Below are 72,089 nucleotides of genomic sequence, written 5' to 3' on the forward strand. Positions count from 1 at the left end.
GGAGCATTCCAAGAATTAAGGGCACAACAGAAAAGGTATTTGGGGGATGTTCCTGTCAGCCAGGGGGGAACAGACCAATCAATGCTATTTATTTTGGGGAGACCTGGCTTCTCTCAGCTCGTCCAGGAGAAATTGCAGAGCAGTGCTGGGGTGTTCTCAGCTCAGAGGGGATGGGGATGCTCAGAGTATCCTTCCTCCAGCAAGTGGCTTCAACTTGAGGCTGGAACCCTCCCAAGCAGGGGGGTTCTGCCCAGGCTCCTCTCTCCAGCCACAACCACGAGCTAAGAGCCCAGCTCAGCCTCTGTCTGCAGCCCCAAACCAGGAGCACAGCAAAGGATACCCATCCAGAGCAGCATCAACAGCCACTGAACCTCTTCAACCAGAAGAACCCTGCCTGGCTCTCCTGAGAGGCCAAGAAAAGCCTCTCGGCTTCTGCTTTCTGTCAACAGGGGCCAAGAACATTTCAGAAGTTGATTAGGAGGAAAGATCCAATTATTCCTAAAAGATGAACTTGTGTTCACATGACACTCAACGGGCATAATTGTCTGGTTACAAAAATCCTTCCTCTGGCAAGACAAGGAATGGAATTCCCGGACAACAAGGAGTAGCTAAACTGCAACTTCATAGGCTGCACACCAGGGCCTAGGATGTCCTTATCCCCGTTATTCAGTTGGAATATCTTCTTCACAAGGAGTTTTTCGGGAAAACAGAATTCTGTTAAAGAGGACAACTAGTTGTTATTATTGTTATTATTATGATCAGATTTCCCACCTCCAAAGATCCCCAGCTGCCTTTCAAACGTTAGGTCCATTGCTGTAATCAACACCCTCTTGTCCCCAAGGCACTTTTCAAGAAAAGTGGGTGGTTACCAAACCTCTGAGGAAAAAGGTCATTTAGGAGCCAGGAAGAGAAGACCAAAATTGCCCTTGAACAAATGACATCTGCAGCAGCAGCCTTGCTGGTTTTTCCTAGCACAAGCAAATGCTGGAGCTGAAGCAACACAAAAGAATTACACAGTAAATCCAGACAAGAGATACAGAGCTCTGGAGAAGCTCAAAACTTTCGAAAGTAGCTGGTCCTGCATGCTCCATAAAACACCAGATGAACTTGCCTCTTACATAAAGCATTACTGGAGACAGAAACCAAAGAGGTGTAAAAGAGGTGGGTGTATAAAAGTTCACAAACAGTGCTGGAAAAAAGTATTTCCAAAGGGTCACCAAAATACACTATTATTCATGAGCCTGTGGGTGGAGTCCAAAAGCAGGGGGAAAAAAAAAAAAATCTACTCAGTAGGGCCATAAATATGAAACCAGTTTGAAAAAATGACCACACAAAAAAAAGCACAAAGATGACCTTTTAGCAACTGACATTTGTTGCCTGTAGCTTTTTATTAGTTACACTAAGTGAAATAAAAGCCAGACAAGTCGACTGTAACTCTATTATCTCCTGCTACACCAGGGTGAAAAGTAGTAACACTGCACTTTTTTCAAACCACCTGCTGGCATCTCTTTTGCCCAGTGTATAACACTATCACTCAATAAACCTCTGGAAAGCAGCCACTGAAACAGAGCTTGTCACGGGGAACCTCCCTGACCTGCAGCCACTCTTTGCTAAATGAAGTGGCCGTGACAATGACATGGGGAAAAAAAAGTATTTTCAACTTGAGGATCGGATTTCCAGAAAGAAAACTTTTAAGTTGGCTCAAAAAGTCACACTGGAGAAGTATTTAACAGCCTTGCCTTCACCAGCTGCTGAGTTTGGTCGGACGGGAACTTTGGCTTTCCCTGCAGCATCTGCTCGTGAGCTGCTCCCATCAGCCACAGCTTCTCCTTTTGCTGCTGCATTTGCAGGGAAGGAAGAGAAAATAAGGGGCTGGAGGGGGAAGTTTAACCTATGAAAGGGGACCAACAATTTCAATGGATAGCATGGAAATAAGCCTGGTATCACCTCACTGTAATTGCTTGAAGAGTTGCAAGACTGAAATAAACTTACCAGTGACCTTCTGTGACTGCATTTTGAAGATGCTGCTTCCCTCCTCTGGGGATCCACACTTTTCCTTCTCTTCCACAATTGTTATGTCCAAGCCAGAAAACCATTTAAATCTCAAAACAAAAAAAACCCCACACCAACAAAAAGTTAAACACAAAGAGATTCTAGAACATATAAAGCAAAAAAATAAAATCTAGATGCTCTATTTCAGCTACCTTTGATGTTTTCTGCTTTTACTCTGCCAGAGCAGACTGAATCAGATGGATGAGGTGCCAGCTCATCCCCCAAAGGGTGGCCTATGACTTCCACCTGGAGGTTAAATTCACCCTCTCCAGCACTTCCCCTTTTAATTGGTCATTCCACACCCAACTCATTCCAACTTCATTTGTTCAGGTGGGCTGAGGAGACAGAAGAACGAGAGAGCAAGGCAGAGTTCTCTGTTACAGGAGGCTGGGAGCCTTCTGACGATCAGCTCTTTAGAACAGGCTGTATTTATGCAACTCCAGCCGCTGTTCACCGTTAAAATTTGCAGGGAATCAGTTAAAATGTCAGTTCAGTGGCCAGGATGTGCTTTGGTAGGAGGGCTTAATTCACTACACATAATGCATGCTTGTCAGAAACCAGGCCTGTTTCAAAAGCACTTTGCACATGGATAGCAAAGTCTGAGTGCATCCACTGCCAGCCTCTGCCCATCCTTAGGGAAGGCAGGATTCAGATCTGCAAAGAAAGTTTGTACAGTGCTTCCACAGAAAAGAACTTGAAGGAGTCCTAATCCACCAGTCTGCTGCTAAAAAATTTCTTTTCAGGTTTTTAAGTTGTTTCTTGTCCCCTCGAATCAACAGGAGTGGACAAAATGCCCTTTTCCTGTGGGGTGAGATCCCAGCTACACAAAGCAATGCCACCAACTCGTGCAAGGGGGTGTGAAGTTGGGAAAGAATTTGAATTATCTGGAGAAATAAACAGATATTGACCTTGCAATTTAATCTTTTAGTCCTCCAACCTTTAGGGAGGTGAGAACACAGCTCTGCTGAACCCCTCTGTGAATACTCCTACATTAAAGATGTCACTTTTAAGCAATATCTTTTGCCTTGAGTACCTACAAACACCTCACCACCGGCATCCACCTCCTGGTTTTGTTTTGCCATTCTCCCATTCCTACAGAAGCTTTTTTGAACACTCTTTCCTTATCTATCCCAAACCTTATCTTTCCCCTTCCTTATCTTCAGTGTTTAGATAGAAACTGAACCCTAATATTAGAATTCCCAACTCAAAAATATCAGTGGGTCAGTACCAATCTCATTAAGAATTTTATGCCACTCTTGGATCTATGGGTATAAGTTTTTTTACCCTGAACTCATTAATGAATGGTTCACATAAATATCAAAGTTGTGATGAATTATTCTGAGAAATAAGTAAGTAAATAAATAAATATTTTAAAAACCCAACCCCAACCCCTACCCTTTTCCAAGCTATTATTATTCTGTTTCTCACCAGCAATTAAATTTTTAGTTGAGCTTTTAGAATACAATTTTGGGCAGCAAGTGCTCCTCCATACCAAATTCACTTGCCATTAAAGAATCTGTGATTGTCCTCGTTTTCTGTCTCCAGAGTCAGCTGCACCAAAAAATGATCTCTGATTATTTGCTCAGACACTCAACATCAACACTCTGGGCCAGGTTTCTTGATGTGTAATAAATGCCTCTCTCTGGCTGCAGGGTCTCTAAATTGGCAGACTGCATTTTAATGGAAGCAAATTATAAATAACTTGCAATATAGCACTAATCATTTTTACACTGCAATCAAGTATTTCATGTCATTTTCCCTAATTATTCCCCCCAAATCAATTCCATGTTTATGTGTGTATATATATACATCCACACGCAATTAAACTGGATTTTTTGAGAAATACTTCAGAAACTGACCCAAGCTAGGCAATTTTAGACACTGTTGGTCAATGTTTACTTTACAGGCTGCCTTTATTGTGAAGCACATCATGATCCAATTAAAACTCTAATTAGGGCCTGCCATTACTAAATCTAAGCTGAAAGACCATTTTCTAGACTTTCCATTGACAGGATAAGTTAATCCATTATCATAAAACTGAACAAATTTGGACTTTTTTAAAGAATCACATCAGGAATTGAGAAGAAATAAGCCCATTTTTAAAATTCAGCACTGCCAAGAGAGTCCCATGACAATATTTACCATAAGCTTCCCTCAGGTTGTACAAACACCAATGGAATGTGAGCACACAGATGCGGAGAGAAAACGCCCATGGGACTGACTGAGCTCCAGAGATGTACAAATTTCGGATGCTTCACTGAACTGAAGACAATTTATGAATCCCTGCAGACTCAATCTTATCCATTTTTTTTATTTTTGTCGGTCATGGAAGCTCAAAATTATTCATATAAAACAATGAGAGGGGTAACCAGCACTAGCTATGCTGCAAGATTGTCTCCAACCAGAAGTTCCTCATCTAGACAACCTAAATGCCCCAAAACCTCCTCATTTCCAAAGGTCCTGGCCTTTTGCAAATGAATCTTTAAGCAGTTACTGAATACTCTGCTCTGCTAATCAAACATCACAGTTAATTAATACAAGGCTGGTGTTCAAAGACAAATGCATAAAGAATCTTTGTATATGGACCTGCAAACACAATTCCCTCCATTTCCTCATGGCCAAGGATGGTCACACACAGGTTCCAGAGTTATGGCTTCACTGCTCACAGAAGCTTCAAAATGCAAAACTGAGAAAGCACACACTATAAACCTCGGTGGCTACTTGCAGTATTCACAGTGCTTTGAGGAAGGAATTCTCAAAGGGGTTTAAGGGAGTTAAAATCCTATTTCTTTTAAAAATTCATTCAGTTCACTTTGTAGGTTCTGAGAACAGAAAGGGACTGGGGTTTCTTCCGTCACTTATTTCCGTGCTTTTCAAAACTCAGGATGTGCAGACCTTGTCCTGCTCTAATTTAACCTGTACAAATTTATGTTTGCTGCTAAAGCCTGGGAATTAACGCTGCTCCAACACAATGTTTCATTAGAATTAATACAGAAAATGTGACTCACATGTACAAAGGATAATCACTTCCTCTATTAAAGCCAGCCCTGAGCATTGTTCCTGGCCAGAAGGCAAAAGGACAACAGTTGCACAACCAGCATTAAATTCCAGGGCACGCGATGATGGCTTTGTGTTAAATCAAGACACACAGAGATTTTAAAAATATTTTTATTATTGTAATGAGATTGCAATATTATCTAAATAAACTTTTCAATCACTATTACACTCTTGTTTTCCTCATCAAGGTTCCAGTTGGGAATGCTGCAAAGTATTCTGCAACCTGCACACTTAAAAGTTTATAGAAACATTCAGTATTAAAAGGCCTTTGCAATATGTTTGGTTTTTTTAAAAACATCAGAGTTATAAATCCAAGCGTATAGTGAAGTAGATTTATTTCAGAGACCCACTGACACAAAACTTCATGACTGGTCAAAGAACAAGATTGGTGTGCCCACAATAAGTCCATGGGAGCCTTGTCCACAAGTGCTGCTACAAAAGCAAGAGTAGGGATTGAGGAGAGTTGTAGTAGTCAGTGTGAGCCAGAATTCAGGCCACTGCTAATGACAGTTAATTTTGATTAATTCTCTTGCTCACTTAATACTTAAGGCAAATTTCCTTGTATACTCATCTTCCCAAGCTAAAGCAACTTCATAAGCACAGTTCACAATACACTGAACAAAAGGTATTTGATGGTTATTTATGTAAGATGTGGCAAGAACAAATACAATACACTGCAGTTATAACTCTTCTTTTTCTGTTTAGAATGATGGAACTCCCTTTCTCAGTTTGTATACAAAAAGATTTGGAAAGTCTACCCTTTCCAACTTTATCAGAAATGCTACTTCAGATTTGAACCAAAAGTTTTCTGGAGCTGGTGATGTCCCAAAGCTGATGGGAGTTCTCAATGCATACCCACAAATCTTTGAACAAAAGCAGAATCCAATGCACTGTTACTGTAAGTAGACAAGACACAAATTACATTCAAATTAGAGACATTGTACAGGATTCTTTTCTATACAACAAACTCAACTTCAGTAGCTCCAACAAGCTGAGAAAAAGAATTAAGGTTTGTAGCCTAAATGCCACAGTCTTCGGTTTGCAAGGGCAATGTACCACCAGCACCCCCTCCTCAGCTCTAACATTTCTCATCAGGAATACATAGAAAAGACACATCTGACATTAGAAACAACAATGCAAACAAGTCCTTAAATACTGAAATACTGGCACAAAAATGAGAAAAGAGGGTTTTGGTGGCATCCTTGTGTACGTGTACCATAAGATATGTTAGCAGGAGATGTATCTCATGAAAAAGCCGTTGTTTTGGCTTTGCAAAATGCTTTTTTCATCTATTTTTTCATCTACACTGAATAACAAATCAGTGACTAGGGACAGCACTGGCAGTGTCCTGGCCCTGCTGCAGGAGCCCACCTTTCTGCTCTGGAGGTACAACCATCCCCTATCCTTTGACAGGCAAAATTTAGTCCCTAGGGTGTGCAAGGAGCGCACATTCCAAAATAAAATGGAATATAACAATCCCTTAACTGAAAAAAGTGACATTCCATGGATTTCTGGAATGTTAGGAGAGCAACATTTGTAAGAGAACCTGTCCAAGATTCCATCGCAGTCAGGTATGGAAATGACAATACAGTGAACTGATTTCAATTAACAGTCATTTTAAACAAGAAATTGGACTGAAAAACCATGATGTTCCAGGAAAGAACTGTGTGCTTTGAGATCTCTATTTATTTTTAAATACATTTCTATTTTTATAGTACAGACTCAATTATTTATACATATAAATACAACAGTATTGAAGTTCCATTAAGATTTGATTTTTAGAAGTAAATGGACCAGACTTTTACACAGGTATGGAAGCCTTTCAGCACGTTTTTAAATTTGATTTCTGCTACAGTTGAAAAAGTAGAAATATTATTGTATCAGTTTATCATAAGCTTCTTTCCCCTCCTATGAAAGTGAAGACAAATTTAACAAAAAGCAACACCACAGTTCTTAATCCTGACTTCGAACACATTTAACAGCATTTGCTCAAATCACACAGATCAGCTATTACAGTGATTCAAGAGAAGAATGTATTTTCACCCAGTGGAATCCCAGTTTGACAGACAACCTCATAAACATGGAATTCTCACTCCTGTGTCACCTCCTCCTTCGGCTGTTTGAGTTCAGTCAGAAGCTCCTTCCCAGTTTCTCCTGCTTTTGAGGCAAAGAGAACAGCTCCCTCCTTGAAGCCCAGGAGCTTCAAGCTTCTGGCATAATCTGCATACACAGCATGGATCAATTTATGTAAATGAAGCATTAAGGAAAACACAAATTAATAGCAAAATGGAAAAAACCTCAGAATCCTGACCATTGCAACCAATTGTGCAAATCCATTCTTTTTCAGCACAAATAAGAAGAAAAAAGTTGCTTTAAATGCTACTTTTGAATGCATATTAGTATTTGTAAAGCAACATGCAGAGTGCTATAAACTAAACCTGATACACTGCAGATATGCTTAAGTAGCTATCATCATACAATGGCATAACTTGCAACAGAAATTTTAATATCACAAAGATTGTTTTGTTAATTAGACCTGGAGTTACCTACATGACTTCTTAGTGGCTTTTTTTACATACAAGTTGACATCAGTGATGACTCCGTAAATCGGGTATTTTTTACATATGCATGATTATTTATTACTTATAATACAAAAGTTTGTGCAACTGCTCAGCTTTCCAGAACACCAGATCAGATGTGAAGATTTTGGTGAGCAAGAGGATTTCAGAAAAAGGATATTTGTATCATCATTAACTTCAAATGCCCCGTACTTCAGACAAGCTTCTACAAATAAAGCTGCTCTATCAAAGTACCTCATACTGTTAAATGGGAAAAAAAAAAAAAAGAAAAGAGACTCATTTGTTAGGATACAAACCAGAAACATATTCCAGGATATCATGCCAGCACTTGCACAGAGGCTTTCTAAAACATTTTACATCTCCTTTCTTGCACTCAAGAACTGACACTTGCTATAAATTTTTTTTGAAAGATCAGGGCTCAAGTTACTCAGAAAAAGTCATAGATACTATAAATCATTACTGCTTGGTCCATGGGTGCTGGCAATCTTTTAGAGCCTGCAGTAAAGTGAAACACCAGTTGCAGCCAACAGGTTCAAATTAATTAAAGAAGAACATGCTAAAATAGAAACAGATGTCAGAAACAATTTTGGCCCAGAGCAAACACAGACTGTGCTGTTTCACCTTTACCTGTGCAACATCTCTGCAACTTTGGTGAAGCAGCCAAGAGACAAGAGGACAAGAATGGCCTTGGATTTCTGGTTGACCTGCGGGGAGCAGAGGTGATCGACCCAACGCCGGAGCACATCCGCGCACTCCTCCGAGCTCAGACGGACCTGCAGGAGACAGCAGAGCCTGGGGTGAGTTACCAGCTCCACATACAGACAGCATTCTGCTTCTGCTTCATTCTCCTCAGGGCAACACTCTGGACAGAAGCAATTGCATCAGAAACCATCAGTTTTTAATAAAAAGTGCACATATTCCTTAACACGACAAAGGAAAATCAGAAATATCTGGGTATAACGATACTCCACTCAGGGCACTCCATTTTTAAATGGGATTAACATTACTTTTACCCCAAGTTGTTCTAAAGTTTTTTTAAATCAAAAAGTTAGAAATCTTCATCCTTTACTGAAGACTTCAGGACCAAACATCTTTATTTTTCTTAAAAGCAGGATTCACTCATTTAGAAAATCTAAGTACAACTTTTTCCAGGCTTTCTTCAGGCAACATAAGAGAAATTTTACTCAAGAGATGCTGAAAAATCCTTATTGACTCCTGCCCATTTATAATGTAGAGGATTAATGCTGTGTCTGGGTAGTTTTGCTGTAATTATATCTGCATACCAAAACAGAAGGTGATGCAAATTTACGTGGGTGGTGCTAATTTTGAAATCAGCTCACACACTACATAGAGCTCAGCACGAAGTCATTGCCCAGTTACTTATCCCCATCCAAGAGTGGATTTTTGTAGTTTATTACCAACTTGGTACTGCTACAGCTATTTGGACCTTCCTAAACCACTGCTTAAAAAGTAGGAAATTGAGTATTCCAAGCCATTTTGGGCCCCAGTCCTGCCATGTGGACAACAAGGACAGACCTATGTGGTCAGAAGGCTGAAGAACCTGTCAGTGCTGATTGAATGGACTGGCTTCTTGTAGCTAAATGGTATTTCCAATTGATGTTTCAGTTATTTAGGGAACTTCAGCACCCTCCTCAGCCTTCCTAAGCACAGATGCTAAGCAGGTGGTGGGTGTTACCAGCCTGGGAAGTGAGGAACTGCACACCTTGGCCAGCCACGCTGCACGGTTCCACTCGCCGTAGGTCTGCAGGTAGCGACAGGCGTCTGCAGCCTTGTCAATCAGACACAGCAGCTGCACCCCCTCTGGAACAGAAAAATGCACTCCACTCAGGAAGTTCAGGGAAAAAAAGAGTTGTTATCTAAGTGTGGAAAAGGATCTCCATATCCTCAGCATATGAAGATGTTGAGACTGGGTGCCACTTATTGGAGCTTCATCCCAGGCTACAGAAGCCACACAAAGCTCTCATTTGTCTTTGTTCTAAACAAAAATGTAGGGGTTCACAGGACTTCTCATCATAAAGAGATAATCATCTTTGTAAATCAAATAACTAGATTTCATAGGTAATCCTTTATTTTAATTTAATGTTGTCCACAGAGTAATTATTAACAGTCTACAGAGTGGGAAGTATTTTTTCCAGGCAAGTACAGACTTTTAACTAAGTTCTAAGCTGAAAAGGAAACAAAGTCTATATTTCATCTCTTGTTATAGGACACCAAATTTTAGTTAATTCTTTAATTAGAAAAGTGGAAAATACATATTATGTGCTCAGCCTCTTTTTGTGCAAACAACTGCTACAAGATTTACTCCAGAAATAACTTTTACAGTGAAAATGAATCAAGACAAGCTGGATTTTATAACTCAGTTACTGATCATTTTTGTGTTAACTACTCTGGGTAGCATCTCCTACAGACATGCAACCTGTAAGATCTATTACAGCAGGATTCACTCCACAGGCATCCTTAAAAATGATGAGAATTACTATTTTATAAGCAAAGAGAAAGATATTTTACCTGCAAGCTTTCCATTGGCTATCATGTTGGTTGCTACCAGTTTAATGGTGCTTTGAGATGGCCCCGATGAGGTGACAGTGGTGACCAAGCAAGCTTTGAGTGAATCACAGTAATAATGTGCATTCTCTGAACTGGTTTCTAGCAGTAGTTGCACTGCTCTGTCAGTCTGGCAAGAGAAAAAAATACAGCTTTGACCATAACACATTAATTTTGCTTAAAAGCCTTTCTGTTTTTACCCTTTTTAAGACATGGAACAAATAACAATGAAAGTTATTCTAAAACGGGCTGAAAAAATATCTCCCAGTCTAGTAATGACTAAGCTTCTATTTCAATAAGGCACTTGTAATAAGGATAGCATTGAAAACCCATCATGAATTTAACATACTAAGAATGCAAAAACTCTGCACTGGGTTAATACAAGTAGGAAATAACAAATATAGTTAGGAAAAGCTTTACTTGAATAGGCTAAGTACACAAAACAGACAGGGAAGGAGAATAAAAAATTCAAATATTACCCACAAACCTGGCCCAAGAGAAGAAGTTGATCAGCACATTTCCTGGTATGATCATATGTTGATCTCTTCACTTCCTGGAGATTTACCCTTTCTAGCTGAAATTTCTGGACAAAGAAGGAAAAATATTTTAAATGTGAGCCTACTATAAGAAATAAAACCAGGCATTTAAAAGATATGTAAATATCTTGCCAGTTTTTGGAACACCCTCTATTTTTAAGCACCAGGAATGTTTTAATCCAGACTGGTATGTTACTAATAAAAGTGAAATATGTACAGGAAAGTGAGTGTTTATTGTGCTGATGACATTCTTATTAAATTTGGTTTCGAACTCTTTGACATACCTGGAAGTAAGAATTTTCACACAGTATGTCATAGCATATATCCAGAGGATTAACCAACTGTTCCTGAAGGACAGCTGTGTCTGCTTTTGCAGGCTTTTCCTGGCATAAACTGTGCAAATAGTGGGCAGCAATAGTCCAGAAATGCAGTTCAGATTCATCCCCATACAGTCTGAGAAGATACAAAGCAAGATGTGAAATAGGTTTGTATTCTTTCATATGCCACATAAAAATATGATATATTTCATTTTCTCAAGGACTGTGCATTCCTGTGTACACCACAAGTACTTTGTATGATCAGTGGGACAAACTTCTAGAGAAGATTAAGGAATGACATTCAGCAAGGTAAGTTACAACAGCAATTAAATGCCAGGAATGTTCAGCATAAAAATATGTGGAAATTGATATTTATTATTATTATTTCACATTTAGCCACCGATCTCCTCTTTCAGCCACAAGTTACTAAGTTTGAAAAGTGTCTCTGAATACAGACAGACTAAAATTAGCTCAGTTTAGGCAGAGGAACCACACAGAACAAATACACTTGAAATAAATCCCAGGCCTTCCTCAGTTTGTACAGAACTATTGTGAAGTTCTAAATGACATTTTGGGGCATGACCAACTAAATGTAATGTGGCTGCCAGAATTGCAGTTATGAAAGTGCCACCAACACTGAGAGAAGTTCCCTGTATCCAGAAATCAAATAAAACTGTGTTTCAGTGAGGTAACATTTCCATTTTGGTCCTAAAACCACTCTGATATATGGGTAACAAAGTAGTTTAGGGACTGCCCTGAGTTAAAGGACAATTGGGTGAGTACCTAAACTTCAGCTCATTCCTACGCCTTAATAGCATCGAGATTTTCCTAGGAAACATTTCCTGTATTTATCTGGATCTCTACTACCTGGCAACCAGGAGACATCTCTGCAGGAGAGTAAAATCTGGATCAAGCAGAAGTTTCTTTATGTCACTGCAAAAGAGAAAGCGTTAAAGAATCTGTAAAATGCTGTGCAGGTTTTTTTGTTTGGTTGGTTTTGAACACAAATAGGATGCACCACATACAAGCTGAAAAAATCAAACCCTAAAATGCACAATTTCTTTTCTGAAATGAGAAAATGCATCTATGAAGACAATTACAATAGGAATTATATATAATTTGAAATATAACTGATCTCCAGGACCCAATGCAGTGAGTCCATCAGAACTCTTTATCCTTGCAATATAGGGAATCACCACCAGGGTGTATGCAAAGCTGTCAATTAGTCTGCAGTAATTCTACCAATTACAGTATTAATTCAATTACAAGTAATCTTGCAGCTATGTAGTATCATAGCAGAAGGGATGCACATGCATGAATTTAGATTTTCACAAGTGTTTCAAACTGGATAAAAATATGCTGTTACCTTTTCTGTCCTACTACATGAAAGGACAAAAGGAAAATGGAAAAAACTGTAATTTTCATGGTTTAAATGGAATTCCAAAATCTGTTTTCTGTGTAAGCAGAGAAATGTGCATCAACACTGCTCTGGAATTATATCTTCAACAAAGGATTTTTAGAATCGTCTTTTCTTCCTCAGAGTTCAAATATCCTAACAAACCTTGGAGTGTTTAAGCAGCAGTGTCCAGTGCAGTCTGGATCACCATAAAGAACCCTAAATCCATGAGAAGTACTGCTTAAAGCATTCCAAATGCTCACAGGTCAGTTGTAAATCATGTGCTGACACTATCAGTACCTTTAAAGCACCAACTTTAAAATTACATAAAAATTAACATTTTTTTAAAATAAAAACTGTCATTACTCAAGCTTATCTTTAGAGAGGCAAAAAGCATTCTTTCTTCATTAATTGTGAATTGCCACAGACTTCAGATTTTTTGCCTTCTCAGAATTCCATAGCTTACACAAGTAATAATAGGAAAATTCTTACTTGGACAATGAATTCAACTGCTCTTGAAGAAGGTTTTTAATATTTTCATTCTCTGGATAATCACTGGATTTAAAAAAAAAAAAGAAAAAATAGAGGTTTTCTACATTACTAAAAAGACAGAATTATCTGAAATGGAAGAGCACTACTTGTAGGAGAAAAACACAAGCACATGCATGGAAACAACCTCTCACATTCTTTTGGTAAGCCATTCCTGCAGGATTCTTTATCCAGTTACCAATTCCAAAATAGCAGGGAAAGATTGGGTTTGCTTGCACTCAACCTCACAGTTAGTGTCAATCTTTCTTTTCCCATTTTTCTTCTCTTCATTAACCTTAAAATTAGTGAAAATGGCAATGCCTGGAGCATTCGTATGTGACCACGAGCACAATACAGGACACAGAAGCGTGCTCCTATGATGGTGTGAACGTGGCTCTCCAGGAGTACAGACAGGTCTATCAGAATATCAGAATATCACTTCCAGTTACACTTTAGGAACAATCCTGACTGCTGCATTAACTTCTAGAACAAAGAGAACACACAGTTTTTCTCAGAAATAATATGACATAAAAATATTGCCAGTACTTAAAGCAGGCTGCAGTTTTTAATAGCCAAGTGCTACTGAAAGCCAGAAGAAATACCTGACCTTAGAGCCTTATCTATTTATTACTTTTAGTACTAAATAGTGAACTAATTGTATTTTTGCCTGTCCTCAAGAGTGGGGAAACCTATGCATCTAACAGTTATTTGCACAGAAAGACTAATAAAAGATGTAGGCTTTAAAAAATAATAATATGTTATATATAGATCTATATTTCTTCTTACATGTCCATGATATCTAGAGAGTATTTCTCATCCCATGGTTGATGCAGCAGGAATGCTTTTAAAGCTAATGAAGCTCTTGGAACAAGCAGGTAGGGACACCAGACAGGTTCTGAAACAAAAGGAAAAGATTCATTGTAGAGAGGCTCAAGTGCAATAATGCTGTGTTCAGGAATCAGAAAATGCACCACAGACAACGTAGCAGCAGAAAACACCAGAAAATGTACCACAGAAAATATACCTCCAGAAAATGTACACCAGAAAATGCCCCACCAGAAAATGCCCCAGCTTGTTTGCAAGCACCAGGAAAATCATAAATAAGTCTTTTCACACACCCAGCACAGGCTGCTAGACATAAAAGCTTATCTCTACACTCAAGCAAAAACATTTCATAGAGGGTACAGGATTATCAACCATGCTCAAATGAGAATTTCAAGATATTCCCTAGTGAATTTAGCCATAGACTCTCCTGGAATGCATTACACTGGCATTAGGCAGAGCTGTGCACAATGATTATTGCTACTGCACGGGCATGGTGCAAAGTAAGTAAAGCTGTACCCAAATGTATCATAAAGCATGATTAGTTTTGCTTTGTCCCCATAGTTCCTACAGTATAACACAAGGATTAAACCCCATCATCTGGAAAGGATGGTGGGAAGTTTAATGAGATAAAAATGATACATTAAGTGCTGTCACACAAATGTAAAAGTCACTAAGTCTGTACTCAGTACAAGGTGTGGGTGACAGGCAGTAAATGCTACCCAGTGACTTAGGAGTAAAATAAGTACCAAAACCAGCTCCATTATTAAATATTCACAATTCCCTGCATTTCATATGCAGTGAGTGATGCAGGACTCTTGTAAATGTGATTTGGTAATTAAAACATTACCACAGTGCAGAGGCAGAAGGACAGCTAAATCACAGGCAGCCTTACAGCTGGCACAGTTTTAATTTCAGTGTGCTTGGGTTTACAACATTCATCTTTATAACTTATTATTGCAGAACATTCTTTTGATAGCAAAAATGGCTGTGATAAATTACATTTCCTCAAATAAACCCACAGCACAGCTCCCCACATCAGTTTATTACATGTGTTTTAGAATCTACTGTGTTTTAAGGAAATGTTTTAAGGAAATCATATGATAAAGGTAGGACTGACTCAAAAGACAACAAGAGCAGTTATCTGAACACCAGTAATAATAAATACAGAAAAATGCAGCTTAGTTAACTAGTTAAATATTTAAATTCCCTTCTTAAACATACAGCTAAGAAGGCAAACAGCACTAATATTGCTATTTTAAAGGTCAGTTTGAAAAGCAATGAATCAGACTACAAACACCTGAGAAACTCAGAACATACATTTCCACACATCAACAAATGTTTCAGTATCATGTAATGAATATCAGTGATGGAGGTACTGATACCTAATTGATGTGCCAATGCTTTTTAAGTCAACTTGCTGGATATCTCTACAGAATGCTCTTATTTTGTTCATTTATATTTCAATTAAGATATTAAAAAGTATATGTAATTTAGGAGATAAAACTTGTATTAGAAAATTCATCCATATGACTTAAGCATAAAAAAAATCCTGTATCTATGAAAAGCAGTAGAGAGGCATCAAAATGTCCACATGTGACAATTCCCTGTTCTAACAGAAGCGCTGAGCTCCACCTTCCAACCAGGAGTGCAGAAGCATCAAGCAGTGGATAGCAAAAGAGACACAGCCATACCTATTAAATCCTGTTCATCCATCCTGAAACATGAGGGCTTCATGGATAAGTCCAGCACTCGGATGCATCCATCATCTGATGCCAGCACCACTTTGTCTGACGTGCACCAGTCCACATCCAAGATCCGGAAATTCACGTTTCTCCCACTTCTTAAACTGCTCACCATTTGTACCTGGGAAAGTTCAGTTATTTTTTATTTTTAGCAGCCTCTCCATCACCCAATGTAAGGCTGTGTCATGCAGCCAGGAGGCACAGCACAAAATTCACAATGAAAGGTGAAGTTAGCCATAAATCATTTCAATAATGGTCTTTTCTGGAGAGTAGGGAATTCAGAAACCTTGGAGTAGGTCACATGGTTGCCCTGAAACAATACTATTTCCCAATTTAGAGCTGAGAAAAGATCCTTTTGAGCACAGTGTACAGCTGCCTTTTTGTTATCTTTTTTAACAGGACAGGATTAGATGTATAATAGAACTGAGACTATAAAATATTACTACAGATATTCTGAAAGACTTTCAACTGAAAATGTGAATTTAATTTTAAATGCTTTCATGTAGGAAACTCCTTTATCCTAGAAAAAAAAAAGGAGGGAACAGCTACAGGAGTATCTTGTGGCATCAAAACTATTCAAATGTGCTTCAAGGAGAGACTCACTGCGTAATATCCTACTCTGCTTATGGAAGTCACAGTAGTTGTTTGTATCTGCTGTCCAATTCTTATCATCAGCGGAGTTTCATATTGCACTAATTAAGTGTGAGTTTAAAGTTGGTGCTCATTACAAAGTGAATGGGGAAAAAAATTTAAATTCCTGTTTCATACCCTGATACCCTGAACTTATTCCAGGGGCTAAGTTAAAACAGTACAATTATTTTTCCTTCCCCACGGTACTATAATCCCCTGACAGACCTACAAAGCAAACCTCAGAAGGTTTGTGAAAATAACTACAGAGGTCCTGAGTAAGAAGAGAAGCTAGGCAATGTTAATGAACAAGTGTCTGCTTTTCTAGTATTCCCTAACAAATTAAAGCTACTCTTGACCATACACAGAAGAAACCTGCAGTAAAAGCAACCTTGTGTCCACAGATTCGGGACTCCTTAAATTTTCAAGGTCTGGCTCAAAACCATTACAAGAGGATGACAAAGTATCTCAGACACATTGTCAGCTTCAAGAGTGAAAGACACTTCTCACTGATGGCAGCTTAAAGGTGCTTTATAGGGAGTAAAGGCCTTTGGAGAAAAGCCGTATGACTTTATCACACAACTGTCAGTAAGAAACCATGATTCAGTAAAACTGAATCCCTCACCCTGATTTTCAGAGGTGATGTGTGTGCTTTGAGGAGAAGTGCCTATCAAACCCACAGTCACTTACCTCTTTTGAATCCCAAATTTCTGCCCCATCGTTGTACATTGCAAGAAGTTTTTGATTTCCTTTCCCCGGGGCAAACCGTATTTTCTTCACCCAGCTCCGGTGTGTAGGAATCCCCCTAAGGAAAGACAAGAGCAGGATCCATCATTCTATACCTAATATTGTAGGAGATTGAATCTTTTCCATGAACTTTGCAGGTCCTGGTATTGCAGACTGAGGAAGAGAACAATCTTTCTATACATGCACACTCAAATGGATGCCCAGATAATTAAAACTAAAATGATGAAATGCTTGGAATAAACACCACAAGATTTAATGTTTTACCAGAAGCCATTGCAGATTTAATGTAAAAAAGATATCTAGCTGGTTTTAAAAGCCTGCTTAAATGTTAATTCTTCTGAAAACACAAGGGATTAAATGTAGAGAACTGCGACACAGTAGACATTTTCTGAATTTTTATTTCCAAATGCTTGCATTTTTCCCTACAGTGAAGAACAAAAATGAGGAAGGATGAAAACATTCCACATTCCAACACTTATAATCTCATGTTTGACAGACTTAATCTGCCTTCATACCTGGACACTCTAGCCTTCAAATCCCAGAAGTTCAAGTTTCCATCAACATCTCCAAGAACCAGGATATCCCCTTTCCAGGCAATACAAGTAATGCTACCCATACTTCCCTGAAAATATTTAAGAAGCAGAAAAAAACTTGTGATTAATAGATCCAAATATATGTACAAATATTTCAACAATAATTTAAAAAAAAAAAAAAAAAAGACATGATAGACCAAACGCTACTCAGTTAAAACAGAAAAAAATATTTATAAGATTGTGAAACCAGAATTGCTATGGGTTTTGAAGCTGGAATTCATATTTCAGATTTCAAAGTACTGCATTAGTGACCACTTGCTGCTACAAAGCTTATCCCTGATTTTTTTCTGGCAATCAAAGCTAAGCAGAAAATTAAAGCATCAATGACATAGAAAAATTGGAACTCACATCTGGAGGAATTCTTGCACTGTCTTTTACTGAGTTTCCCTCTACTGTGAGATGATAAACCTGCCCATCAGCACCTGTAAACACAAAGTGCTCTCTGGCAGAGATGTTCTGGCTCAGCTCTGATTTACTTTCAGCTTCCTGCAACAAGCTTTAAAAAGAACATGAGACGCAATTATTTCTTTCTTGAAATCAGAATTGCAAGACAAATTCTACCTAATGCACAGAGACAGCACAAAAAAAGCATATATCCTTCTAAACACTTTATTTAACAGTTAACTATTTATTACTTGCACTCTTGTGGAAATGTCCAAGGGCAAATAACAGTTTTACTTAAAGAACCAGCTAACCAATGCACTGCTACAGATACACCTGAGAGAAACAGGTACATCAAAGTCCCACACAGGAAAACGAAAGGGAGGCCCATCAAGTTGCTTTGCTTGCTAGGTACTCAAGCATCAGTTCCAGAATATTCTGTTCCATAGAACAGTGGCACATGGTGGAAAAACAACAATTGCTGTAGCACAGGATTCCATCAGAAGGAGGAGTACCTGATCACAGAGGATTCCACACTGCTGACTTCAGTGTCTGATGCCACTGTCTGCCGGGCCATGGCCTCCCTGGCTGCCAACTGCTTCTTCCTCAGGCTTTTTAAGTTATGGGAAGGTGACCACTCCTGTGAAAAAGAGCCCAGGAAAAATGGAAAAGACAAAGGTTTATTCCCTGAATTTACTGGGGCTTTATAACGATTTTCAAGAAGATTGCTCTCTGTAATACCTCCCTCCATCACCCAAGGGGCAGAGCAGATTTCTTCACCAGAACCTCCTTTTTTCCTGCTTCCATTTGGAGACAGATGAAATGTTAAAGTGCTTCCCCATATATGCTACAGCTACAAGTAACATTTGCTGCAATATTGTTTAAAGATTTTTATACCACCTCAATGTACTACATTTATTAAAGAGTAACAGAATTTACTCCTTACCAAAGCGGTGGCTGTAGGGAAGTTTTTAGACATTTCTCTGAGCAGAGTGCATGTTCTGACATCCCAGATCTCCAGTGGTTTGTCTTTAAATACCACAGCTAGATACTGCCTGAAACAAAGGAGAATTTAGTCCAGCAAGAGTCATTTGAGCATTTTCCTTCACACATGTTGCTCACACCAGCACTCTGGAGACTTCCAAAACTAAGAGGAAGCAGAGCAAATTAAATCCCCCTCTGAAGTTTGTGATTCCCTCGAGTTACTGAGAAGCAAAAGAATGTCTGAAAAAGAGTTCTCTTCAAATCTAACAGAATTATACATTTCTGACAGGTGGTTCTGCACAATTACTGTGAAGGAGACAAGGGGAGTAATTCAGAGAGAGCAGCAGCACCTCTGATCTCATCCTGTTCAGCCTGAGTCAATGACTGCACCAAACACCAAAGACACACCAAGACTGCAGGCTGGACAGACTTTTTTCTCTCTTGCACATGCATGCCACTTCCTAATCCAGGGATAAATGAGCATAAAATCATCTCACACTAAACCACTTGCCAGTCATGTCTTCAGACTGTTCATCTGTGGAGCTGGATGAGTGTAAACACCTTTAATCTACCACTTTGCACATTCAAGTTGAAAACAGAGAGGCTGTGCAGCAATTTGTCCTCTCAGGCACTGCATTCATCTCTCTGCAAGTGAACCTCCTTTCTTGTCTCACTCAACACTCTCCAGACTCTTCACCTAAGCCCATGGCTGCTCTTAATTTTTAATGCATTATTAAGAACATTGTATGGTTGAACTCTTCCAAATTCTCTGGAACTCCTACATACAAAAATATTCCTGTGCAAGCTAGAGGACATTAATTTTTTTCCTCCACTGTAAAGAAAAAGCTTTTAAGATTTAGAGACAATGCCCTGTTAAATTCAACACCACTTTAATTTCATTTATACAAGAAAGTGAAGTAATTTTCCAGACTACCATGATTATTCTTTTTGCTACTATGAAGACCAGGGGCTCCTGTCACAGGCCTGAGCTCAAAATAATGAGAACTTGAAAGGAAACAATTTGGTCATTTATCAGCTGACTTTTCAAACAACTGTATCTCACATCTGGTTTTTCCAGCAGACAGTTATTATAAAGGCGTGAAATACTTACACAAAAGCTAAATAAATGTGAATAATCATCCACTCTTTAATGTCTAACTTCCTAGTTTTAAATAAGGCTTAAGTTATGGAAAAGAGAATTAACTCATAACAGAATCAAAGTGGAAAAAACCAGTTCAGCACTTTTATTAGCCTTAATATTATCAAAATGCCTGTTCAGTAAACACAAGTCCTGCAAGAAATAAAATATTAATTACTGATCTTGCAATATGATTGGATCCTGAAGTGACAAAGTCAACCACAGAAACATTCACAGCTTCTGCACTTGGAATTAATATTCTGAAGCACTTCCCTCTTGATGCTGTTGGATATTTTTCTATACACTCTGAAGTGCTTTTTTTCTTGGAATGTGTGTATTATCATGAGGATTTTCATGCAACACAGTAAAATTTATAAACTTCCCAAGGCTGATGTACTTACTTCAAATGAGACACCTTTATCATTTCAATGGCTGGCTCGTCGTTGCCTCGCTCCCCACGGAATGCAATGCTCCTGCCTGGAGCACAAAACCAGGAGGGAGAACAGACACAGTCAACAAACTAAACAGAAATACAGAAATAGTTTATAAACTATTCTGTTTGTAAACAGAACCAGTTTACAAACCAGAAGAGAACCAAATCACCTGTCATCTCTAACATTACTCTTGTCATTGTCAAAGTTTTACCACATTTAATTTCACTGCATTTAAAGTTTACATTAAATACAATGTAAACTCTAAAGTCAAGTCTAACACCTGACTCACTTCCAGAGAACATCAACTCAAATGGATGCATCAGAATAACATAAATATAGAGAGAGAGTTCAAAGAGTTATTATTTTTCACTCAAAACCAGTGAGAGATTCTCTCTGTTCCCCAAGGAGGAAATTCATTAATAGATTTCAAGTTTGATAAGAGAAATTAACTCCGCCATAACCTAAGTCTGATAGTATTTCATGGTGAGCTATATTCTACACTTATCAGAACAACTCCCCTTCTTTCCAGCTAAAAGAGTAAATCCTAAGAATTTATAATCTTATCCCCAACAAAATTTTCATCCACTAGAAGGAAGTGTTGCAGAATTATAGGTGCTCTAGATATCACTAAAATAAATAACAACCTACAAACAGCATCTTCTATGCAAGTTCCAGTCTCCTTAGCTTTCAAGGAAAATTCAAGCCATAAACTTTAGCTCCTCTTGTAGCTCACAGCTAAATTACTTAAGCCAATTACATGAATAAATCTAGTTATCAAGAACATTAGTTAGAGCTCTCATGTCAGAGGCTACAGGAAATCTTTCACCTCTGTTTTCAACATCTTAGGAATTGTCCTTCATATTTTTATTCAGAAATGTACATGTGAATTTTGTCAAAGTAAATCTGAATCAGCACAGTTTTCCTAGGCCTAAAATAGAAAGTTGGGCTCCTAAGTGAGGGAAGAAGCAAAACTCAAACAGTTAAATTGCTGTGCCTTCCCTGAAAGCTTTAAAAGAGGAAAAGTACCATTTTTTACCAAACCAAATGCTAAAGTCTCAGATATTCACATTTACTCAAAACTTGGTTGCCTGCAGAAATACTGAACCTTTTATGACTTCTGTCTAGAAATGTTTTATGCTGATTCACAAGCTGAGTGAAAAACCAGATTCCCATTTTACATGAGATTAATTTCCCAATGCACGTATCTTTTCTGTTCTGATTTTAAACAGATGAACAAAAGGCATTCTATGAAAAAATTTACAATGATATCATGCTACAAGAATAACCTCTCTGTGCAGCACCCTGGAAAGACAATTGATGTTTTTTCATAAACTTAAAAACCTCAATTAAAAAAAAAATCACTTTACATAAAGCAATTCAGAATTAGTCGTGTGTTCCAAGATTCAGGCTCTTCAATTAGAAATTAAATGGCTCCAGGTTTTCACAATCAAAAGTGATTTAAAATTATTGAAGTGCTTCCTGTTCTGGGCTGTCTAATCTCCCCAGTTCTATCTCCTTGTATTGTGCAAATATTGAGTTCATTACAATTCTATTTCTCCTCCTATATAAGGCCAAAATGTTGAAAAAACACACGTAACCTGTTAATTTTGCTACCAACAGTATCTTTTAAACAGTTACTTATTTTTTAACCTTTCCAATTCTTTATGAAAGTATCATCTTTTATTGTTTAAAGTCCATTTTACACTCATTCACTCGAATCCTGACTATGTGCCTGGCCTGTTGCTGAAATAAACCACAATAAAAGGTTCAACACTATTTCAGGTGCACACGAAACAGTGGGTGCAGACTGTGACAAAACACAGTAGGAAATATGGAAAGAAATGAAGTTTGTGAACAAAATCCACCACTAATACCCTGTGTGGCTGCTTCTAGAGCCCCTGCTGACACTTATTATTCTTTCAGTAAGTCCAAAATGTTTTTGCAAAGGTGTTGGTTCAATTCTGTCTGCAGAGCACCAGACAAAAGACATCTTGTGGCTTCACAGAGAAGAGTGAGAACAATTAAAGCTCCTCTTTATTATTTTATTTTGCCATGACAACAGAAGCAATAAAAAAAATAAAAAATAATAGTCAGAACTTGTCACTCCCCAGCAAATCTGTCAGCTCCTGGAGCAGATTTCTCAGTAAACACAAACCTGTTGGAAGGTCCACCAGCTGCAGCTCATTCCTGACCAGTCCCAGATTGTTGGGTGTTGATGTGGCAAAGGAAATGAAGCCAGTCAAGCTTATCCACTCAATTCCCCTGTGATCAGAAGGAAATACAAGGAGCATATCAGCCAAAATATTTGAATCGCTAGAAGTCTGAAGTATTTTTTTTCATGTATATTCTTCTAAAAAACCAGCACAGATGTAATTTTCTAGACTTTCTGGAAACATCATATTTAAGCATAAAAAGAAGCCACACATTAACAACTATGATGTGAATATAAAGTTACTGAAATTTAAGAGCAGCTTTCTTTTCAGACTGTATTGGTTCTTCTTTGGTTAAATAAAAAATTCAGGTAGGAACATTGTTAACTTTTGCAAAAAGGCCTTTACAGATCCTCAGCACTGGAGCGGACTAAAAGTCCTGCTCTGATCAAATCAGTGGTTACTATCAAACAACTCCAATTTCCCAGCACACAGGAAAATATTCATGTGAGGGGCAATGTGGGCAGACTTCAATCTTCCAGTCCACAGAGAGGAGAATAAAAGATGATACAAAAAGGCCCCAAAGAGATTTCACAAAAGAACCAAAAACGTGGTGGTTTTTGGTTTTGTTCTTTTTGATCACACCAAAGCAGCTCCCAAGCAAATCTTGTTGCAGTGCTGCAAGGATGTTAAGTTCCAGGGCTCAGAACATATTGGCAGCACAGATGGATTCTCAGCCAATTCCTGAAATATACCACAGGGCAAAAGGGACAGAAAGTGGCACCGGGTGGGACTGTTCCAAAACAAGACCCTTCTCCAGTCCCATTTTTTCCCACACACACTTGGTGCCTGCAAAAATTGCTGAGTGCTTTATCTGTGAGATAAATCAAGGAGCTTATCTAAAGAAAATTGAGCTCTAATACACACGTGTGTTCAACTTCATTCTAACACAGGTAAAAGGATTTAAGGTTTCCTCAAATCCTTCAAACACAGATTGCTTAAGAGCTGTTCCCAGGACAAGTATTCTGTTACATCAACTGTGTGCTTTGCAAGAATACATGTGAAGTATGAGAAAGATAAGGAACAGTATTTATGACTTACTGTCAGTAAATCCAACTCACACTGTATTAAGCAGAAGTTTCCTAAATGCAGCGGAGATGGTGAAACTAAAAAGCACTTCCATAATATTTTGCACATACAATTTACAGTCATATTTATTATTTTAGTTCAAGCTTTAAAAACATGGGAAGATTTATTCCTAAGTCCTCAAGGAAAGTTAAAAATTTAGGGCCCAGTCTTTTTCCCAGTAGGACCTATGAAAGTTCAACCATTAATTTCAATCAAAATGAGAAATATTCAATTATTAATTGAACCATCACAGGCATGATTGAATAGAAATCTGCAACTGCAGTAATGGATGACATTGCAAGTCTCCAAAGGGTCAAAAATCCAGGGACGTTTCTGAAACGGAAGAAATGTGAATTCTGACACCATTTCCATTTATCTGTTACTCAGCTATGTTTTTTAGAAAAAGTCCACTCCTAATGCATTGTTAGTGCTGGTATTGTTCACCATTCTCCTTCAAAGACCTGATGCATTTTCTACACTTCTTTCATTAGCTCAGCTTTAACAGGGCAAGTCCTTTTTCTCTGCTTCTACCTGGCCATCTGTCAATACCCATAAAAATCTACAGAAACCCAAGACACTCGTAATCAAAAGGAAACCTTAGCTCAGCTAACTGCTTGCACCTGAAACAACAGAATTTTTGTCACTGTCATACATAGAAATTGAGAATCTGAAGACAGTGGTTTGAATTTTAATGACAAAAACAAGTAATGGCTTCCCTACTGAAATAGCCAAAATTTCCTCATAGAAGTCATCTTTGCCTACCAGAATTAAGAGTTACATTCAGCTGCCAACCACTTCTCAGACTGAATCCACTCTTTTAAAATGTAACATTTACGGATTCTATACATTCAACTTGTCTCAGTTACTTCAGGAGTGAGACTCAGTTGCTTTGATTAATGTTTCCAATGCAAACAAATTACAAAGTGCACTGAAGTGGATAAAAACACAAATTACATTTCTAGTTGGGAATAGATTGTTGTGACTTTATGACATGGCAGCTGCTACTTAAATTTAAGGATTATAAGAAAAAGAGAAAGGCAAAATGGAGATAAAACCATATGTGCTATCAATGTACTGGTAGATATCTTTCATTCTAATTTCTCTATTCAGGGAAAGTTTTTTTAAGGAGATGATGAATGTTTGCAAAGCAGTTTCCCAAAGAGCAGTCAGCTGAAATTCAAATGCTAAAGCAGCTTCAATTCAACTGCTAAAATTTGGATGCAATGTAGTAATTTTCAAGTCATGCCTGCAGGCCATAGACATTCTTGTTACAGTCAGTGAGATTTTAATTTTAAAAAGAAAAGCTGTTGCAGCCTTGAACTTGCTGAGCTTCAGTGAAAAAGAATGAGCAGCGCTGCTCCAGTCACAGCTATTTAGCTATCAGAATAAGCAAAAGTAGCACTGAGAGCTGCAAATGTGCCACTGAATGTAAAGCTGCACTGCAGGCATTTTATTTGCATGTCTCAAATATATTCGACTCCGCACTGAAGATGTTTTATTACCTCCTGTACTGCCTGTTGTCCACAGGTATCAGACTTGGTTAGCTCATGGTTCTTCCAGTTCCTCTTAGTAATAAGAATGATTTGTATTTCTCTTGAAGGAATCCTGACCTCCTGCTCCCAGTTTCTGCCAGGCAGCACAGGCCATAGCTCCCTTCTTGATTTCCCCTCACCACTTACACTCCTGGCAGTGGCCTGATTGATTTTCCCTCTGTGTGCTTTGAAGCCTTCCTGCTGCTGCTTGCCTCAATCTTCTTATAAAAATAAAATTAAACTCAACAGCAAAGTATATACTTACATAATTCTAAACAAATAGTGAAAGCTAAGTAATAATCATAAATAAAAGAAATATTCAAGGTTACCCACAAGTTTGAACCATCTTAAAAGGATGGACAGAAAGGCAATTCTTCCTCCTTCTAGTCACAATGGAATTTCAAAGTTTAAACAAAAACTCAAAGAAACAAAAAAATTAGCATGTGACTACACATGTAGAACACTTTAATCTTAAAAAAAAAAAGAAATCATAATTGTTAACACCCAAACCACTCAGTGGCCATTAACTTAGAACATTTGATTTGTAAAGGACAATTGCCTTATTTTTATTACATTCTCTTCCTAAATACAGAGCACTGAAAACTCTGCTGGCCTTGAGTTACAATTTCAGGGTATTCTCAATTACATACTAAAATAATGATGGTCCCCGAAGGCGTTCTTTCAGATAAAATGGAAACACTGGCATTATTCAGTCTATCCACATTTTAGAAGCAAAGTAAGAATTCCCAGTGAAAGAAAAACTTTTGCACTCCATTAAAATCAATTAAAAAAAAGAAAAGAATCCCCATGCCTTAATCTAAATTGCTTGAAGCATTCCCTTGAACTTGTACAAATTATGTAGAAAGTCATTCTGACAATTGAGGGAACTCTAACAAATATTTAAAAGACTTACCCTGATAACAGCTTCTGGCTAAATAAAATTCACAAAAAATGAATTCTACAAAGACTTGTTGCGGACATTTGCCAGAAAGGTAATGTATTCTTAAAGTTTCTCAAAAGCTGCAAACTCTTTACAAAGTGAAAAGCCCAAACTAACAATACTAAAAATGCACAAGGCTTTTTTTTCTAGTGTATTTATTTCCTCCTCTCTCTCCATCTTTTTATTTTTTTTTGAAATGTGAGTAGTGTAGAACTCATTTTGAGTTCTATAATCACTTTAATAAAAAAGGACTCTCCTCTTGTGCTGCATAACAGAAAGTAAAATGAAAATAATTTCATGTGTAGATAACAGTATGAAACCAAGAGATTCAAATGGTTTAGAAGAGAAAGGGGAATTCTATTCTTACAGTGTCAAGTAATCACACAACAAACATAAAGTTAATTGTGGTGGTAGATTCCAAGCAGGTTTCCACAATGAACTCTCAGAGCTGCCTAGTCTCAGTAACCTGTACTTTCCTTAACTTTTTGCAGAATGCACAGTAAAATGCAGACCTTAACCAGATGAAGGCTTCATGACACAATTCTGATACAAATTTTTACTAATATTAGTACTAGAAATAAATATTTTATTTTTATGCACCAGTCTGTCTGGAAATATGTATCCAGCAAGCACCACCTTGAATATCTGTGCCATCAGTTATGCAAAAAGTTCTGCTGGTGTGTACACACAGGCACACAGCACAAAAGCTTTAACACTTACTCTGCTCCTTCTTAGGATGGATAAATACGGATTCCTATGCTCCTAACAACCTGTCAATGTAAAATTATCTTTACTTCACTTAGGACTAGAACTGTCTCAACAGCAATTTCATCCTCAAGGGGAGAAAATAATTAAGCCCTGACACACAAACTAGAATTCAAAGGACTCAATCCCAATAGTTATAAATAAGACACTGAAATGAAGTTTCTTGTCCTAAAAAGACTTCTTTGTCCTGCAGTGCATTGAAGAGACTGGAAGTAGTTGATATGCATCCCAGATCAGCAGGCACAGATGCAATTCCAATATTTCTTTCAATGTAATTTTCATTACAGTTTTGTCAGGGTGTTACAGCTCATACACAGCAAAGGCACTGTCAGCGTAGAGCACTCAATGGGCAATTTTCCTGATTTCATTAACAGCAAGGCAAGACACCCACACAGCTGGGTAACATCACTCAGGTGTTTCAGCATTTGTTTCCTAAAAAGATTATAGCAGGAATTAAAATTAAAATCTTACTTGACTTCACAGGAATGGATGCTTAACTCTTTGTGGAGGAGTCCACTTGTAAGGTGAAACACCAGGACAGAGCCATTGCTGGTACCTATAAAAATTGATTAAAGAAATATAGGCACATATTTTATTTTTTTCTTCCATACTTCAGTGCAAATTCAGCATTTACAGCTATTTCTGTCTCTCTATCTTATTTTTAGATACCTGTAACTATTATATTTTACAATTTTAGAAAAACTATTTTAATGTCTAGCACTTAAATCCCAAATATTTAACCCTCTGCAGCCACTGATATCCACCTGGATCAAGACATTCTTCCAAACCTTTTTGTAGAGGCTGTAGAAAATCTGATTATTCTTCTTGCATTTCTACAACACACCCATCCAGCTGCAGAAGAAAGGAATGCTTCTTTTTGCTTTGATTACTGGAGATGAGTAAATGCCTCAAGGAAATGTTTTAGCTGTTATCCACCAATAACGCCAGGGGAGAATCCTGGGTAGATTTTATGGAATCATTAAAGTAATTCTGCTTTCTCATCCCTGAAATAATGACATCTTTCAAATTAGAAATCAGTAACTTAGTAGCTATGAGCTTCAATTACATCAAAAACCTTCTGAAATACTGAAACGTACAATTTTCCATTAGACACTTCTTTATATTCATATCAACTTTATGAAATACAACAATGGATACCTAAAGAGCCATTCAGGTATGTTAAATTTGCAAAGACCTTGCTGCAAATCCCTTTGCAAATAGGGAACCTATTTGCTCCCTAATCTTTTTATTTCACCTGTTTTAACAGTTACAGCTCATGGAAAACCACAGGATACATTTTAGCAGCATTACATCACACCATGATAGACTGCCTACGGTTTAGAGCACAACTCTGAAAGAGGATGCCAAAAAAAATTAGGTTTAAATAGGGAGAACTTCGAGTTAATAAATCAGGTGCTCACTGGCAACTCTTTTAATATCTAGATGACTTTAAGTACATTTGTGGTAAGACAGAATAGATTCATCCAGGAAAAATAACGTGCTGCAAGTGTAATTTTAGAAACTCACATCAGAGCAAAAATAAATTCTCTGTAAAGTTCATTTACTTATTCCAGGAATGCAGGGCTGCAGAAGTCAGTACTTCCTGACATTCAGAATGAAGTGAAAGCAACATGTAAAATGCTGAGTGTATCAAGAGACCAATATCACACTAAATGACAGGATAAATACAAACTTACTATACACAGCATCTTTCAGGTAGCATTGCTTAAACCCAAGGCAGGAAAAAAGAACCCAAAGACTATCAAAGAAGCAAACCAATACAAGGATCACCATCTGCAATAAGTTACACAGGATCAACAAATAGATTTTAATTTTATTAGCAACTATATTTGCATTTATTATTGAATATATTGTTTTCAAGGCACTCACCAACAGCAAGGATGGGCTCATACTGTTTGATGTTTTTGGTTGTGAGGGGCGGGCACATGCGGATGGCGAACGGAGGCAGAGGCAGCCCTGACAGAAGTCCTGTCAGCAGGAATTTGAGGTGCACTTCCTGCAGAAATGAATTCCTTAACTCTTCTCCAGCGCTTGCACCTTGCCCTGCTTAAAAATGAAAGCTCTTGTTAGTAAGAAATTATAACTGGAGATGTTATGGAAAGTTTTCAGACAGGAATTTATATAATAAAAAGCTACAAATGCAGAAGGCACATTTGTTCTTCTTGAGCTTTGTATGATGAAACTTTTTGGAAAAATGGTTGTCATCTAGATTTCACAAAGATGGCATGTGTCAGATACATCGGCTTCTAAGATTAGGATCAAAAAATCAAAGTGTTTTGGCCAGATTCCATTTTAAAACACTATTTTTCCTCAAAGAAAATGAACTTGGAACACTAGTCCTCAACATAAAATCCTCAAGAGCATTCATTTGATAATTTCTTTAGCAAACAGGAATTCTTTTTATTTCAGACTTACCATTAGAAAATAATTCTTAAGTTCTTAAGAAAAGTAAGATGTACAATGATTCAAAACCATGAGAAATTAGTAGCAGTAGTATCAATGAAAGAAATTCTTACCAATCATGTTGTCTAATGAGAGGTCTGGAAGTTTATTTTGGAATGCTCCTACAGGGATTCCACAGAAGGAGACTGGGGAGTACAGAGGTGATGCACTTGAACTGCTGCAAAAGAAATGGAAACAAGTTCCTCTTACAAGGACAATCTCCATCCCCAAGGGACTCAAACAGCCCCTGCAGCCTTGGCAGCCATGTCCTGCTGGGCTGGGGCAGCTCTGTGTCATGAGCAAAGAGCAGAGACCTACTTGGCTCTTACAGTATTACATTTTTCCTGGTTATATAATCATGACAAAGATCAATGTTTTAGAAATGACTCTTAAGAATAGAAGAAGTAAAACCCAAGAACATATGGATTCTAGAGTAGCTTTCCTGGATATGCAGCACAAGGAATCCATCTAGCAGTATTTTTGAGAACAGCAAGAATAAAAACACTAAATCTCTGACGAGGAACAAAAGGATCTATGTTGAAAATCTGGTACTACTGACATTTAAAATAATTCTGTTTCTTTTATGGCAGTAAGTTATTTATTTTATTCCATGGTACTTTAAAGGGTTATTGCAGCAGAACAACCTTAATACAATGAATGTTCAAGGTACTGTATTACTTCACACAGTATTTTGAGAGACTGATCAAAATGTAAAATTTTAAAGGCTCTGTGTATCAAAACATTGTTTATACCACCCTATTCCAGTCACCTGCTGTGCAGCTTCATATTGCTCAGTGTCAAATTCACACAAATGCAGCAGAAAGCCATTCCCCTACTAAAAGCATAGTTCTTTACAGACTCATTTGGTCCTTACGTATGACAGAAAGTGAGGGATCCATTCCTAAGGAAAATTATACGGTCTGAAGAAAGCCAAATGAGAGGAAAATGCTCCCCCAAAATAATGTGAACAGTCATTCTGTCTTTTGTTTTCTTAGTCCAGACAGTCAGGATGGAACTGCCTTTTAAAGTGAAAAGAGTAAATATAGCTCCTGCACTTCCTCAAAGAAAGGGAACTGATCTATCTGGGTGACATAATTTGCTCCTCTTCCTTCACCCACACACATGTACAGTACTTGAAACACTTCCACACACAGAAGGATCACTGTTGACTTTAAAATACAATGAAATACTGAACACCACTTGTAAAAAAAAGCAGCTTTGGTAAGAAAAGGAAATCCCATTACCTGTTCCGCACATTTCTGCCAGAAATGCAGGATTTTAATTCCCAGATCATCACCCTGCCATCACTGACTATGAGCGCTGCAGAATTCTCATTCACTGGGCAGCACACCATGCTGAAGGGTCGAACTGTTTTGGTCACCCTGATGGCATCACACTGACTTCTTAAATCATAAACCAGCTCCTGAACTGGGTCTGGATCTGTAACATCAACATCCCCCAGAGGATAAAAAATTAGGGTGAAAAATACGTAATGAGATCAATCAACAAAGGTAAATTTGAAGAACAACTGAGCTCTTAGATTGAAATCCATGTGCTTCCTGTGCAACCATTAGGAAAAGCAATCAAAAACTACACACTCTTGATCTTGCTGTACACAAAACGGCTCTGGAAAGCTCTCCAAAATGTAACTTTGTCTTTGTACTATATTATTCCATATGAATCTTGTAAAACCTAAAAAAATAACTGTTTCATAGCTGGGAAGAATATGCACCTGCTCTCCACAATCTGAAACTCCAGGTTCATTGGTAAACCTGGAAACCAGTAACGTAGCTCACTAGAAATTAGCAAACTGCCCAAACCAAAATAAACAAACAAAAATCACTGTTTTCCCTTTTTTCCAGTCTCCACCATGAGATTTAAAAGACCATTCTTAGTAACATTTCATGAGACAAAAGTTTAATAGTTCAGATTTAATCTAAATTTAAGCCCATATCTTAGCTCTAAAATAAATTTTTCCAATTGACCAAATGACTTCCAAAATCTTGTGTTTGTCTGAAAAATGTTTTTTCTTAAAGATAAAAAGAACGCCATAATCATATTTTACTTAAAACATTCTTGTATATGGTACTGTTAAGCTACTTAATAACTCAAGTATTATGTAGTGATAGAAGTATTTTCAGGATATTAATAGAAACTATTTTGCACTTAATATCAGAGAAGTCAAAAACTGTTTAGGGAAAATGTAGCATAAATTTCAATTTAAACTCAATATATAAGAGACAAAACGCTAGAATGGCTGTAATTCATCATCCTGTGTGGGGCATGATGGTCATTATTGGTGTTAAATTATTAATTAAAATGCATCAAAATTCATTTCTGGACATTTTTGACACAAAACTCACCTGGCTCCTCATTTGGAGTTGCAGTGATGCTGCAGTTGGATCTGCGAACCCTTAATGTGATACAACCATTTTCATGTAGGCAAAATAACCCATCCCTCTGAAAACAAGGGATTACCTGGGCAAAGAGATGTCTGTTAGATTGCATACTCAAAATCCTACCCTTTGCAAAGGACACTTGCAAGGGAACTTACAACTCCTGATGTTTAAGCAAACCATTAAAAATGCTACCATTAAGGCAACACTTCCATTAATTTCTTCAGCTACAGGGTTTGTGACTAAGGAAGTCAATTAAATTGAAAAATTGAAAGGTTTTGATTGAATTGTTTGCTGTTACAAGGATAAAACCCAACCAAATCTTCCTTACCTGTATGAAAGGCACCCCTGTCCTTTCAATTGCAATCACACCCACTGTCTGATTCACTTCCAAGTCAAGGATCAGAATTTCCCTGGGATACAGTAAGAGCATGTAGTTTCTTTTGGAAGGCAAATATGACAACTGAAGACAGTCGTTGAGTGTTACAGATTCAGCACTGGAAAATCAGACATGAACTTTTATCAGCTTGTGTCAACAAACAGAGCAAGTTCAAAATAAAATTAACAGTTTCATTTTTCCTGCAATTGCATTTTTTCAAGTAACCCCTATTTTGATAACAAGGCAATTGCAGATTTCCATTTATCTGCCAGAGCATCACCGACTTCCAAAAACACATTCTGTTGACTTTTGTCTAAATAAGATTATAGAGTAATTTTAAAAATTGCACTTCATTCAAACGGAACAAGTGTAATTCTTGCACATCTCAAATCCAATGCAATTCACTTGGGAACAGTGCTGGCTGCCCTGACATTTACTGGCATTCATGGGAAATTACCCTCAGACACAGTGCTTACTCCAATTTGTACACTGTTGTGCTTATTACCTTACAGGCTTTAACCTAAGTACATTGATAAAATATACACGTATACAAAGCATTATCTGAGAAGAAGTATTTGCAACCTACCTTGGTTTTTCATTACTGATTAGGATTTTTACTTTATCAAGGGCCTTTTTGGCCCCTGTAGCAGCAGCCAGCTTGTTGTGAGAAGGACTGGAATGCGGACTAGAGATGTAAACTTTCTTCCCTGAGCTGGCTGGAGCTTTGGAAGGGGAGAAGTCAGAGATGAACACAATTCCTTCACTAGTGAGCACTGGACCAAGAAAGAAAAATAGCACAATTCAGTCTGAAATTTGATTATGGCATTCCATTTTAATGGCATTTTGATGAGGAGAAATGCTAATAACTTCGGTAATACTGTATCAGATAGAAAACTTGTAATTCTAGACAACCAGCACTTTCCAACTGAAAGAGCAGCAGATGGTCCATTACAATCAATTAATAGCCACAAAACTCAACTTTTCAAAATTAAGTTTATATTAAAAACTACTGTGTTACTGGCAGAAAGAGTTGTTCTCTCTCATCAACTGTTTTTAAGATTCACAATGCAAATAGAAGGCAGAATACACATAGACTGTATCACCATATTTTGTTCTTATGCAGAGCATGGCTCAAATAATCATTAATTCACATTATTTATGTTGCAGCATAAAGCTCAGCGAAAGTGTTTATAGAAGGTTGAATGGTATGGCAGAAAAAAAAATCCCCAGACTACAAAGGCTGGCAACTGCACAGTCTCATTACAGATCAGAAGTGGTAAAGCTAAACTCAAGAATAAAACGGTGACTCTCTTATTTCTCTCAGCTTCTTTCTGCTAAAATTAATAAATCTGTACTACATCCCCCTTGACATCTGAATTGCTTCTGGTACTGATCTCACACTGAGTCCTCTAAAATCCTTTCTGTTGAAAATAACGTTTATTCTTGGTCTACTTATCTCACTGCCTTCTCCCTCAGCACCCATCCTTTTACATTTCACAGGGCTCTCTATACTTGGCTTTCTCCAGCTCCCTCTCTACACACTTCACACTCCCTTTTGTAAAGTCTCAAACATTTCTTTTCAGATCTCTAACTTCTCCACTCATCCCTGCTTTTCCCCTTGCCACACAACAGCATCCTCTGAAATAAGATTCCACACTGGCCAAAGGCTCCCTGTCTTTGCTTTCAGACTTCTTATTGGCATTTCTGACATTATTGTCTCTAATCCATTACTTTTAATTTCAACACTTACATTCTAGTTTAACGATTTTCCTGGTCACACATATCTAGACCCCACTGTTTTACACATATTAACTTACAAGCTAAATGTGAGGGATCAAAGGGGTCAAATGAAAAAGACAGGATATTTTCAGCATAACTCTTCTTCCAAAGTTTGGTGCCTGTGTCTGCATTCCACAGTACAATATAGTTAGGTGGGTGAACTGCAAGCAGTAAATCTCTGGAAGCATCTTGATTCCACAGCCACTGCATGTCTGTCAAAGGAAACAGGGAACAAATTTATTATTTGGGATGGTATCAGTATTGGACCTGGAAATAAACGTCTTCTCCATTCTAAATCCTTTTAATCAGTCTTAAGCTCAAGAGTAAAATGAAACTGAGTGTGACACTCAAAAATGCAAGTAGAGTGCTTAAAGAACAGGATCAGTTGAAAGGGGTACAATCATCCCAGCTGGGCATCATTTAAATATTCAGGACAAATGGACATTGAAGACTAAGTTTTCTGTCAGTAAGAACAGAGAGACCCCTCAGTTCCTTGCAAGGAGCTGTACAGAGCTCTGTACATGCTGACAGGGCAGTGCTGGAGACAACAGGCAGGCAGTGGATGAAGGCTCCCCAGGGCACCTCCTACCAGTCACTACATGACCTCACCAGCTCACAGATTTCTACAGTTCATAGGTATTAAGATGTCAAAAAAAACCCCCCTCTTCCTTCCTCAGCTGTTATTCTGTTTTACCAATTCAGCTCATTCAGAGCTGGTAAGAGCTTTCCCTAGTTTCACAGAAAATGTGAGATTTCATTTGGCCTGAGAAACTGTAGAAATCTTCAATTGTCATGGTCAGAACTCCTTTAAACGTTCAGTGAATTGGTGTCAGGAGCAAATAAAACCCAATTTATAATGCAAGAACAAAGTAAAAAAGCTTACAAAAGGAAGTGTGGCCAATAAAGAAATTTTCAGTGGCCAGTATCAGACTTAAAATATTGCATTTTCTTTCACAGGATTTATAAAACAGAAAAATAACAAAAAAACCCACCCTAATTTCATAAGAGGACTTTCATATAATAGGTTAAAAAACCCACCAGGTATGACATAAGCATTATCACAAATTTTTAAAATAGCTGAAATGCTCAAAAAACCCCAACCCCAACTGAAAGGCACGAAGATGTATTTGACATAATAAATGTTATTATTTCAGTCAATAACATTCATAAAAATAGATTCTACCTTTTTGCACAAGATCTTGGAAAACATCACCATAATGAATTAAATCTCACAGCATTCCTCTGGGGGACAGTAAATCTTACATTTACTGATAAAACAAACAAGCAAACATACAGAAGGCTGGTAATCCCAACAGGAAAACTCCCTGTCAGAACTGAGCACAGTTTATAAAAGGCAGGTGATGGATTTGTACACAATGCTCCATAAAATAAGTCCTATATAAACATCAGGCACTACCATTACCTTGAATGGGCTTTGAATGTTCCTGTATTTCACAGCGAGCAGTTCCTGTTGCCACATCCCATACAATTATTTTTCCTGTGGCATCAGCAGAAGCCAAACGTAAGGAATATGGAGAGCCAATATTGTGGTGGTAATTTTCCTTAGCCCATTTAACCTGAAAATACAGATGGGAATTGGTTAAAGGAGACAAATCTATAACACAGATACCACACTTCATGTTCTTCAGATAGATAAATAATGAACTCAATAAAAAAGCATGGTAATAGTTAAAGCCAACAGCACCTGTAACATACCTTTAAGCTACCATCACTTGTGTAAATTTAAGGTAGGTCACCACTGTGCTGCATGACTGCATGGCTGATATTCTCAAATTACATAAATCAACAGTTCTCGTTCCTGAAGGTAACTACAACAATCCAAACATACACACCATGTATGTAAAGAATTTACTCAAATATTTAGAGGAAATTAAATGGCAGTGTTTAAGGTTCTGTGGGCCCCCACAAACCTAAACCCACTGACTTCCAAACAGATGAAAGCTGAAAAATTATCATTCCATTTTTATACACATCCTAAAACGTGTAATTTTCTGAATCTAGCAAATATATTGTGGTACTGGTGAGGAAGGAAGGTTAGTCTTTCATCTACGTGTTGGCTCATAACTAAATAACAAAATAAGGTATTGCTGACATTTGATAACTTTTTGGTTATTTTCAGCACGTTGCCACCACTGATTTCCAGGTACCACTTTCCACTTTGGGATTTCAAACTGCACAGGCTTGTAAATTGGCAATACTTATGAGAAATCTGTGTCTTGAAATCTGAAACACTCAGTCTACAACTCCCCCCGGATTACAAGGGGATGGATAACATTGACTTCTACCTTACCAGTCCCACATGGAGCTGTTTTGCTATCTGCTTTTAAGGTGAACTTCTGCCCCAGAAGAGACTGCAGACACTGACAGAATAAAGAAACATTATTGCTAAGCTAATGGCAATTCACCGGCTACAAAAATTCCACCCTAGCCAGCTACCCATGTGCTGTCACTGCCTGACACAGAAAGGGTGATGCAAACACAAGACTTTCTGTAGATCCTGAAAACATGACATTTAAAAACTGAGATAGGATTATTATTAGGCACCACTAACTTTGCTCCATGAAACAGATTTACAGCAGCATTCACAGCCCTGCAGGCACCTTTGTGCTGCCCCTCTCAGAGGTGCTCACAGGATGTATCTCACAAACCAGCTGAATCAATTACACAAATGTGACACGTGCACAGCACACAATCTCTAGCTCTAGCTATAAACTCAAAGTATGTTTCTACCAGAATCACAAAGAATTCTTGAGAGACTCTCCTCTACCTATAAATTTCATTTTTGCAATTCCTGCTTCCCTGCTGTTCAAGAAAGAACTACCCCTGAGGATATCTGCATGTATAACTGTAATTGTAAAAACCTACAAAGCTACTTATTTCTCAGTTAAATATATATTACTTCAAAGCAAATTCCAAGTCTGGAAAACATCCTTTCTCAAAGGAGGAGCTGTCACCAAGTTCAGAACAAAAAGGAGACCTTTACATGACCAGCCCTGACCAGAAGTGCCCAAGTGATGCTTCCACACCATGAACCTCTTTCCTCTCTGCAGTCACACTGCTCCAACAAGGTCCCCACACAGGACTTGACCTTCTGATAAAAGAAATTATTTTCTAACAGTATTAGTCACTGTCTACCCTGACTTCAAAATACAGCAGCATCAGAAACAGGAACCAGTGGTGGCTTTCTTTAATTTCCACAATCCATACCACCTCATTTATAAGGCCTTATTATCACTGTTTACTAATGCATCAAAAAGGACACAAACATAACTTCAATCCTCTCATTCCTGTGATAGATGAAAAAACTTCTCTCATAATTAGATTTTCTTCTGTAAAAGCATGCTTTCAATACTCTTTGTATAGGTAAAATCGGATACAATCCATGTCATACAAAGTAATCATCCTCCCACAAACGCCTTTTGGACAGATGGACAACTAACATGGATCCATTTCCAGTTAAGCTATTATCTATCCCAAACACAGTTATCACAGCCAAAAGACACGATGTATTTAAAGGAAAATAGCAAAATGGACTGCAAAAGAATCATGAAACAATTGCTTTTTTCTTTGTTTTCTTCATAACAGATGTAGAGTACTTTGGAATTTTTCAGAACTGAAGCACAGGGTTTTTGGGAGAAGATCTCCATGGACTGAGCTTGCTGGGGTGAGCCTCTACTACAAGGAGTTTAAGTCAGACTTACACAGCCACTCCAGCTTATTTATGCTCTTAGCTTTTATAAACTCATAAAAAAAACCAATTTAGGAATTGAAGAAAATTTCTTAGAGATGTAAAGGTATCTGCAATCATCATGGACTCATAATCATTTCTTATATAACGCCTATTTCTTAAAGTAGAAGGGAATTTCTTTACATTCTTTCACCTCATAAATTAGCCATTGTCTTACAGTCTACTTCTGTTCATAAAGCTTCAGGTAGTGGCTTTGAAAAATTGTATTATAAATTATTGGACTTCAGCACTTCTTTTCCTATTGAAATAATGTAACTTCTCAAAGCTAGCAAATGTAACCAAAACTCATTAAAATGCTATCACTGCATGGAATAGTATCAAATTTTGCTACAATTTGTTATCTAAGCTAAGTGAAAATGTTAAAGCAGAATGCACAATGAACCTTTTTCTTCTGCTATAAAAAAATCCCACCAAAATCCCCCTATGACCCTATTATTCTTCATAAATTATTGACTGCCTTCTAATAAATACAGCACTTGTGCCAAGGACCATCAAACACATCTGCCAGGCAAACAATCCTCTAAACCTTAAGTGAATCTGTCATTGTCCACAATCAAAGAAATGATGAATCAAAGAAATACATCCTGTTCCACACTCCACCCAAAGTCAAACTCTGCAATTTCAAGTCAAGGACCTTCAAAGGAAAGCAAAGGCAGCCTAAGCTTAAACTAAAATTTTAACCATTTTATATCACTAAAATAAATGTTCAGCTTTGTCTGCTATTGTTCCTTTTCCATAGGTAAAAAAATTTTAAAAAGCTTAAAAGTAGCTTTCTAGACAAATGGTGCACTTCCCACAACAGGAAGGATCAGAAAGGGCAGCAGCGAAGAGCTCCATTTGGTATTTTGTAATGTTCATTTGAAATCCTCTCATGTTATCAGCTCTCCTAGAAATGTATCTATGTTCTGTAACACTAACAAATGTTTCTAGATAGTCTATATTTTATATTCTATATCTACATTTTCTAGAAAGACATATCATCAACCTCAGCTCAAATTTCAGCACATATGGTTTGACTTAGCTGCAAAAGAGATCACCTAAAATATGGGTATTTTACATCACATTTCATGTGAAAATCACATGGAACATTATGTCAAGTATTTACAGTGATTTAGAACGATAACATCTGCACCAGAACCAATATACCTTAAACCAGACACATCTCACCTTGACAACACTGGCTTTGTGTCTTTCCAAAACCTGCAAAGTCTGAGCAGAATTGGCATCCACTACCAGCACAAGGGAATGGCATCCATATGCAATCAAACCTTGCCAGCCCCTGGAAGAGCACAGAGCATCATCAACAAGTAAAATGGAACAAAAGCTCTTCACATCAGGAATGAGGAGTTTTTTTGGTAAGTTGAATGCATGCTACTAGAAACCATAACTGATGTTTATCAGATGATAAATACTATTTAGTAACATAAAAGCATTATAAAATAATATTGCACTGTCTGCTGAAACCCTAAGCCACCACAAAGCACCTCTTTGTGTCCATCTCTAAAAGTCTTCCTCTCTAAGTTTAAAACATCACATAGGAATTCATGAAGAGCATTCCCAAATTTTACATGTACGAACACAGGTAAGAAATATATTTGCAATTATATAATTAATTTCGTATTTTTAAACTATTTATTTACTTATTTACAGACAAAAAAGGAGCATGTTAACAATCATTACAGTAACAGGGAAAATCTGCTGAGGCCTGTCTGACTTCAGGATAATATGACAACAGTATCACAGAATGGTTTGGGATGGAAGGGACCTTAAAGCTCATCCAGTGCCACCCCCTCCCATGGGCAGGGACACCTTCCACTATCCCAGGTTGCTCCAAGCCCTGTCCAGCCTGGCCTTGGACACTTCCAGGGATGGGGCAGCCACAGCTTCTCTGGGCACCCTGTGCCAGGGCCTCAGCACCCTCCCAGGGAAGAATTTCTTCCTGATACCTAATCTCGACCTATTCTGCTTCAATGGGAACCCACGTGTCACTGCCGGGAGGGACTGGGCCACGCTTATCCCTGGGCACGGCTTTGCCCCTGCCCAGAGCTGGACAGCAGCAGCTCCACGGGCTCCGTGCCTGCGCTGCGCCGGCCGCTCCAGGGGATGGATCCATCACTACCCCAGCCCCCGCTTCCCGACGCTGCACGGGGGCTCCCTGGACGCCCCGGCACCAGCGTGGCGTCGCAGGCGGAGGCAACGCCGGGGCAGAGCCAAGCCCGACCCGCGGCTGCGGCCAAGGAGCCGCGGGGGGACCCGGGACCCCACGCCCGCCCGCGGCCCGGCCCTCACCAATCCGCCGCGCCCCGGTTGGGCGCGCTGAGGGCGCCCGTCAGGGTCCGCGCCGGCAGCTTGATGTTGACGGTGAAACGCTGCATAGCGAGGCCGGCAGGCAAAGGAGCCCAGAGCGCAGCCCGGCGGGGCGGCCCCAGCCCCGGCAGCCGCTGCCGAGCGCCGCGGCCCTGCCGGCACCGCCCCGCAGGAAGCGCCGCCTCAGCGCCGCCGCCGCTCGCAGCTCGGCCGGGGCCCCGCGGCCCGGGAACGGCAGTTCCGCCGCCCTGCCCTGCCCTGCCCTGCCCCGGCCCGCCCCGGCCGGGCCGTGCGGGTGTCTGGGGCCGGACGTGGCCCTTCCGGATGTCGGAATCGTTCGAGTTGGAAGGGACCTCTGGAGATCATCCAAGGCAGGGTCACCCGGCGCAGGTGGCGCAGGAACGCGTCCAGGTGGGTTTGGAATGTCTCCAGACAGGGAGACTCCACACCCTCCCCGGGCACCTGTTCCAGAGCTCTGCCGCCCTCCGTGTGAGGAAGTTCCTCCTCATGTTGAGGTGGAACTTGTGTTTTAGTTTGTGGCCGTTGCTGTTCGTCTTGTCGCTGGGCACCACTGAAGAGTCTGGCACCATGCTCTGACACACCTTAGACATAATTTGTGTGCATCGATGAGATCCACTCTCAGTCTTCTCTAGCTCAAACACTCCCCCAGTCTCTCCTCATCAGAGAGATGCTCCGGACCCCTCATCATCTTTGTGGCCCTGCTGGACCGTCTCAGCAGCTCCGTGGCTTGCACTGAGAGGCCCAGGACTGGACACAGAAGGGACACAGAAGGGACCCCCCAGAGCTGCCACCCATGGCCAGGGAGACGGTGCTGCCCTGTTGGTTGTACATCCATGGCTGGAAGGGGAAAGGACCCGTGGGATGTGAGAGTCCAGCTCCAGGGATGCTTATGTTTCTTGTCAGGCTGCAACCTGGGACACCTCGCTGTCCCGTTTCCGGGTGCTTGGATTCTGCAGGACCTGCTGCTATAGCCAGAGCATTTTTTTCACCGCAGTAATTTCTCCTCCAAAATGCGTCTTCAACAGTGAAACACGGCAGTGACAGACCTCTTTGGTACCCTCAATAGCAGGGATGCAGCAGCACACCTCACACCACAACGCACCTACCCATCCTCCATCTGTCCCCAAGCTGTCACTCGCACCAGGCAAAGCCACCTGGGATGACACATCCCTGTGAAGGAGCACTGGACATTTGCACTGGAGCACACCAGGCTGCCAAGCATTGAGGTTGGACTCGATAATCTCAAAGGTCTTTTCCAACCTGATTGTGTGATTCTGTGAAGTTTCTAAAACAGTTTTCTATGCCACAGCTTTAATAAGATAACAAGAATTCCATACTTCCAGACTCGTTATTTAACATACATGGGCTGTTGGGGTGTTTGTTTCTCTTTGAAATAATAGTAATAATTGTTTATTTGTTATATTTTGTGGAGAAAAAGATGCCACTAGATGGCCAGAGATGGCAAGAATGTAATGCCAGCCACACTCTCTTACACTGCCGCAGTGTCACTTTGTCACAGAAAATGCAATAGTGCTAATCCTCTTTTTCCCTCTTTTCATTCTAATCACAATTGAATTTGTCCAAGTGGGAGCTCAAGAAACAACCTGCAGCTGTGCCTTTTCCAACTCTCTTCTGAAGAAATCTGCTCTTCAAGCACAGTACATCACTCACTGCCACTTTCAGGTCACCATAACATTGGAACTTATTTCTTGAAACTGTCTTGTCCCAAGAGATCTCTCCTACTCCTAAAACTGAAAAATAACAGTTTGGAGAAGAGCTTTTTTATTCCCTTTTCTTTGTCATTATTTGAGGACTACGTGATCTGCACCTCTGGAGATCAATTTTGTAAGACCCTGAGCAGCCACTAGCTTCATTAATTTTAGTTATTTTTTGCTAATGGTGTGTTTTCACTCTGTGTCCTTGGACAATGTGCTGCTGCTCAGGTTTTTGGAGGATTTGGCTTATTTTCTTGCTTTGTTGGATTGGGGCTTTGTGAGAAGGGTCCTTTGGAACTTTTATTGCACAATAGAAGCAAAAATTCTTCTCGACAGTTTTCCATCTATTTTCCTGGCATCAGAAAACCAAGCTATAAATGAAGTGCTGAAAGGAAATAGATGCTTTAAGGTAGTTGAAGATAAGGATAGATACCAGAAAAAGGGAAGCAAAAGAGGAAATGAGGGCTGTATCACCAAATTGGTTGAAAAAAATTAAGAATCTGAGTGATTTTCAGGGTCAGATAAGGTGAAAATCATGGTGCATGAGCCAGGTGAATTCTGAAGATTCATCAGAGGGACAGGGAGAAGATGAGGAAAAGGTTTGTGAGCAATGATAAGGATCATTGGAAGAGCTGAAAGGAATAGAAGTGTGAGATGTCAGAGGGAAAGCAGAGTGTGCACTGGATGAACTGATTCCACTTCTGACCCACAGCTGCTCACCAACACAGAGACTGATGCACAGCAAAGGGACGTGAACTAAAGATGTTCAGAGATGTAAACTTCTTTTTTTGGGGTGGTTAACTGTATGTCCTCTTTCACATCTTATTGTTAAATTAAACCATTGCCAAGCAAGGATGCAAAATACATCAAGGCACTTTGTTCTCTCACTCTTCTGTAAATACAATAATACACTTTTGGCTGCTATAGCAAAAGGAAATACCAAGCTTACAGGTGTTTAACTGCAGAGTCAGTAAAGCCATTAAACCCACCAAAACCTCTGGGACTATCAAATGTCCAAGATGTGATACCCAGTGGGAGAGACTTCATTCCAGATAGCTTCAATAGTCCTCACTAAGACATATAGAGAATAAATTTCTGGGTGATCGTAAAAACACATTTTAATAAATTACTGATTAAATAAATAATGAGAACTATGATTTTACATGGCTTCTGGCTCATGACTGCAAATGATTTTTCTGTGAGTTTGAACAAGAGAAAGTGGGACCAAAGTAGAGACGTGTACAGCCTCCCTTTTAGTTTTCTCCTTTACATAGCAATTATTGCAAGGATATTCTTGTGAAAGCTTCTGGGACCTCTTTGATTTCCATGGCCTTAAGTTAGAGCTGCAGGAGCTCCTGGGATCCAGTGGTGAACCACCACGTTCTGTGTGCTGTGCATTCCATTATACAAACCCCAGGTTGAGATTGGGGTGTGTAACCAATCCACACATGCTATGGGGCAGGGTTCTATTTACATTACAAATTGTGCTGCTCTTGCCTTGGTGGTGTCATTTCTACTCCCTGCATTTAAAGCTCCTTGAGTTTTCTGCTGGTTAAGAGTCCCTGGTTGAAAGGGGGCTGACTAAAAACTGATGCCATTCTCTCTTTTTAGGGGTTTTGCACAGAGCAAGAGACTTGCACAGTTGAGTTTTGCCTCACACTTTGTTTTTTTTTTTATTTTTTCTTTGCAAAGGGGATGTATCTAAAGTCAAGATTCGTTTAATCATAGTCTAACTTAATAATCCCAGTAGGGATCTTTTTATTTCATGTTGTATTTTCAGAAAAAGATTAAATAAAAAGTATTGATGAAGGAGATTCTATTTCTGGGACATCTGAGTTCCGCTAAATTTAACACAAAAATAAAACCAATATGTGAATTTCAGAGTATGGAATATTTAGCTTCTAGAACTCTATCAGCTGTCTGCAAAACCAGATGGCTTTAATCAAAGACTCAAACGCTTGTCTCCCTTTCCAAATGCTTTCAACTGAAAAGTTTAAAATTATCCAGAAACTTCCCTCCAAGTGAGCATGGTCTAATCCAGTTCCACTGAACCTGCTGAACATGTAAATGTAAATTCCCAAAGGTTGTGGGGTGAACTATGAAGAGACTCAAATGACTGCCTGCAGCCTTATTTCGTTTTGACCAAGTTTCATCAAAGGAGAAATTTCTCAAGTGGTCTGTTGTGATTTTTTTTTGGAAAATATTTTCCTTCCCCTTACATATTTCTCTAAGGGTCCAAAAAGATGATGAATTGTAGAAATATTTAATTCACATATTAAACTTCATTTCTATGGTGCCAGTTTGTGCCATTTCTTTCTAATTTGATCCTTGCCACAGCTGTCCATGATTGCTGTAGCACAATCACTGAGGAGCCCTGGCCCTCACATTTCCTTATGGTCCTTTCTTTGAGTATTCCTGCAGATGAACATTTACCCACCTCCCTGAAATAGATTACTGTAACTGAGGGCAAAATCCCTGCAGAAATACTGCAGAAAAAAAAGACAGAGATCCGAAAGATGTGTGAACTCTCACAAACACAAAGAGGGAACGAGAATGCCAATCCCAGACATCAGCATCCAGGGGCAATTTGATTGATTTGGACTTCAAAATGTGGGGGTTTTACTAAGAAGAGAAATCAGAATGTCCACTAGCAGAACCCTGAGGTTTTTTAGTGGTGAGTAATTCTAGAGCTCAGACACTGGTTCATGCTTTAGGTAAGCATGGAGGGGTGTCAGGCACTGTGATCCAACAAATGGGTTAAAGGGGAGAAGATTTAAATATTTCAGAGCTTTGGAAACACCGTAGCAACCTGAGAGAGCATTTGTTTGTTATTTTATTAGGTATGCAATAAAGGATTTCTTTTTTTTTTGTAGCTAATAAGTAATTTATCAGCATCAGTACATTGTGCTCTAAGATACAGGAAGAGAGCAACAGTGGTGTGAAGCTGGGATTTGAAATCTGTGTGAAACAATGCAGGATACTCAACACTGATGAATCAATCAGTGTTCCTGACAACCTGAGGTCCCATGACATAAATGTTTAAAGAGGAAGAAGTCTCTAAGAAGACAGGCTTCCTGAAAAAATAATGGAAAATGAAGCAAAAACTGATTTTAAGAGTCATGCAACTCCATGACTACAGCTAATGAAAATGTGAACACAGTAATTTACTGAGTTTGATAAAGTGCATATTGGGAAATAGAAGTGTCCTCATGTATAATGTATATTAAATGGATGGAAAAGTTTTAATCCCTGTTATTAATGTTTTGGGTTGTGCAGGGTTTTTTAAACTAAATTTAAAAATTGAAATGTCCAGAAACCATGGTAACAATGTATATCCAGTAAAGTGTTATTAATTTCTGCACGTTATATAACCTACACATTAATATTTAAGGTTGGATGCAGCCCAAAAATAATTCTTATGAGAGCATAAACCTTAATTATTTCATGATGTATAATATTTTCATTAAATGGTTTTCACATTCTTTGGCAAAATCTACATTAGGACTTGTTTGTATCCAATGTCCAATGAAGTTTGTGTGTTAAAGTGTGACCCTGTTTCAAGGCTCTGGATGGAAGAAAATAAATGTGTATAATTCAGTGTGTAGCAGTACAATCTGCATGTGGGAAGTAAAAAAAACCAGCCTGGCACATCATCCACTCGAACCACAAAAATTCCTGCACCAGTGCCTCTCCTCCACAAACCGGGGTGGGAATTCTCTGCTCTCATGGTTTATGATGCAGTGAAACTTTGAGTCTCTTATAAGCTCAAAGGACACTGAAAGTACTTAAATCCTGCTCTGATAATACAATATAAAGTATCAAATAAAATGTTAGGATGACCTGTGAAAGATAAAATCCCTCTGTAAATACAAGGAGCATTAGCAAGCTGACAGTGACATTAAAGCCAGGTTTTGTTCACCACATTTGCTGTTCCTCCAGTGCTCCTTGGCTGTCAGGTGTTCCTGTGGCTGCCCACTGTTGTTACAGGTGATGGATGTATTCCCACAGTCCCTCTGAGAGGCAGCAACTGAGAAGGCATCACATATTCAGTGTTTAAAGCAGCTTTATAATCACTCTTTTTCCCTCATAAAATATATTTTAAGTGTTACGCAATGGTTTTGCTGTGGGATTTGAATTCTTTGGTGGATTTTACTGCTCTTTTTTGTAAGGCATCCTGAAAAATGCTCTGATCTCTTTGATATGCTTACATATATTAGGTGGAGGGCCTGAGCCTGACAGGTAAACAGGGGCAAAAAATAGAAAATTCCATAAATATGATGCACAAAGCTTGCTTTCCATCTCAGCACGGTGATGACCTGTGACTTCCCTCTAGCTGTGCATGATTTCTTTTTCCTCTGGAGTAATTATAAATTGATCACAGGCAGGAAGAAAAGTTGCAGTTTTTGGAACACAAGGTTCAAGTGAACCACAGTTCCCAGACAAGTTGGTTTGGGATTTTCCACTTTTCCAGTTTAAATAAAAGAAAAATGATCACTGAGGAACCAGTCTTTAAGAAAGAGAATATCATGCAGCAGTCTGGAAGAAAAAATTATCATCTAGTGCAATCTGTATGTTGGCAGCAGAAAAAAATACACAGATTTGTGTCAGAGAGTAATTCCACACAGCTGCTGGGATCAAAATATCAAATAAAAATATTTTTCAAATCAGCTTCTGGAGCTGGTTCAGTGATGATGCTTTACAGGTTGTGGCTCTTGTTGACAGCAATTAAAGTCTGGGAACCACAGGAAAGAGAAAAATCTGTGGTCGGTGCACTGAAGGTAGGACACAGGAGCTTCTTCTTCAAGGCTACTTCCTGCCAGTGCTGCATTTCACACTTTAAACTGCTTTCTCAGGGGCCATTGAGTTACAGAAAGAAATCAAATGAGTCTTAATGCTTTTTAAGATTTCAGGTTTTAAAGAGCTTATGTAAATATTTCCCATAAGTACCATAAATATTTGATCTGACTTTGAAGTAGTGCTGAAAAGGCAAATTTTATGATCAGTGATAAAGGCAATGTGGAGGCAAAAATCCTCATAAGGCCCATCACTTTTGACATATTAAGTGTCCTGTCCATATAAGTGTCTGCAGGGTAGGAAATGACTTGGCTGAAATACTGAATCTATTAGCAGGCAAATACCATGTATCCATATATATGAAAATCATCCTGTGAAAAGTCCATTAAAAAAAAATAGATCTTCTAGTAGAGATCAGAACCCTGCCTCACCAACCATGAATAAAATATATTTCTTTGCAGCCCTGTTTGAGCTGTAAATGTTGGTTTATGTTCTGTGGCATTAGCAGTATCCATCTGTTTTTTCCCCTTTAGTGAAAGTAGTGGAGAGACTCTATGGCTTTGCTTTACTGGTGATTATCTGCAAAGTTCACATCCTCCTCTTTGAAGAGGATTCCTTAAAATGTGAAATTGCTCTTCCAACATGCACTGGATGTCATAAAAATCATAATATTTACTGTTTTAGTTCATTCTCATATATACAAGAGAAACTTTGGCTTCAGTCGTGATAAATTGACTCTAAGGCCCTCCACACTGGGGCAATGTTCCCATACTCGATTTTATATACTTTTATTTACCTTTCCAGTTCTGACTTTTTTCAGTTCAGCACAAGAAAAGCAAAGGTAATTAAAACCAAAAAATCACCAAAACCCACACACAGACACTCATACAAACCCTACCAAAACCCAAACAGGCCTTCAGGAGTTGGCATGAAAATCTTTTTAGGAATTTGATCAGTGAAAGACATCTCGTGCGTGAGAAGTGTGAGTTCAAGTGGGAATTATGATGAAATGCAGGACTAAGACATCCCTGAAATCTGAGACTTCTACAGTGTCCTTCCAGGCCTCATTAAGCTTGCCTGAAATGAGCCAATCAGTGTTAAAAAAATTCAGAAACAATAAAGAATTTATATATTTTTTAAACTTTACTCATTGTGGGATCATAAAGCAGAGCTATAAGAAATGCATTTGTGAACTTAAACTTACAACAGAGCAATTTATACAGGAATGCACAAATGGGTGGTGATTTTTTCATGCAAATAATATTTGGAGGAATCTGACAACAGCTTTGTCATGACAAACTTACATGGAAATAACCTTTTAACTGTAGGAGGTAATTTAAGAAATCAGATTTTTTCCAGAGTGCAGTTTGGCCGGGGAATTTAAAATCTCTGCTATGATTTTCTCACTCAGGGAAATGTACCTCTATCTCTTTCTTTCAAAACATTTTCAGATTGTTGTCTTGAAGCTCAGCCCTAAAGGAATGGCTGTATTCCTGTGCTGCAAATACTGGGGATGGTTTCTGTATTTCATTTTTTCTGCTCCCCAGAGTAGGACTCCTGGGAGAGCAGGAAGGGTGGAAATAAATTCAGCTGGAAGCCAGTTCACTGAGGATGTGTTTACAATAATATACTCCATGACTGGCATTCTTAATGGGACAGATTGTGAGAATACTTCCAAATATTGTCATGAGTAACCATGTCCCTTTTCTTTTCCTATAAAACAATAAAAGAAATTTCACTCTAAGCCAGATCTTCAATTCTGACAAAAGTGCTTCTTTCCATTAAACTACAGCTCAACTTTTGCCTCTGTGTTGATGGTTTCTGTACCTCCATCCCAGAGGAAGTGCTCTTTGTGCTGCTCACTTGGTTTGAGCTCCCTACCTCTGAATCCTGCCCATCCAAGCTTCCAGTTTGTTTTCCCAAATTATCACTGTGCTAACAGTAAGCTGAATAAAAACCAGACCTGTTTTTCATCCTCTGTGGAGCAAGGGGAACATTTTGTCTGCTTCAACAAATGCAAAGTTCCCTTTGTGATGCATTTGACTGTAAACTTTACCACACCTGGCAAGTTTAGATATGACATTTCTATTCTTCATTAGGCTAAAAGCCCCCAGATCCCTGATAATAGGATTTTCACAATAGCTCTCACAATGGGGAGCAAGATTATTCTTTTACTGGGGACATGACATGAATTCATCTTCCCTTGGGAATGAATTCTACTCCAAAATTTGCATGATTTAAGGCCTATTTATTCCTTAATTCTTAATGGATATAATTCAATAAGTATCTATATTGATGACCATGTGGTTTCAGTATACTTGAGGCTTTCAGTGCAGGAGAAATTACTTTTCTAAGACTGTCAGTGTTTTTGAAGGATGTTGGGAGAAGAATATTTCTTGAATTCTCTTTGGGAAAAAAACAGTGGTTTTCAAGGTTTATATATCAGTATTAAAAGCACAGGATCTGCTGTCACCAAAGTTCCTATCCTCAAAACTTCAGCAGGTGAAAGAAGGTGGCTGCTTGTGGTAGCAATGGAGAGAAATTGGAGAGATGAAGGAGCACAAGACAACAATGCAGATCCCCATGAAGCTGATCAACACGACCCAGAGCTCAGCTGCTGCCAGCCAGGGCAAAGAGTCTGTGGTAAACACGATTTTCACAGGCTAAGTGTTCAGCTATTCTTTAAAGATTTCCTTCCTTTTACTTCCCATTCCACTACAAACTGCTTCTTCCAGAAATTCTGGAAGTTTTGCTATGAGAAAGACCTAGTATTCAGTTTTAACACAAATTAAACAGCCAATTTTTGACTGACAAGGGCAACAGATCTGAAATGGTGAGCCCAAAGCACTTTTCCCCTGCTTATCAGTTTTTCATCCTTATATTTTCATCTTCCTTCTCTTTGCCTCTCTTTGCTGCATTTTGCACATAGTGGGGAATAAAGATGTTTTTCATATAATGGATTATTGTAGATGAGTTTTCCATAACAAAACAGTACTCAAGCTCCCTATTCTCCACAGAATTTTTAATAAAATATCCCTGATTTGAAGACAGAATGATCAATCTGAATCAGATCCCAGACATGCAAGCTTCAGAGCAGAAAACATGAAAAGTAATTAAATATTTAGCATGAGTTATACAATATTAAAACCAAAGGAGACTTAGAGTCAGAGGAATGCTATTAACAAAGCATTCTTGATTTTGACACCAAAAAAAATGTTTAACCTGTTAACAAAAGTAGTCCTCAAATAAAAACACAAGTTCTTAGACCTAACTCCCTAACTTTTTGTAGATGTAGCTTTAAATTATTAATACATACTACTTGAAACTTCTGACTTGCATTTTTAATAATAAAACTTTTTTTGTACCAAGTAAAAAATGTGACAGCCCTTGCAGGGCTGTTTTCAGCCTAGTGTGAGCCTGCCAGTCCTCCTGTCCCCAGCAATTTCCTTCCATCTGCAGGAAAGGAGGAGAAACCTTCCAGAAACAGAGAATATGGGACCTCAGTCAATCCTCCTCTTACTTGGCCTGAATATAAGAACCTTTTGCACACCTCATAAATGCAAATTGTTGAGCATACAAAGTGATCTGTAGAAATTAGGCATAAATCCATAAGGTTTTGTATTTGGCAAAACTGTTTTCCAGAAGATTTTAAGTCCCCTATCTTTCCAGGGATTAGAAATGCTGATTGGCCTGTAAAAGTCAACAAATTGGATAGATGCAGATGATTTACCTGACCAACAGTCATTATTTCTTGCATATTTTTAAGAAAAAAGACAGTTATCAAATGTAATTTTGTCATTCTCAATATGTTGTGGTCCTTTGTAAGGTAATTTAAACACAAGTAATCTCAAGGGCTTGTTTTTCTTCATGATATTGACAAACATGACTAATCCATGTGCCACGATTTACTGAGGGATAAGTGCCCATTTACAGAGATTAAAAAAACCAAATCCCAAACAACACCACTAAAGCACAAAAAATATTTAGTAATTTTTCCCCTTTAAAAGACATCACCTTTCTTCAGTTTTTGTTTTATTTTCCATGTTTTAAAACTTTCAGAGGACTAGTTATGTGACTTCAGGAACGTATTTTTGCAACAGAAAAGACTGTGTTGGCACTGTGAGCATTTGCACTGTTCTACCCCTCTTTGTATTCTTATTTATGCATTAGAATTTGGGCAGTAATTTAAAAATTATTGTAGCAAGATTAGAAATTACACAAGGAAAGTGGCAGGGAGGAATAAGAAGAGAACCAAATAGAAACCTGATTACTTCAGGTATTACCATTGGGATCGTATAATTAAGTGCATTCCTCATTTCATTACAAAATTCAATAAAAAGTATAACTGCATTATTTTTGTCAGCAACCTTTTTTTTTTTTTTTTAATTCCAATTTCCATATTGATCTCCTCAGTCCTCAGAAGGGTTTTGGGGCAAAATGAGTTCTTGCATCTTTGATGAGGTTGAAAACAATCTGATTCGTGATTTTTCCATATCTCTTCAGTTCAGTGAGTCACTGTGTGAGACACCTTCGTGCACAGCAAGATTAAGCAATGGGCAGCACTGTCAGGTTGCAGACAGATCTGGTAAATTTGTGGGGGTGGGAAACGATGTGTTTGCTCATAAGTAGTTCTGAAGTAGGAATAGATAAACGGTGCTACCCAAATATTTTGCTTTTCAGTTGCATAAAGAAAGCCTTTTCTGGTCCAAACTCGGTGGTACTCTAAATACCAAGAAGTTTTTGCTGTGATTAATGGAGATTCCTCCCAAGATATGACGTGGTGGCTGGAGTGGTAATTTATCCTGCTAAGTGTTTGCTGCTGATACCCATCAGCGTTAATGGCCTGGCAAAGGCATTCACAGCAAGGGATCAACCACGGAGAGCTGCTTTAAAAAGGAAAAGTTTATATTGTTGTAACTGAAATAACAATGCTTACCTGTCGCAGGGCACTGAACATTCCTCACCGTACAACTTCTCAAGGAAAAAATTACCACGATGCTTATTTTGCTGTAGGAAAAACTGTGTCACAGGACGATGAAGAAGCTCGTCCAGGTTACCCAAGAAAGTGGTGGCTCAGCTAGGAAAACTGTGAGTTTGTTATGTCCTAGTCTGATGCCCTGTGATCCTCAACTAAAAGGATTCACAAACAGCAGGAGGCTTCATAGCAAAAGCTCTTTATTAGCATTGTGGATATCATGCTGAAACTAATTGATACATTGCGGATCTCACATCCACCCTCCTTTGAAAATCAGTGTTTAGCTGCGAGTAATCACGGTGTTTCCCATAAAAGTGCTTGTAACACTGAAACCACTTACAGCTACTGGAGTACACAGCACATCTGTCAAAAGAAAATCCTCATTAATAAAGTATGAGAATTCTGGCTCTTCTACAAAGTCGTAATGTGGCACCAAACCCTTCCCACTGCTTGTGATAATTTTGCCTTTGAGAAGAATGAAGTTTTCTAACGTGGGCTCACATCAGTGGAGTTACTGCAATGAGGAATTTGATCCCTCCTTTCCTCTCTTAAACAGCAATGAGGAAAACAGGTGCAGTGAGAAGAAATAGTTGCAAAAGGCCCGTGAAAGCAGACCGGCTGTTCCAGGTCTTCTGGTGTTTGCACATCTGCTGGAAGTGCCTCTGATACTCTGCACCGACTGGGATGAGGATGCTCTGGCCTATCCCTCTCTCAGTGAAAAGGATGGTTCCTGGAAGCAGCATTTGATTGATTTGCCCCTGGCTCACCAAACACAGCCTACACAGTTAATATTTATCATAATAATTAACATCAGATTGATACTGTGCTACAAAAGTAAAACAGCAGCAGATCAATTATTTCAGTGAAAAATTGCTGCCCTTTCAAACAAAGCTTCCAAATTTTCACAACAGCCGCTGGTGTGAAACTTGAGGCATTTACATTTTTAATTTCCCCTTGCCATGACTGGTTTTAATTAACAAAAATTACAGTGGCAATGATTGGCACGGATAGATGCTGAAACTAATTACTCAGATGGCATGAGTTAAGATTTAAAATGTAGATTTAATTTTGGAAAAGAACAATATAAATAAATATCAGCTCTAGAGCCCTTACAAATATTACAGATTGCACCAGTGAGCTGACCTGTCTCTTACAGGGGAGGCGATTTTGTCAGCATATTTGTAGGCAGTGCTCTGCCATATTTACTAAAGCCTTTCCCAGAGGCAGTTTCTCATACATTTGTTATTCCTCTCCATCTCTTTGATTAAACAATTTAGCCCCCTTGTAGCTTTTCTATTTTTACATATTTTGATCTATTTGGTCAATGTAAGGATGTGCTTTCAAAGCTGTCTTGAAACATGCAAAGACTTTTGATTGTACCTCCTGCAGTCCTCAAAGGCAATGACATCTCATAATTAACAAACAGCTCTGGGTATATTAAAAATGTATTCCCACAATTTCCTGGTTGAGGGAAAAAAGATTTAGAAATTAGCTTGAATTGGCTTTTGTTGTGTTTTATTGCTCTTGGGTTTTTATATGGTAGGTCTTCTAGAAGTCAAAGAATAATGAAAGAAATACCAGAAATTGGGAGCAAAGCAGAAATGGAAGGAAAAAGAAGAGAGAAAGGACTAGAAAATGAGATTTGAGTCCCATCTAGTAGTGATAAAGGTTTCTAAAAATATAGGGTGAATATGTCTGTTGTTTTCCCTGCTCTATTTTACACTGCAAGTCAGCAAGTGGTTGACCATTTTTCTGTGTAATCAGCGGAAATTATTTGGGTAAAAAGTCCTGTTTTGTGGACTACCCAAGTGTAACCATTTCATAATATCTTAGAGTTGAAATATTTGGTTATTAGAAGTCTCTTCCTTTTGCTGAGTTTCAGTTCATGTTCCGCTTCTATATTTCACAACACATGCTTAACACATTAATTTCATACTCATGAGTTTTAATGAGTTTTCTGTGTTCCATAAGTAGCATTTTTGCTAAAGTTCCTTTTAACTTAGGCTTTTAAATAGCTGCTTTTTTAAAAGGCAAACAGCAGTTTCACTGAATTGCTCCTGTTCTTCCCACAGGTTTGAAGTCCAAGAGGGATGATGGGATCTGCTCTGTCTCCTTCTCAAGTCACAGGGACTCAGTACCCTCAGGCTAGAGATCAAATAGACTCAAGTCAGAAAAATGGAGACTGCAGATTTCATTTTGAATGCAAACTAAACATCTCTCAGCAAATCAGAAGAGAGTTTTCATGGAAATGATGGAAACATAGCCAGCACAGGCTTCAGGGCAGGAATTATTTCAGGCAGTCTCATTCTAATATTGTCCAAAGCACCTACTTCTACAGACCCTAAATTGTGCAAGAAATAAAATTGTAGGAAGAAGGGCACATCCTCTCACCAAAATGATCAGGCAGAAGAAACAACCAGCAGCTCACTGTAACAGTACCCTGCCAGATCTTTATTAATATGACTGTTGTAATAATAATGTATATAATGGGTCTTTTCAGCCAGAGAGGATTTGATGGGCTCATGCTCACATAGTGTAAAATGATGCTGCCCTACCAAAATGAGTGCAGCTCTGCTGAGTCAGGTGAAGCATAAATTAACTGATTGTTGTGAAAGTGGAGAAGAGAAATGATGGTGGCATTTCAGCAGACAGAATTTGCTCAGATTTGAGGGATGCCAGGTTTAAGAGTGCAGCATGGGCAAAAAGTGAAACCCAGTCTTTCTTAACCACAGCCCCTTGTGGACTTGACTGATGTCTCCCACTCTTGGTAAATGCAGTTAAACCATTCCCTTGGAGCCCGAAGCAGAGGGAGAGATCCTGCCCCAGACTCCAATTCTCACTACAATGTATTTCCCCAGCAGTCACTCAGCACATTTTCACTTCAGGAAGGGGCTGCAAATGCCTCGCTCTGCCAGGCAAACTGCACTTTTGGGATGGAGACAGTCTAAGTTTTTAGCCTTCTCAGCTAGGAGCCTTCTCAGTTACTCTTTTTAGGCACTCCTGGAGAACTGCAAGAAATCCTGGTCTTCCTAAGCTTGTCTATCTTTAAAACCCCATGTCTTTTTACCTGGAAAGCGAACTCCTTTCAAGGGCATTTGGTCAATGAGACATTTTCTCCCCTGCATCCTCTCCTCTGCAGGCAGAGCTCAAGGTGCTACTGAAGATTACAGCCAACCCCCTAACCTCCTTTAGATAAAAACCTGGATTTCCCACTGTTGTGAGATGCAGCAGAGACTTGTACCATTCACCCCATGACTGGACCAGAATAAAAACTCTCCTTTTGTTTTCCAAGTTTCCAAACTTCCTTATTTCCCCAGAAGAATCCTCTGTGGTATAGCACTCATGCTTGTCTTGTCATTTCTTAAGCACCTGCAATGAGGACAGACATCAGCTGGATTATATTTTTAGATGAGTCTCACTTAAACCCTGATGTTTACTCTAAGTTACAGATTAATTTCTTGAATTTTCCTTCCGTAGTGGATTTCTTAGGGATACAGGTGTGCTCACCAATGCAAACACCGCCATTATCTTCATTTACATTGTGTAAAATGTTTTAAATTTCACCACAGAGCTGGAAATTGTGTCTGTCTGGCAAATTTAGTTGAAACATCCCAGTTTTCTACCGAGCCCAGTTCTCTCCTCAGACTGCTGAAATTGGATTACACCAAGGAATAAATTATAGAAGGTGCTAAGAACAGCCAACAGCCAGCACCAAAACATTTCAAGACTCTTACAGATGAAGGTCTGAAACCCCTCCAAAACAATAAATAAAACCAGGATTCTTACTGCAGATTTTTAATCATCTTGGAAAACTGACTCAATTTCAAGAATCTTAGAGAAGTTTTGCACTGCATTTATATTTATTACTACACCTGAGGAGTAGTTGTTCCCAAGTTGCCCTCAACAGAAATCCACTCAGACACACTGTCAGTAGAATACAAAATTTTGGTTAAGGAGCTAAGCTGACCTTAATTTCAGCACATTGCTATATAGCTCACTGAGTTTGTTTTAATATGCCAATAGAAATTCAGCTGGTGCACAATGCTCCTCTGTTGTTGTGATTTTCAAACAAATTCAGGCATAAAGTTTATAACAGCATATTAATTCCTAGTCCATGTAATTTCCTGAATTTAAAAAGGGGAGGATGGGACTGGTCAGAACTGCTGCTTTTCATTCCAGCACAGGTCTCCTGCAGGACCATAACTTTGTCCAGCTTGGGGCTGTCAGCCCTGGCAGGGATTACAGCCCAAGCAAACCTTGTGGGTGAGGCTGACCATGATCCCACTGATGCTTGTGCTGGCACAGGGTGCACCCAGGTGAGTTTGTTCCTCTGTTCTCTTTCCCTCCACCCTTTTGCTACCAATTCAGAGCAGCTGTCTGAGTTAAGTGCTGGAATCCACACCTGATTCCCCAGTTCAAATGACCTGATTTTCCCTCAAATTAGAAGATGCTGTTTTGCTTAATGCCTTCGGGAAACAGACTGTCCTGTCCAAATACACACACTGTGTATTTATAGATCTTCAATACACAAGGCTGAAAAACATTGGATTCCCTCCTTGGCTGAAAACTGGGTTAATGAGGAGAAACATCTGCCAGTCTGGAGATTCAGTAGTCCTGGCCATGTGGCAAGCATCTCAATAAAGTAATGAAATCCAACAACTTAAATTAGGGAGAACACTAGGAATAAAAGTTATTTACTTATAACAAGGCTGTCAAGAAACCTCCTCTCTTTTTATTTCTGAGATGAGCTGCAAAAAGTCTCGGGACATGATTTGTCTCCTTCACTGAGGGCAGGAGACACTGGAAAGGCAATGGTCCAGGGAACAGTGACAGCTCACATTCCCTTACCCAAGGCCTGTGCAAACAGGGAACAGAAGACAGAGAGGTGATGCTGATGAATTATTCATGGCCAGTAATGCACACCCTACACAGGGGTGGGCATATGAAGCCCCCATCTCCATTTCCTCTCCTGCAAACAGCTCAAGGAACAGCTCTCTCAACTGACAACTCCAATACCCCAACATTTTGTTCTATGTGGGATTAGAAACGATGTGCAAATAAATCTGGAAGTTCTCTGGAAATGCTTCATAGCCTCCACAAAAAGAACAGTTGTACATCTCCAAGCAGCACATGCCTCTTTATTATATTTCTTGGTTAGAGTTTTGAAAAAATTAGTCTATTCCTTCTGAAAGATGCTGCACTGACAATCTGGCAGAGACCTTGAGGGCTGCACTGCTTGGTCCAGTCACAGATTTGAGCTGGAAGCACCAGTAGAGATGCGAGAAGGCTTCTGTTCAATCTCAAGCTAAGGACAGCACATACTCAGAGTGTCAGTCTTTTGCTAAACAATGATCAGAGGTTCAGTTTTTAAATGGTGACTCAGAGTAATTTACATATAGAGAGCATGAATTCAAAACCTTTGATCTCATTCCACGATGTCCAGTGGGTCCTAAGTGGTCTCCAGGATACTTGCTTCCTGAAAACTTCTGCAAATGCTTTTTAAAGGTAGTCTGGCCTCTTTGTATGGTATCATCCATAAACATGAATCCAAAATCATGAACTCCTTTGCAGAAGGGATAACATCAAGAAAAAGACAAACAGGTGAAAATATAATTCAAAATATTGGCTAAAGCCCATGAGTCATGCCCAGTGTCTTGTATCCATTGTGATTTCATCTCTGAATATTCAAGAGAAGTCTATTTTGAAAATCAATCAGCAGATTCTGATTTCTGAAAAAAATCAGACTCAAGCTGAGTTGAAACTTTATTTTTTTATGCTCTTAAGTCTTTTATTTTATTTTACTGGCTAGGCAGAAATTCATGGGGAAGGCTGGGAAGTGGCGGGGGTGGGATTTGCTACAGCTGACATTGCTTTATAAAATCTGCCTCGGGGCTCTTTGTGGTGCCTGAAATGGTGTGAGACATGCAGGAGCTGCTCTAATGCTCAATGTTTTCCAGGGATGCTGCCCCAGTGCCATTCTGTGCTATTAACAACTGGATCAAATGTTAAGCAGTTCATTGGGAGTACCCTTTCTTTAAATAATGAAAGGAGCTCTTATATCCACTGAAACAGTCCCCAGGAGCGAGTAATTAATTTGTATCTTTTCCACTATGAATCATAACCTCCCTATAATAAAATACAACAGGATTGAACTTAGTTCATTGATAAAAATGTACAGTATTGGTAGAAAGATGCTAAATCTTCAGTTTTCAGAATTGGTTAGGAGCTTTTTTTAATCTGATACAGCAGCTGTTGAAAGGAATCGCAGTCCCGAGGGGTTGCAAAGTGAAAAAAAATAAAATTAAAAATTAGCATAATAATTTTACTAGAGGCCTATCATAGTTTGGATGTTTATTCCTTTTCTATTTAATTTGCTCCTTATCAGGGGCACAATACACACACCTTCCTGAAATATGGAAAGAGAAAAGGGTAATACTGCAAGAACAGTAAATCATTTATTATAGGAAGTTTTCTGTCTTCATGCTATGGGCAAAATTATGGTTAGCAGCAAACAAACACCCAAGTGGGTAAAATTAAAACTATTTTCCACCACCAAAAAGCTTTGTCACATCATCACAAGGATGATGATTTTGGCAGCATTTTAATTGCATCTGTTATCTGTGGGCGTGGGCAGCCCAATGAAACTCATCTGAGAGCTGCACGGATGCGTCTTCATTAACTGACGACATTAAGCTAATGATAAAATAATGATCTGTGCAGGACTAATGCTTTTACTGTAATGTCATAACCCACGAAGAGTGTTTTTTTGGATTGCTTTGGTATTTCCGTAAAATAATTCCTAAAACTGATTTTTCCAAGGCTGTTTTCTTCTCCCAGGATGTCCAGCAAAAGGAAACACCACAGCAGGTTGCCTTTTCAGCATGCAGTCAACTGTGCTTTGACAAAGAGCTGTCTGTGATGACATTTTTGGTTGTAAACCTCATCCATTTTTCAAAGGCTTGAGGCTTGAAGGACCTTCCCCCACCAGTTAAGCCTGGACTTTTACAAGCTGCAGTAGAACTGCACCCTGTGAGAAGCTGAGTGTCAGCGATTTCATGAGTGATGAGACCAGGGTGACACAAAGCTTTTATGGCATCATGGGGCCATGGACAGTTATGGAAAAATCAGAGTGCACTCCAGAAACATGAGAACATCCCACTGCCAAATGCCTTAGCTTTGCCCAGCACTCCCAGAGGCTAAAGCTGAAGTCTTTCCTGGATCCCTCTGAAGTAAGAGAGGGCCAAGCAGTGAGGCAAGATGCAAGAACTGAGATAAAACTGCCACCTACAGCTGGGCAGGGAGTAACCTCCCCATCTTCAGCACATCTGCCATCCACCAAGCTGTTAATGCATTCTGCCAAAGCTGTTCTGATCTTCCTAGTCCAACAGCCCTCCTTCTCTTTCATATCCAACTACACAAAAGACATCACTTACTCCCTTCCATCATTTCCTCACCCCACTTAGCAGACCAGTCTGGCCCAGGCTGAATCTTTTCACACACCCAAGTCTGACTTACTGCAGGCTCAGCTCATTGCAGGGTAATTTTCAATAAAATACTTCATTTACTAACTTAGGTAGAGCTCCTTCCCTTGGATGCTCTGCCTGAGTGTTGAGGAAAAGGGTTAATTATTAGAGCTGGATAGAACAAAACAAATAAAATGTTTTCTATGATTGAAGGCACACAAAACAGAGAATTGTTCAGATATCCTTCACAAGACTCACAGCACACTGCACACAGCAAATAATTAAGAATACTTAAAAACAGTAGCTCCATTTTTTAGGTAGCCTAAATCCTTTGAATGCATTCATTGTTGGAAAAGAGTCCTTGATTATAAGAATTAACTCCTATTTTAAAAAGTAACTGAGTGATTCGGACGTGAAAATTCCAGGGTGGTTCAACAACACAACAAACAAATGGTTTAAGACACTCAGAGACATTCAAGCAATACAAGCCTGTTTTAGCTCTTACTCAGGTTCTGTTGCCTCCATGTGCTCAGTGAGCCAGAGGATGCTCTCAGCTGCCACATGGCAAAGTTTTTAGACCCTACACTTCCAGCAAAGTACAACAGGTTGTAGCCATCCACTCCTAAGGGTAGTTCTCTAATTACATGCCAGAGAAAGGTGTAATAATGGCATAGAATTTGGTAGCAGATATTTCTTCCTCTTTCATAGCTTGTAGGAAATCTAAGTTCAGTAGGAAGAATTTCCATACAGTAATAGGCTCTGCATTGGTATTTTCATATGCTCGTTATCTAAGCACACTGTTTGGAAAGATGATTTATTGCAGGCCAGCATTTTCTTATTATTTGTGGTGTGATTTGTCATTACCCACACTTAAGTGAAACATCTGCTCACACAACTCTGCTACATCTCATACAGAAACATTAACTTTTCCAGGCACAGCCAGAGCATATCAGAAAAGGAATCTCACTCCCTTTTCTTCAAATCACTGGTGTGATGAGGAACATGAACTATTTTACATTTTGTCTCAAGACAGTTATAAATAATGAATCCTCTAGGTCACTGAATGTCACTATTTCAGTTTTCACCTATAGGATGATGGAAAACCCCAATTTTTCTTCCTGTGTATTTTCTCTCTCTCACACACCACCATCAGAAATTCAGTTTTTGCATTAATAATTGCAATCATCCTTCCATATATAATTCTTCTTTTTTCACAGAGGTTTTTCTCCATGGTTTGGTTGTGACTGACTGGATATTCAGGGCCTTTTTCCTCGAGACTCCTTGTTACTCCCTAAAGGCATTCTCTAGTTTCCTTTCATCTGCTACCACTTCTTTGATGTTGGGGGCTCTTTTCTTTATCTCTCTTGAAGCTTACAGGCCAAATTTTCAGAATTTAAGCTGAAACTGCAAAGGGCAGAATAGAATAAAGATGTATATTGTTAACTTGGACCATACTGGAGCATAAAATAAAATATAAATCTCAGCCAAGAAAAATGCACTGCATAACAGGAGAACAGAAAATAGCCCAAGTAGCTGAAATCACACAATGCTCCAAACACTGGGTTTTCTTGTCTGTGAGCCACACTAAGTATGAGCTGCCTTAATGTTTTTTTGAAATAGCCCCTCTAGTGCAATGCAGCTAAAGGGAAGTTATACACTCCTTGTTATTGATCAGCAGCTGTAAAAAAAAAAGTCAAGAGCAGAGGTGTGGAAGAAATGAAGTCCCACAAGTAAAAGGCACACAGGAGAGGAGCAGAAAATCCTGGAGAAGGAGAACTCCCTGGAGCAGCAGCAGCTGGAAGAGGCACCTCCTGATTTTTGCCCTTCACTCCCCATGTTTTTAAATGTTCCCTAAAAGTCTCCTTTTTATACAGTTTGGAAACCTGTATTAATAGCTGTTCTCAGAGAAGTTGATTACTTCTCAGACTCCATGATAAATTTCCTCAGTTAATACCTTTTTTCACAAGAATTACAGTCTTCAATTTAGTAGAGTTATAAAAGCTAACTTGAACTCTTCTGATTTCACTGTAAAGTGGGGAGATTTGGAAAGATTTAATAACTGATAATCTGCTTGGCAGAAAGAATGTAAGTTTTCCTCAGATGCATATTTCTGAGCATGCACAGACTGCAAAAGAGTGTTATAAAAACATTGGAAAGAATGATAAACTAGACAAAGACAGTGAAAAATATACTTATAGGTTATGGGATTCTGATAAGCACAGTATTACATTGTAATATGATGATCACCCTAAAATGAGATGCTATAACAAAATCAATGCTGACTGCTCTCTTTGCAGGGGTTTAATAGGGAGAAGTAAAATCTGTGAAGATCCTGACCAGCCCTTAGCAACATCCCTGCGACTGCAATAAATTACATAAAGTCATTCAGGCAGTAAATTACTCGGAGATTGTTACAGATCCAACTTCTCCAGAATGTCTCTTTAATCAGCATGTAACCTCACAGAAGTATCTCTAATAGAAGGCACTGGACTGTGAGTTTTGCCTTCCTAGGTCAGACTTTTTCTCAAAGCCTGGCTTTATTCTCTCCAGTTTTACAGGGCTAGCACCAGCACAATTCCTTGTATCAATACTGATCTCTTTCCTCTCTCAGGCCAATTATTCAAATCATTAACTGTTAGTATTTAATGAAATTTCTTGGTTCCAGCCTCATTAAAAGTCGATATTGTTTGTTAGCCAGGTGAGCATTCAGTGCATTCTCTAATTAACAAAGCTCATGCCAGTGAGCTCTGCTGCAATTCTCTTTTTAGTTCAAGCCTTTGAGTGTTTACAGCTATTATTTTGTGTTAAATGTGCTATTCAAGAACAGCTTTCACTGGAAACTGCTCTTTACATGTCTGTCCATGCAGCCCTACAAACTGAGGTGTTCCACAAGCTCACTCCTCACTTGAACTGAAATGATAATGTTGACCTGCCCGTAAAAAACTGAGCAGTCACTATAGAAAGTTTGCCTTTTTCTAGGGGACATTCTTCCACTTTTACTAATTTTCTGGACTATTTACTCTACATCAACCTCTCTGGCATGGGAAATATTGATGCATTGCTGTCTAAGTCAGGGAGAATCGGTTTAACAAAAGGTCAGGCTCAGAGGGTACGTGTCAGCTTTGGGTGAGTGATACCCATAGTGGCCTTTGTCAGAGAGGCTGAATGGCAGCAGTGGTGCTGCCAATCTGTAATTTTAACAGGACAATCCAAATTCACCTGTAGGGATTCTTTGGATTTTTTTATTTCTTGATTTTTTAAGTGCTTCCCCACCCCCCATATGCTCACTTGCTTCCTGACCTTGGAGGAATTAGAACTCACTCTATCTTTATTGTCTCTCCTTTTAAGAATGTGGTAATACTTCTCTAAATGCTGCCTTAGCTTTCAGACCTTTTCAAGAAAAGCTTTGATGAGCAGATACCATAAGGGTAGGTATATTAAAAAATAGTCACAAGGCAATATAGAAGCTACATTTTCACCACTGACACAGAAGATTAAGTACCAAATATGCTGAAATACTTGCTAGAGAGCAATAGAATAATAATCCTAGAAGAAATTGTTGTTCAGAAGAGTTTCACAGAACTGACTAGCGTGGAGGACTTTCAGATCCCACTACATTTCATTGTCAGAACCAGCCAGTTTTATAATTCCTGCAAGTTACGTCCCCAAATGCTGTGTTTGAAGAAGTTTTCAACAATTGTCACTGAAGTTGGAAAAAAAAAAAAAAAAAAAAAAAAGAGGCACCTTAGATCTTCTTCATGTTTACCTGATTGTAAATGGACTTTTTGTGCAATTTCAACCCCATTGCATTCAATACAACACTGAACCTCCCAGAGGGATGCAAAACTCTGCGCTTTTCCATCCTGACTAAAATCAGGAGTGTTGGGCACCAACTATACAGTGATGAGAACACAAACTACCAGATTGGCTCTCCTGCACACAACAAGAGTGGCTTAACTTGAACGAGAGATGTAGGAGGTGTCCGGAGGCTTGAGGACACAGATTGTCAGGCAGATAGCCACAAGCTTGGGATCTCATCAGCTTCTGTCAGTTTTAGAGCTGGGCTCATCTGTGGGCTGAGCAGGGAATATCTGAGGCAGTTTGTCAAACATGACAATCTGGCCATGTCAGTAAAGACACAACCATGTCACAGTTTAAATAACACAGTGAAGGACAGGCTGATTGATGCCCCAGTTACATAAAATCAAGAGAAAAGCCACTCCACCTTGTTCTTTCTCATCACATGGAAATAGTCACACAGGTTAACCAAGGAAAGCTGATCACCAGAGCTATTGCATAGCCTAAATTGATATTTATGAAGCAGGTAGAGCACTCTAAAGGAAGAATCTGATTGTGACATTTTCAGGGGAAAAAAAGAAAACAAATCAAAAATAAGAAAACCAACCATTATCAGAACTTTTATCAGATTTCAATACATTGAATGGAAACCAAAATAAGCATGTAATCACTTCTTAGAGATCAGACCAAAACTGTTTCTTTGATTTTAGAGTACCAAGTATGCATCTGGACCATTAAATTCCCTTTGTTACACATCAAGCCACCCTTATTTATCAGTCTGATTTTACAGCAGTCAGGAGAAACCTGGATTTAACTCCAAGACACACTGTTCTTTTTATAATTAAGACAAACACACAGAATGATTTCTTCTCCAACACTCTGCACCTGCAACATTATGCTCCAGGCTGTTGGCTAGCAGATCCTCACTGATTTATAAAACACAAGACAACTGTCATTTTGCCCACAATCTCCACACTTTGTTTTTTCCCTTTTTTTTTCCTCCCCCAGGATAATTCAGAGTCTTAATCTCATGAATGGCCTGAACCAGATGTCACACAGGTGTCTCCTTCTGATTGTCTCTGCTTTGAGGCTGAGACAGACAGAGATGAAGCTTTAGATTGTGAGGACACCAAAGTAACATTTAGATTGGAAATACTCATTCCTTGTTAGCAAGCATGAGCAGAAGGACAGAGGGTAGGAAAAGGAGATGGAATTCAAAATAATCTTCAGGAATCTTTTAGTTATTGCATGCAGTTTCCGTCTAAGATGACCGTGACGCATAATGAAAGGACATGGGAGTTACCCAAGTGCATTTAAAGGAGATAAGTTAGACAAAACAAAACAAAATTAATCACATGGGGGAAAAAAAAAGGATATCCTAGAGTAAGAAGGTGAGAGAAATAAAATCTACATGGACAAAAACATCCTTACTAGATTGCAGAGAGAAAAAGGGAAGGAATCTAGACTGGAAGCCTGAAAACAAAAATTCTCATTAAAGAATGAAAAAGAAATACCTGGAAAGAAAACTAGCTGCGCAAAGAAGATAAAAAACCCAAGAGAAATCCATGTACTTGAAAGATTGTGCAGAAATGGTGAAATAACAAAGTGTACACAGACCAAGAATGCCCTGAGGGGAAAATCTGACCAAAAAAACAGAATTGGAAAGTAAACCAACAAAAAGTGCTCAAGCAGAAGAAAGAATATCAAAAACTGGGGTGGGGAGGACAGAGTGTGTTGCACTATATTTTATGAAAAGATGGAACTTCTTTACCACTTTGACTCTATTCAGACTAAGTGAGAAAACTTGAAATTAAACTCAATATAAGTACTTTTCCTGGAGCCTGATGATGGACTATGGTTTTACAAAGACATCATTTCTCCTGTTTAATCTCTGTTTTCACATGCTGCCCCTTTCCTTTACCTTAAAATCAGCTCTGTGATACCCCCAGTTAGCAAAACTTGCATTTCTTGCCTGCCTCCCAGCACCCCTTGCTCTGGATCTCATTTTACTACCTGCAATAAAGTGTTTGTATGATCTTATTTTCCAACTAATGTGTGGAGTCGCTGTAATAAGCAATAAATAAATGAATAGATAAAAAGCAAAACAAGTCTCAGCTTTCACTGGTGCTAATAAGAAACAAGGTACTACAGTGGTGTTATTCCAAAATCAGAGAGTGTTGAGAGAAAAAGTCCCATGCAATTGGTTTAGACTACCACACACAGTGCCAAGGACAGAAGAAAATAATGTGCCTTCAGGTTTAAAAAGCTATTAATTTAATAATTAATTTTATATTCAACTAGGATATTTGCTTATTTAAAATATATATATTTTTGCTTGTCACTTCTTTTCTTCAAGAAAATAATTTAAGAAATGCAAACAGTCTGCTCTTTCACAGAGCAATAATGTACAGAGATATGGAAGACAAGAGCTATAGAGGTACCAAGACAAGGAGGAAAGTGTGTTTTAATGAACAATCAATCATTGATCATGAACAACTAATTCCTGACATCAGGAAGATTTTCAGGATACCTTCAATTTAAACATGCTGAAGTCTGATGGAAGCCAAAATTGACACCAGCATGTACAGACATGCTCTGCTGAGGGATTTTATAATCAGGTGTACACAGATGCAGAACTGTGAATATAATTATTTAATGACTGATTTACTTGTTAAAATTGATAGCAAAAAGAATGCACGAGTTGCTTTATGGCTGCAACATCCAATGCATCTAAAATATGATATAAAGCAGAGCCATACTTTGTGTTCATGCTTTCATGGCATCCTGTCAGAAGGGGTTTGCCACCTTCACAGCTCTCAGACACCCACACACCTCTGCAAGGAGATGTTTTCAACAACTAAATAATGGGAGTGATTAGCATCACACCCAAAAATAACCCACAGATGGTTGTAGGCCCATTATGAATAAGGTTTCTGGGTTTAGTTTTGGGTTTTTTTACTTAGTTTAAATCCATCAAAGCAAATAAACTGATGGATTTGTCTAAAGTATTGTTCATAGGCAATATAACTTAATTGACCCTTTATCAAGAAAATCTGAATAAAAGAGGGGCAGTCATTGGAGAATTTAATGTCAGGGTTAAAGCCCCCAGTCTCTCATGAATTCCCGAATCTCCTGCAGGCATCTGTTTAAAAAAAAACAAAGAAGACAATCCATTAAGATGCATGATTAGTGTTTTGGTTTATTTATTCTCTAGGTATCACAGATTTTCCTGGGATGACTCATTTCCTCTAGGAGAATTCTCCTCTGCACTTCAGAGATTCCAGCCCATCTCCAGCCCAGCGTTCACAGCTCACGTAAGGTGGAAAAGGAGCTCAGCTATAAAGTGTTTTTAGCAGTGCATGCTTCTGTAATCCCAACTAATTCCACAATTTAAGTTGGATAAGAAGCAGCGCTTCCTCTGTGCTATAATCCCACTCTTCCAGGGAGACAGGGCAAATCAATAAATATCCCCTCCCTGAATTTTGGCCATCAGCACCCCATGGAGATACTGGGAGGTGGGGGCACAAGGGTCGCCTCTGGCCTTTCCTTCACTCCCAAGGATGCCATGACAGACATTTTCCAGAATTCTCATAAAACTCCTTTCTCTGATTCAGCTTTAGGGTCTTCCCAGTCTACACTTTCCCTGGCCCGGCTCTGCTTCAGGCAGCCATGGTTGCCCAATTCACACACAGCACAGTAAAATTTAATCATTTCCCATCACTGCTGTCCCTCAGTTCCTTGGCTCTGGAAAGCTATCAACTCATTCCAAGTTAACTTTGATATTTTAATTGCATTTGGAAGATTTCCCTTCCAATGAGCTGACTGTGGCAGTGAAGCCGTTCCAATGGCCAGTTAGTGCATTTACTTGCCCCTTGTCATTATGCAGTAAAATATGCTTTTCAGAAGAAGTCACATTTGTCTGGATGTCTGGGAATCACTGACAAAGGGCTTTTCCCTTTCTGAACAGCACTGAACAAGCCAAAGTCAGTGTTTCATACACCGTGCTCGTAACCACCCCAGAGATTTTCAGAATATTGTTTGTCATTGTGTTTCTACGGCTCATTTTCTCCCAGATGCAGCTTTTGTTAATGACAGTGAGCTTTCACTTTAAACAAAGTGAGGGCTTCAGTTTTCAAGTTCAAATATGATTCATTACAACCTGCCTGCCGCAGAAGCAAGCGCTGGGGCTGTGCATGGATGGAATCCAGGAGAACACACCTCCCTACAGCAAGAATAAAAACGCTTGAGACAGAGCCCCAACCCGTTATATCACTCTGTGTTTGAATAGCCATCCGCATATCACTGCCTGGGGCTGTTGCACCATCAATTTGTAACCCTCTGACAAGGGCCATTTGGATTTTTAATGCCTTCCCTACGGAAGGTAATTAAGGTGGATGAAAAACTTTTGCGCTGCAGCGATTCATGGCTTTTGTCTTCCTGCTAATTGTTCTGATTGAAAAGGGAACCTTTGCTGCAGCTCTCAGGACAGTCAGTTGTTTTATAGCCCTTTCTCCAGAGCTGCTGTGAATATTCCTGGCTGCTGGAGAAACTCCCACAGCTGAGGATTGGGAAGATTTCCATTGCACTGGGGAGCAGCACTGCGGCAGTGAAGGAGAGCTGCCCGGACGTTCCCTTCTCCTGTCCTGCCTATCAATCTCCTACTACACTCTTGGCTATCTTGGGCAATGTTATTAGAAAAGTTAACACAAGGAACCTTTTGGCCAGTTGAAGAGGTCAAAAAACCAGAATAGAACAATCTTTTTTGGTTTTTAATACTTCACTGCACTTGCCATTCACCTGCCTGTCCTAAAATACATTAATATGTACATATTAAATTTGCTAATCGGGGTCTCTCTGTACAGATATCAGGATGCTTTTGGATCCAGCAGCCAATTCAATCTAGTTGTTAGTCTGGCAAAAAATAAAATGCTTTCCAGAAGGTACTAGAAGGAAACAATTAACAGATGATCTTCCGTGCCTGCTCTTGACAACATTGTACACTTCATTATTGTTTGTCATCTCTTGTCCTCAGCACAAAAGCAGATTTTCCCACGGGTAAATCTTTGTCAATATGTGCTGCTACACTGACAGGTTCAAATTAGTGGTTGATGGGAATTACCATAAAACTTGGCATCTTTCCTCTTCGTCACTGAAAATGAGATTTAATTGATGAAAGCAGCAGCGGGTGGAATTAAAGCTTGTCTGTTTAACATTCTAGTGATAGATAGCAGAGATTTAGAAAATTAATTATGAGTTTAGAAAGTAGCTGGTGTGAAAGAACAGATCAGAGCAACAATTGGGGAACTTGGGTAACAGAACTATCCAGTGTGTTAACTACAGAGATGGGTATGAGACAGCAGACTGGAAGGTGAAGAAGAGATTGTGGCATGAGAAAAAAATGGAAAAGAAAATTTGACATTTAAATAGAGAAAAATAAGGAAGGAAAAGATGGCTTCAATAAAAATGAATGTTTTTTATCCAAAGGTTTCATATCCGTTTGGTTTACAGCCAGATGTTGGTCAATGTTGTCCACTGGCTAATTCTTTATTTCACAAATAAAAAATTGGAGGAAAAGTGCTTGGAAATCTGTGCTCATTTCCCTCCTCTGCTGTGAGCTTTTTCTGTGCCCTTCAGGCAGCCACTTGTGCCAACATTTTCAAATGCAGTTGTCCTAACTAGACCATGACTTAGATGGTCTGTTGAGCACCCAACAGCTACAGCAATAGAGAGACTTGTAGCAAGAAAAATAAAACTCATTAAACCTGGAAAACCACTGAAGAAATCTATTTTTCTGAGCTATCTGTTAATAAAGAAGATTAGATATAAACAAACAAACCTGAATCTTTTATTGGGATTCTTTACTTTGTGTAGTTGTTAAAACCCTGAAGTTTTCCTGAACTTATGGTTCTGGACGGAACAATAAAACTTCAAAAGGAGTTTAAATAGGATTACCCAGGCTAAATCTCAGGCTTTAATACTCAGCTCTTTCTTGATCCACGTAGAACACTGCCTGTTGGTAATGCAGAGCAGATGGTTTACAAACCCCCAGTCTCCAAAACATCGCGTTAGCACAGCTTCATTTAAGAGGCTGGAAGTGTTTGGTCTGCATTTTAATTCCATAACACTTAATCTGTTTAACATGGCTAGGAGAACAATATTTTCCACTCTGCATTCAGAGTAACTTTCCATGACAAACACTAGGGAAAAGGTTTAAATAAGTCATGAGGAACTGGCCTTTTTTCCCTCCCTCTAATTTCTTGCATTTTCCTATTCCACCAGGAACCTCTGCTACAGCATTCCCAGGTTCAGCCAGGCAAATCATACACACATTTTCACCATCCACTCCTTATTTTGTTGGTTCTCAGCTTGGGAGCAAGAATGGCATCACCTGCTCTATGCAAGGGATTCCTGGAGGATTTGTGGGAATCTGAGCCACCGCCAGGTCTTAAACCTGATTTAGTGACAAGTGCTGCAAAAGGAATACATAACAATAAAGCTTTTCTGTTTATTTCTTCTAAAGGTATCAAATTATCATGCAGTAAATGTACTTATTCTCTGCATAATTCTATCAACTAAACAGACATCCTGGTCATTTTTTCTTTCTTTCTCACGCGTACTTCAGACAGACACTGAGCTTTAACAACCCATTTTTGTGACTCTTCAGTTTGGCGGAAGATTTTTTTCCAGAAAATTCTCTCATCCTTCTCACAGGACAGTGAGACACTCTGCCCTAAATCAGATTTCTCCCCTTAACACAAAGAATTAGCCACTTTGGTTTGCCCTGATTTTTTGGTTTGTATTAAGAAGGAGCAACACAGGCCAGTATTTATGAAGATAGCTAAGTGCAACTTAAGTTTTAATAGGTTTTAAGTTTATTATGCTTAGAAATAACAAAGTCATCACATTACCTGCACTTTTCAGTAGTGTTATTAGATAACAGTCAGAAAGACAGAAACTTCTCAATGAGAAAGGAAATGGAAGTGTCTGGTAGGACAATACTGGAAATCAGCACCATAAGGAAACTGGTGAGATTGCCTGCTGAATAAGTAGGCAGATTCAAAGGTAGTCCAAGGGAAGCAGGTACATGAGGGCATAGAGCACCATTTTCCATCTGATTTACCAAAATATGGGTATGGATCTAATAGCAACACCCAAATGAGGTGGATGAAGACTCTCTAACAGTTTAGAGTTAGAAAGTGTATGTTTATTCCAGCGCCAGGCAGCTGCGTGGGATAGCTCCCTAACACACAGTGCAAAGTTACAAGCCAATATAAAGTCTATTTATCTACAAAAGCTATGAATATCCAAAATACAAATGCATATTTATAACATTGATTCCTCCCATTCTATGCTTTGTATGGAAATTAGCTTAAATGTCATTAAGCATGCGTGGTATGTTCTCTAAATTGAGTTGGTGGTCTTTTTATTTGGGGAGTGGTCTCATGGGGTGAAGTAAAACTTATCTTCCTCATTTTGACTTTTCCACCCCTTTGGTTTTTGACAATACAAATTGGGAATGTCCAGTTCCTCTCTCCATGACTTCTGAATAGATTCCAGGATGGAAAAATCAGCAATTGTCTTCATTTCTTTAGATCTATTTATCAGAGTTTCTGTTTCTCATTATAAACACATCTAAGCAAATATAAGAATGACAAGTAATCAGTTACTTACAACTTAAAAGCATATTTCAAGTCCGGCTCTTATTAACTCTTAATTAATCCCAGCCGGGCTTACCTATCTATTTTAACTAATTTCCACAAAACTAATCTTTAGCTAAAATGTTAATGTTTCTTTTAAAATATGTGTTTCACATCATTTTCCATCTTTCATCCCAGTATTTTATTTGCACTGGCCTACTTGGCATGACAAAGATTTCAGATGCTTCTGTTGCTTAAATAGCTGTGTAACTCACAGTAAAGACCTAGGGGCAACAGTCAGTGTTACTTTAACATTTGCAAACCGCCTTCTAAAAAGCTACTTTTAAATTTTTTTTTAAGACTCAGGATGTCAGTTTGGCAAGTTTCACTCTTCCAAATGGGAATGCAAAGTGAAAACAGAATGGAAATCTCTTTGTACCTCAATTTTGGGTTTGTTTTTCAACTTCTAAGCAATGGCCGATCCAGCCATCATCTGCTGCCTTCCAGGTACAGAGCTGCCCATCTCTCTCCTGCTAGTGGCTCTGGCCAGCCCATAACAGCAGAATTTATTATATGCTCCTCTAACTGATACTTGGCCTCACACCAGAGGAATTCTTATGCCAAATCATGTGTAACACTCACAATTTTAGACAGATTTAACTTTATTTTGCTTCTAATAAAATGTGTTAACCATTAAGTCCAATAATGGAAGGCAACTCTTCTCTCAGCCCACTATTTCACCATTTTGTCATTTAATCTGTTATCTGTGCTAATATTTTGATGAGAACCAAAACAAGTATGTAATAGCTATTATTACACATTCTACTATAATTATTCCTGGCTGCCACAGCCAGGATTCAGGATTTTGTTGCCCAAGATGCTGCATGCTCTACACAGATGGGATAATTTCTGTGCAACCCCCAAAACTATAGCTTCATGTGAGGTAAAAGACGCACAGAAGATCTTGGATCACCCAATAGGGTATGAAATCAAGAGGTCAGTTTTGAGAATCATAGAGGAAAAAAGGTCCAGAAAGGCTGGGGAAACAAAAGAAAGAAAATGCAAAGCAAATTGAAACAATTGATGAGCCCCTTTGTGACCAAGCTGAGCTGGCTGATGGCCCAGGGACTCTGCCGGAGGTTAGGATCTGTACCATGGCACTGCTCAGCCACAGAATTATTCTTCATGTCTAACCCTACAGCAGCTATAAACCCACACATTTCCTTTGAACCTGCCCAGTGTCTCACCCCTATGGCTTCCCCTACACTCCAGGTAAATACACTCAGAGCTACCAATAATGAACAGCAAGGCTTGGCTTGTTCATTGATCAAATAATGGTTTGTTTGTATTTAGGTATAATGGTTTTATGTTACTTTACTCTTTCCCCCATTTAAGACAATTTTATAGACCTAGCTTTCATTTATTTTCAGTCCCTGAACATTTTCCTTTGCCTAGTGAGTGGAAATTATCTCAGCATCCTCTGATGCCTGTGTTCTTCCAGCAACGCTCATTTAGAGGGCACACAAACACTTCCACATGTTGATATTTTGAAATCTGGAGCTAATTACATTAATTTC

At 38.9% G+C, this 72,089-nt stretch overlaps 1 protein-coding gene across 4 annotated transcripts; it reads right to left on the reverse strand.

Annotated features, from left to right (window-relative positions):
• Positions 1–5,202: 5,202 nt before the first annotated feature.
• On the reverse strand, positions 5,203–40,272 carry WDR11 (WD repeat domain 11). Of its 4 annotated transcripts, none has more exons than XM_039553982.1 (29): positions 40,092–40,272; positions 38,970–39,081; positions 35,457–35,610; positions 34,072–34,245; positions 32,841–33,027; positions 32,207–32,372; positions 31,843–31,957; positions 30,724–30,919; positions 29,554–29,654; positions 28,907–29,080; positions 27,488–27,572; positions 22,657–22,763; positions 20,469–20,544; positions 18,892–19,000; positions 18,461–18,585; positions 17,913–18,060; positions 17,487–17,593; positions 16,915–17,029; positions 15,547–15,718; positions 13,817–13,925; positions 12,995–13,057; positions 11,974–12,039; positions 11,074–11,242; positions 10,741–10,836; positions 10,218–10,383; positions 9,412–9,509; positions 8,316–8,461; positions 7,849–7,928; positions 5,203–7,356 (listed from the first exon to the last, which is right to left on the reverse strand). In XM_039553982.1, the coding sequence occupies exons 1-29, from the start codon at positions 40,175–40,177 to the stop codon at positions 7,199–7,201; spliced, it is 3,660 nt and encodes a 1,219-aa protein (XP_039409916.1). In that variant the 5' UTR covers positions 40,178–40,272; the 3' UTR covers positions 5,203–7,198. The 4 variants fall into 4 exon arrangements, with proteins under 4 accessions (XP_039409916.1, XP_039409915.1, XP_039409914.1 ...); XM_039553981.1 differs by having other exon boundaries at positions 28,907–29,083; XM_039553980.1 differs by having other exon boundaries at positions 29,554–29,657.
• Between the last annotated feature and the right edge of the window lie 31,817 nt (positions 40,273–72,089).

The sequence above is a fragment of the Corvus cornix genome, chromosome 6 (assembly GCF_000738735.6).
Source record: "Corvus cornix cornix isolate S_Up_H32 chromosome 6, ASM73873v5, whole genome shotgun sequence".
In the NCBI taxonomy this organism is placed as follows: Eukaryota; Metazoa; Chordata; class Aves; order Passeriformes; family Corvidae; genus Corvus; species Corvus cornix.

Excerpts from the sequence above, each read along its gene's own strand:
- WDR11 (XM_039553979.1), bottom strand. The coding sequence starts at position 40,177 with ATGCAGCGTTTCACCGTCAACATCAAGCTGCCGGCGCGGACCCTGACG. Across the intron at positions 31,958-32,206 it reads CAGGGGTGCCTTTCATACAG|GTAATCCCTTGTTTTCAGAG; the intron begins GTAAGGAAGATT and ends CTCTTTGCCCAG. Across the intron at positions 20,545-22,656 it reads GCTGGTGGACCTTCCAACAG|GCAGGAGCATTGCATTCCGT; the intron begins GTTTGTGTTTAC and ends TTTGTGCTCCAG.